This window comes from Gracilinanus agilis, chromosome 2, assembly GCF_016433145.1.
Source record: "Gracilinanus agilis isolate LMUSP501 chromosome 2, AgileGrace, whole genome shotgun sequence".
Classification (NCBI taxonomy): domain Eukaryota; kingdom Metazoa; phylum Chordata; class Mammalia; order Didelphimorphia; family Didelphidae; genus Gracilinanus; species Gracilinanus agilis.
In genome coordinates this window covers 270,923,832-270,983,648 of record NC_058131.1, presented here as the reverse complement: position 1 = coordinate 270,983,648, position 59,817 = coordinate 270,923,832, and the positions used below count along the sequence as shown (strand labels likewise).

General features: G+C 36.1%; 3 protein-coding genes across 3 annotated transcripts; 1 reads left to right on the top strand and 2 right to left on the bottom strand.

Annotated features, from left to right (window-relative positions):
• The first annotated feature begins 5,172 nt into the window (after window positions 1-5,172).
• Window positions 5,173-10,005, top strand: LOC123233607 (late lactation protein B-like). The gene is made up of 6 exons (XM_044659672.1): window positions 5,173-5,259; window positions 5,935-6,059; window positions 6,668-6,738; window positions 8,039-8,149; window positions 8,861-8,962; window positions 9,935-10,005. Exons 1-6 carry the CDS (start codon window positions 5,173-5,175, stop codon window positions 10,003-10,005), a joined length of 567 nt encoding a protein of 188 aa, XP_044515607.1.
• Window positions 10,006-27,687: 17,682 nt separating this feature from the next.
• LOC123233606 (late lactation protein B-like) lies at window positions 27,688-31,938 on the bottom strand. Its single transcript, XM_044659671.1, has 6 exons — window positions 31,852-31,938; window positions 31,028-31,155; window positions 30,524-30,598; window positions 28,962-29,098; window positions 27,945-28,046; window positions 27,688-27,713 (listed from the first exon to the last, which is right to left on the bottom strand). Exons 1-6 carry the CDS (start codon window positions 31,936-31,938, stop codon window positions 27,688-27,690), a joined length of 555 nt encoding a protein of 184 aa, XP_044515606.1.
• A 9,983-nt stretch (window positions 31,939-41,921) lies between these two features.
• Window positions 41,922-55,579, bottom strand: LOC123233605 (lipocalin-like). The gene is made up of 6 exons (XM_044659670.1): window positions 55,457-55,579; window positions 52,867-53,006; window positions 50,617-50,690; window positions 49,038-49,145; window positions 48,538-48,639; window positions 41,922-42,013 (listed from the first exon to the last, which is right to left on the bottom strand). Exons 1-6 carry the CDS (start codon window positions 55,577-55,579, stop codon window positions 41,922-41,924), a joined length of 639 nt encoding a protein of 212 aa, XP_044515605.1.
• Between the last annotated feature and the right edge of the window lie 4,238 nt (window positions 55,580-59,817).

Genomic DNA, 59,817 nt, shown 5'->3' with positions numbered 1-59,817 from the left:
GGGGGGGGGGTTGAAGGGGAAAGGTGGAGCATGAATCATGTAACCATGTTAAAAATGAATATTAATAAATGTTAAAAAAAAGATAATGTGCAAATGAAGCTGAGAGATTCAAGATTCAAGAAGGAAAATGAAATTGTTTTACACTGATAATAACAATCCAAGGCCCCCTGAAGACTACTGATGAAACAAAGACCTTTGTCTCAACTCCTTGGTGCTAATGGAGCCACACTGAGCAGGGATAAAGACATGATCCTGAAGAGATGGGCTGAATACTTTCATAGTATTCTCAACAGACCATTATTAATCAATTCTGAAACCATAGAGCATATACCTCAGGTTGAAGTCAATCCCTCTCTAGCCAAACTTCCAAGTAAAGAAGAAATTCTGGATCCCATTCAGTTCCTCTCATGTACAAAGTGCCTGGTTCTGCTTCCATTCCTGCATACTTCTATTATCCATCTCTAGAAAGGAAAAGGGGAAAGATTTTCTTGTGATAATCACAGGAGAATCTCTTTTAGTCATTGTTGCCAATATTCTTGCAAGAGCCCTCCTTAATCAGTTAACTCTTCACCTGGAAGATGGTCACCTACCTAAGAGCCAGTATAGCTTCAGAAAGAGCCAAGGAAAGGTTATTATGAAATTTGCTGCCTGAATACTCCAGAAGAAAGAGAAATAGAACAGAATTATGTACACAGTGTTCATCAATGTGACCAAGGTGTTTGATACTGTCGATCCTGAGGGTTTTTGGATTATCATGGAAAAATTTGATTGCCTGGTGAAGTTCATGGACTGAGATGGAATAATAGATCAATTCTCTACCACTTGTGCTAATATTGATCTAATCAACCATAGTCAGACACACTACACATCAAACTCAAGATAGTGACATCATTTTGGTTCTTTTTGAGTAAAAAGAAAAATAACTGCTCAACAACCATTGTAGTTTTTATTTTCTCAAAAAAAAAAAAACAACAAAGTGACTCTTACATTCTGGATTAGATTTAATACTAAATATTGTGTCCAAGGCAGATGAGTAGTACAAGCTAGGCAATTGAGTTTAAGTGACTTAAGCAGGATCACATAACTAGCAAGTGTCTGAGCCCATATTTGAATTCAGGACCTCCCATCTTCAGGCCTTTTGCTCTGTCCACTGGGTCACCTAGCTGTCCAAACAACCATTCTATAAGATGCATCTCTAATCTTATTTTGGTAGACTTCCTCTTTCAAATATAGGTTCCTTGAGAATTAATTTGAAAACAATACTTGAAAATTTTGTTTCGTCCTTTGTGTCTCCAGTATCTAAACAGAGCCTGGAGTATAGTAGATATTTGATCGGTGCCTTCACTAATTAGTTTCTGTCCCACTTTGAATCACAGTGATTCCTTTTTTCTCATAGCTCAATGATCACCTGCTATCTCTAACACTCATCTAGCATTTATAACATGCTTTATTCATCTTGACTGTTAGAATGGGATCTTATGAAAGGCATGAACCATGTCTGTTCTTTTTATTTTGTCCCAGCAGCCTCCATAGTTCTGAGTCCATAATGACCTTTCAAGAAATATTTATTCAATTGTACTGAACTCATGTGAAACAAACTAACCTGAAGGCATCTCTGTCTGCCCCACGGTGAGCCAGTGAAAGAGCAAGGAACACTGTGTTTGGAGGAGGTTCCTGTAAAAGTCATAGTATACTTGTTTTCCTTCCTAATTTTTTCCCCTTGAATTCTCTCAAATGCCCTAGTCCTTCAAAACAGAGTATCCCTTTGTAGAATCAGCTCCATAACCTTTCAAAGGTGAATGAGAAATCAATAAAAACTATTGACCATGTTCATTTCTTCTGGTAATTTGTTCTAATCACTGCACTGACTTCACTGATAGCCAGTAGAGCATGAAAAATGCACTTTGGAGGTGATCTGCCAGGTTTCTCCATTACACAATAGCTCCTTTGGAGAAGAGGATGTTCCCAAAAACCTAGGAGAGATTAAGAAAACTTTACAGTTACCAGGCTTATTCTGTTGCCAATGGTCAATTGTATTTACATAACATTTCAAATATATATCCCCTTCTCTGTTCTAAAACTGCTATCACCATGATGCAAGCCCTCCTCACTTCATCCCTCAACTATTACAAGAATTTGCTAGTAGGTCTCCCAGACTCAAACCACTCAATGAATGCTTTTTAATTTAACTTAAGCAACTGAGATAGGATTTGAACTCAAATGTTCCTGAGTCAAAATTCAGCATTCTATCTACTATGCTACGTGCAACAGTATCACTTTTGAGTATTGATGTAAGCATTGTAAATAAAATATTAACTATATATTGCACCATATCCAAAAAAACATTATTATAAAGTACAGTTTTACTAATACTATCAGGTCAGCTCATCAATAGGAAAGCCTTTAATATAATTAATCATATTATTTTAAAATTAAAATTGCCTGGAGACTCTATCTTAATTTATGATTATTTATTAAATAATAAAAATCAAGCCAGAGAAAAAGAAGGCACCAGTCATGTGCTCAGATAATCCATTCAGAGCCTCTTCCCCAAGTTGGGTGTACCAGTTTCACAAGCAGACCTCAGGTGTGCTGATGCTCCCCTAGCCAAACCAACTGTGTGTGAGTATGGGGGCTCTTCTATCCAGCCCTAAGGTAACCTTGCCTGCACTGGCACTCTCCAAGCTGCCTCCCTGAAGGCAGCTGCACAGTCAGACCATGGACACACCAGTGCTCTCCTAGCCATCTCCTCTATCTGCAGTTCTGAGGCAAAAGAGACTTAATTCCTTCCCCTAATCAAATTTATGCTGTATGTGACATCCCTTTCTGGATCCCTTCTAATTTGGTGAACTCTAACCTCAGTCCAGATAAGACTCAGGTCTTCCAGACCCTAGGAGTCACCCCAGGGTCCTTAGAATGGCCACAGAGCACAGTACAGCATCTCCCAGTAGGGTGAGAAGACTCTATACCTCAGAGATATACAGTTCAGAGATTCAGAAGTAAGTTAATTTGTTTAAAATCCAAAAATTGTCTTGGGGTGCCAAAAAAAGGGACGGACTATTGTTAAATTTCTACAATTATAACTAAAACAACAAAAATGAAATTATTGAATTTTTATTCTTCATATATATATTTATATTATTAGATTTTAGTAGGTCAAATTAATCATTAATATTAAAAATATTAATTGCATAAGAGTAAAAAGACTATTCATTAATTGTATGGGAAACAGTGTGACTAAAACCATTTGTAATAAAGAAATCCTGAATGCTTTCCTAAAAAGATCATAGGTCTTGTGCATTGTGGAAAAATAGATTACTTCACTCTCAAAATTCTCCCAAAAAATAATTAAAATAGTGCCTCTGTGTAAACTTAAACTTTCAAAGAGCAAAAATAGTTTAGAGTCCAAAAGAAATGATCATCCAGCACAATGTAGCTTGGAAAAGAGCTGGGAAGGCTCTCGGTGGTAGTCTGACAATTGAATAAACAGATGGCAGGGTATAAAGGTAGTTGTATAGGGTGCAGCTTCAGTTTCTGAATCTTCAACCAACTGACTGTGGGTGAGGAGGGGTGTGGACAGCTGACTGGGAGAGATTGTGGAGCCTAGGTACACTGACCAGACACTCTCTCAGGCTGTGACTGCAGAGGAGGAAGAACAAAAACACACAAATTAGTATAGCTAAAGGGTGGCAAGAATCCTAGGAGAACCAGGACAGAGAGGTAAAATGAGGCTTATAGCCTCTAAAGAGAATTCAGAGAATAAGAGCATTGAAGGCAACAGTGTTGCTGGTGACCCTATAATAAAGAAATTAGAAAAACCAAAAGGTCAAAGAACCCAAAAAAACTCAGAAAATAACAAGAATTAATAACTAAATAGTAAAAAACTAAACCCAACTCTCACATAAAGTTGACAATTTAAAAATAAGTCCCTAAAAATTAAAAAATGAGTAAGCAAAAAAGAAAGAATTCAACCAAATAGAACTACTTGGGAAATAAAGATCAAATTCAAAATGACATTAAAACACTCCCTTCTGAAACTTCAAAGAAAGATGTAAAATAGGAACAAGCCCAGAAATAATTCTTATGTGAAAGACTTTAAAAACCAATTGAGAAAGGCCAAAGAAAAAAAAGAAAAAAAGAAAAGCAGTGCAAGAAAATCAAGAAGGCATTTTTAAGTCTCCAAAGAACCATGTCTTGATGAGCAAAATTTAGGCCAAATTCTGGACTGCTATTTGTCCTTCACAGCTCACATTTTACAAGTCAACTCAGAATGTATCTGAGGTATAGAATAGGAGTTCATGTACATCACCTGCTCAAGAAATCAGCAAGCAAGGTTCTATCCTGGTTATGGGCCTTTTCTTTCAACAAATATTGAACCAAACAAAAGGCACATGCAACTTCTCTCCAGGTAGAAGATTAGTCTTTGCAGCTCCTTTTTTTATTCCAGGTCAAAAACTGCTCCAGACTTTTGGAGATGTGTCCTTAATACTGATTCAGGGTTATTAGAAAAGGGAAATGGAAGAATGACAAAGCCCTTTGCAATAGAGAGGTGAAGAGTTTTGTCCAAAGTTAAGTGAGGAAGAGAACTGGATCTGAAAGTCATATACTCTAACTTCTGCCTTGTCCAGTGTACTTTTCATGGTACAATACTAGAGGAATGTCTCCAATGTCTCTAAAAAAGCTCACGAAATAAGTCACTAAAAAGTAGATATGTGGGACTGGTAGTGCCAGTGAAGTTGTCATGAAGTTGCTGATTTTTTTTTATTTTTTTCTCTAAGTAAAGAACTTTTGAAAACTTCCTTTTTTGATTATAATCTCCTTCCCATAAATAAACGCTTCAATTATTAAAACTCATGAAGGATGTAGACACTAGGAAAAGAAAAAGAAAATAAGTTTTGTTGGTTCTTTGGATGGATTTTAATTAATAGTCATTGAAAAATCAGCAAGGTAGGGTGCTTCCAAAAATAATAACATGCTTTTCCACTTCTCCCTTTACCCCTATTGCCCTATTGTATAACTAACTAGGGTATTGTGCAAAAGAGAGATCAGTTTTCAGTGTAACACTGATCTCAAGATATATAGAGAGGCAGATTTTAGAAGAGGATCACACACATTTTTCAGCAACTTCATAAAGTGATTGACTAAAGAAAAGGCCCTGTAAAAGTTTGCAAGATGAAGATCCTTTTCCTCACCATAGCACTAAGCCTGTTCATCATCCTACAAGCTGGGCCCACATTAACTTCTGAAAATGTGCTTAAGGTGAGACTTCCTTGGGAGAACTTGTAGATAGGAGGGAAGGATATATGCTAGCAAGAGGCTGTCATTTCAAAATTAGGGCCCTACTAGGTTCTTTTTTGAAAAATCTGGAGTTTTAAGAACCCATTCTACAAGAGACAGCAACTCTAGAACTATGGGGCTCTACTAGAAAATACTGAATTAACTCTATGCGGAAAGGCAGTACAGTGAATAGATGTCTGATCAAGGATTTTGCTCTTCTTTTGCTTTTTTTACTTTATTCACTTTGTCCAGAGCAAAGTGGAAATTGGGGGTATTAACATTTCAAACAAGTTATATATTATATATGAAAATATATATTATATATTAGAAAGAGGAATTAGGTCTCAAAGGATTCAAAGTCAGTCTGCAAGGATTTAGTTTGTGGGTTTAGTGCCAAATCTCTGCTTCAAATTGGGTCATATAACATTTAGGTGAACTTCATAGGTTTGAGAACTCGAAGCTAGTTCAACTGAAATTATTCACCTCTTCCAAATGTCTTCTCAATTGAATATTCTACTACCAAATACATCATGGCCCCTGATCAAATCTGGGACCAAGTATAGTTAGTAATTAACTAAGAAAGTTTGTGGAGAGGAGAGAACTCCCTCCCTAATTTCTCCTTCCTGAAGTCCTGACTATAAATTATATTCTTTTCAGGGCACATACTATATAAACACTATTGTGTCAAGCATGGAATTTCTTGAGAAGAACGATGTGACTATGTCACCCTTGACCTTTTCTCAACTTAAAGATGGTAACATGGAGGTCACACTTACCACCAAGTAAGTAGCCAGAATAGAAAAGTCCTCTCAGATTGTTTATTCATTAAAATTCCTTTTTTGGCCCACAAAAATTTTATATCTTCTGCTCACTTAACCTGATCACATTTAGTAGTTGTAAGTTTTTATATATCAATATTAGTAAAATGCTTACTTAGCACCCATTGGTTGACTTCTTGAGTCACTGTCTAACTGCTAAGTTCCCACATGGGCTCAGGCCCCCTCTAACTTTCCCCATTTCCCTATTGATGCTTCCATCCCATGACATTCATGACATCTTAAATTATACATTTCATCCTACTCATACCATCCATCTCTCGCCATTTCTTTTGGAGTCCCCTGTAATTTTGATTCGTTAGAGATCATGGTGTTCTATCATTCACAACTTGACTCCCAGAATGTCTGCCAGTCAAAAGATGGATGGGAAATCACCTAGTTCTTTATTAGTGGAAATAATCAGACACAGATTGGGATACTAATCTGTTTCTGCTTCACTTTCCTTCATTGAGAATTGGACCAGGAGCAAGGCAGCCAAGCCACCTTTTTAAGATTTTTTGATGACATCATTTATTACCTCCAGTAAAACTATTCATATGCATTCTGTTTTTTAGGCTTAATGGCAAGTGTGAAGATTTGAAAGTAAAATTGGAGAGAACAGAAGATCCTGGGAAATTCAGTGTAGGTAAGTCAAACATGCTCCATTAAAGGGACTTTGATAAGAAATCACAACCTGATGGTAGATTCCAGAGATTACCAAACCTGGGACCTCTCTGTATCCCCAGAATCCAAAGGCTGAGTTTGTCTGACAACACATAGTGACTTGGGCAGTTTTTTCCATGACATGTACTGGATTGGCCAGTGGGTTTGTCTTCCTGCAGTGATGATTGACCATATCATTGGGCCTAAGTTGGCTTAGGGGAGCAAAGTAGGCTAGGCATCTGCTCTCATGAACTGTATTAGAAAAAAAAAAGAATACATACTTAGAATCTCTATCCTAGGTTGAAGCTCTGGGTCTGAAATTTCCACCATTAGATATTTCCTTGGGTAAAGGCATTGGGTAAAGGCTATCATAAAGAATCTTATGAGTAATTCAGAAAATGTAAAAAGCTAAAGGGTACATTAATATGCAGATACCAAGAATGTAGGGGTGCTACTCAGGGGGATGTGGCATAGCACAGATATGTGCCTGGAACCCTACAATTAGAGACACATGGAGGGTAGGAAAGAATCTAAGAATAAACTTAAATTGTGTCAGAATTTTTTGTGAGGGTCAAGGTGGATTGATTCATTTACACAATGGGCAGACTGGGTCTTGAATCATATCCTAGAGTCCAGGCTTGTTGCTCATTCACTCAATCAACCAAAATTTATTCAAGTCCAGTAGGAAAAAATTATAACTAAGAGGTAAAGTTCAAGTAAGTTATCATCCCCTTCAAAAGGTATAAATACTTAAGTGACCTTGACTTTGAATCAATGTAGATCAGTATTTAGTTTCCAACTTAAAGCATTTGAGAGTCACATAGGGCCCAGAGAGCTTAAAAGTGTTACTCTAGCTAACAGCAAGTATGATTTTAAAATGGGACATAAAGTTGGAGCCACCTTTCTCCAAAGTTAGGACTCCATCTATTATACACAGTTCCTTTATTACTCTGTGTAAAACTTTGAGCTTCTATTAACCCATTTGTAACATAAGGGGTGAGACTAGGTGTTCTTAAGGTTCCTGAAAAACCAAAGTCATTGGATTCTGTGCTCTTATAACAAGCAATATTAAGTCCATAAGCAAAGTGCAAAACAAAGTGCTATAGGAGGTTGAAGGGTAAATTTTCCTCCTCAGAAGACCATACAACTCTCTTTAAGCTTCCTGGCTTCTGGCTGCTTGCCAAGAATAGTGAATCTAAAGCTTGTCTCAGATTCTTTCCAAAAAATTATTTTCCAATAGAATTAAAGATGCTAAAAGTATATCATCTTTTAACTTCTTACAGATGAGGGCAAACGCCATGTATATTTAACCAAGACGTCTGTGTCAGATCATTGGATTATCATTTGTGAGGGCGAGCTCCATGGCGAGCAAATCAGAGTGGTCAAACTTGTGGGTAAGTAACGTGATTCTGTGAATCCCAGCAAAAAACAATGTCAATATGTGAGACAGCTGTTAGAACCTGATCACCTGGATTCCCCTGGAGATGGAGCCTGAGGGAACTCCTTCCTGTCTTGGAAAATTTTCCTCCCATCCTAACCATTTTGAACTTGATACAAATCAAAGTCCAGGAAAGAGGTCACTAGATTCCATGAATTACCTCAGAACTTGCTTGCTGCCTATTTAATAGTGATTTAGGTCTTATTAAGAAATGACTTTTTTTAGTTGCAGATGCTGATTCATTTTGTCCTTAATGAGTCAGCACAGGGGAAGTTCTACTTTGAACAAAGCAGTTGGAGGAGGGAGAAAGCAAATATGTATCTGTGTCTTTATGTCTTACCCTTTCCTCCATCACATTTGTACAGATTATAGAGTATTCAAACTCTCTCATTTGGTGCAAGTGTGGAAGGTTGATATGGAATTATTCTGTAGAAATGATGATCCAGACAGCATTTGAAGCATGGAATTTGTTGGCAGAAAATAAAGAAAACTAAACTTTTCAACTCCCCTAAATTTTTTTCCTATTCTTTCTTTTTGCTTTCAATTTCACTTCCTAGGTGCAAAAACCAGCAACTTCTCATAATAAAAGACAACTATTATAGTGACAAGGATCAGAGAAGGATCTAGTTACAGCTGATAATTTGTCTGCTCTGATCTCTTTCTGCAGGTCCAAACACACATGCAAACCCCTTAGCAATGAATGAGTTTATGGAGTTCATCAAAAAGGAAGGCCTTGGTGATAAAAGAATCATCTCTCCCAGACAAGAAGGTAACCAGAAGAGAATTTTGGCAATGCCCTGCCCTGTATCTTCATCCCCTATCTTCAACCACTTTACTTTCCCTGTCCATTCTAATTGTTTCCTCCCCTTAGAAGCTGTTTTATCCTAATTTCTTTTTTTTTAAACCCTTAACTTCTGTGTATTGGCTCCTAGGTGGAAGAGTGGTAAGTGTGGGCAATGGGGGTGAAGTGACTTGCCCAGGGTCACACAGTTGGGAAGTGTCTGAGGCCAAATTTGAACCTAGGACCTCCCATCTCTAGGCCTGACTCTCAATCCACTGAGCTACCCAGCTGCCCCCTTATCCTAATTTCTTAGCAAATCATAACTAACTGCTTAAACCATTGTCTAGCTTGGGAGCTCTGTGGAAGGAGGTGCTTTTGGCAAATAAATGTATTTAAACATGTCTTTGTTTCTGCAGAGTCTTGCACTTCTGAACAGGATTAAGGTAAGTGATCTTTAAAAATTTCTCAAGCATCTTCCAGAATATTCTAGAATTCTATATCTCACCTGGGAGTTAAATGGCCCCTTAGCTCAGCCTCCCCATAGCAAGGTGAACTTCCAAACCATGAATGAGGGATGAATGACATTTTTTTAAACCCTTAACTTCTGTGAATTGGCTCCTATGTGGAAGGGTAGTAAGGGTGGGCAATGGGAGTCAAGTGACTTGCCCAGGGTCACACAGCTGGGAAGTGTCTGAGGCCGGATTTGAACCTAGGACCTCTCGTCTCTAGGCCTGACTCAATCCACTGAGCTACCCAGATGCCCCCTGAATGACATTTTTTAAAACATCTTTCAAATAGTCTTCAGCCTCCCCTTGGGTTTCTGTGCAAAGTTTGCACATATCTTTTCCATACATCTTATGCCCTGGCAGTGGGCCCTACTAGCTCTTGGGAAGATGTCACTTCTACTACCTTATTCAACTCCAAGAACCCATCACTGATTTTCCCTTTGGTATTTTCTAGGAGGAGACATTATGTTCAACTTCAGAATCAAGGATATCCAGGAAATTCCAGCCATCTCCTCAAATGATTAATAGCTTCCTCTGTCTGGTTCCTCTCCTCAGCCCCCTTCTTTGCTTTCTAATATTTTCTTCCAGTTATACATAAATGTATGAAACAATCACTTCTGACTCAGACTCTTTCTTTTACGGTTTTATTAAGGGCAAAGAAATGAGAAGTGGGTGACAGTTAGATAAAGTACCCTTGCCTGGAAATTCAAGGATCTTGGATTTCCAATGATTGAGAGACTAATGGTTTCTATAGGATGTGACCAAAAGTTCCATATGTTTCAAAACAACTGGGTGAAAGGTGAAAATTAGAGTAGTACAAAGATTTTAATTAGAATAGTAACTGGGTTTATGTTCCGAAACATCAAAAGTGAACATTTGAATTCCTTTGTAAGTGGATGTGCTTAGTTCTACAATAAATTCGCAAACATTAATTTTCAAAATAATAAGTTAACAGAGGGTAGGAAAAAGAAAAACTTATTTTTCTTCTTATTGCTATTGCTAGCATTTCTGATGCAACATTAAATAATATCAGTAATAATGAGCATCCTTATTAAATTCCTGATGTCATAAGGAAGGCTTCTAATTCATCCTCCTTATAAATATTGTTTACTAATGATTTTAGGTATATATTTCTTATCATTCTAAGGAAAAATCCATTTAAGCCTACCTTTTCAAATATTTTAATAGGAATTGTTCTAGTATTTTGCATAAGTTTCTGTTTCGATATTTACATGATCATAATCTTTGTCACTTTTTTGTTGTCATCAATTATCTTAAGAGGTTTCCTTACATTAAATCATCCCTATATAATTGGTATTAATTTTTATGCATAATGTATAATCTTTGGCTTATATTGTAACAATATCCTGAATAGTATTTTATTCAGAATTTTTGCATCTATATTCATTAATGAAATTGGCCTATAACTTTTCTTTCTCTGTTTTTGCTTTTCCTGGTGTAGTTATCAATACCATATTTGTTTCATAAAAGAAATTTGTCAGGACTCCTTTATCAGTTGCTCTAAATAACTCATTTAATACTGGAATTAGATCATCTTTAAATGTTTGTCAAATTCATTTGTAAATACTGATGCTTTTCTCTTGCAAGTTCATATCACAGGCCATAGCCTATTCAATTTCTTTTTCTTTTTCTGAAATAAGTTTATCTAGGTATTTTTATTTTGACCTCTGTTAATCTAGGCAATTTCCTAGGCAATATTCTTCCATTTCTTTTCATTGTTAAATTTGTTGGTATATTATTAGGCAAAATAATTCCTAATAATTGCTTTAATTTCATCTTCATTCTTGGTAAATTCACTATTTTCATTTTTGTTGCTAATGACTTGGTTTTCTTCTCCCTTTTTAAAATCATATTAATCAATAGTTTTTCATAAAAACAACTCAGTGTTATTTATTAATTCAATAGTTTTCTTAAATTCAATTTTGTTAATCTAATCTCACTTCTAATTCTTAGGATTTCCAATTTGGTATTTAATTCAGTATTTTAATTTGTTCTTCTTCTAGTTCTTTTTTTTTTACTATATACTCAATTCATTAATCGGTTCTTTATTTTATTGGTATAAGACTTTAGAGATATAAATGTTCCTCTAATTACCATTTTTTCTGTAATGTCAAAGGTTTGGGTTTGTCCTTGCATATATTTTTAATTATAATTTTTAAAAATATTTTTCTATTGTTAGATAATTCATGTTCTCTCCCTCCCCTCTTCCCATCCTCTTCCTGTAGCTGACAAGCAATTCCACTGGGTTATACATGTATAATCACTTATAACCTATTTACAAATTATTCATTTTTGTAATAATCTTTTAAAACCAAAAACTCCAAATCATATGCCCATATAAACAAGTGATAAATCATAGGCTTTCTTTTGTATCTCTTGTCCAAACTTTCTTTCTCCAGCTGTGGATAGTATTCTTTCTCATAAGTCCCTCAGAATTGTCCTGTAAATTATATTTGATCATCCCACAGTGTTTCAGTTACTGCGTATAATCTTCTCCAAGCTCTGCTCATTTCATTCCTCATCAGTTCAGGTAGGTCTTCCCAGTTCCTGTAGAAATCCATCGATTTGCAATTCCTTACAGCACAATAGTACTCCATCACCATCATATACCACAATTTGTTCAGTCATTTCCCCCAATTCAGGGACACCCCCTCGTTTTCCAATTTTTTGCCACCACAAAAAACACAGCTTTTAAATATTTTTGTACAAACAGGCCCATCCCCATTTTTTATCTCTTTGGGGTACAAACCTAGTAGTGGTATTGCTTGATCAAAGGGCATGTATTCTTTTAAAACCTTTGGTCATAATTCCAAATCACCTTCTTGAATCGTTGAATCAATTCACAACCCCATGAGCAATGCATTAGTGTTCCAATTTTTCACATCCCCTCCAACATTTATTATTTTTCATTACTATCATATTGGTCAGTCTGCTAGGTGTGAGGCAGTACCTCACAGTTGTTTTGATTTGCATTTCTCTAATCAAGAGGGATTTAGAATACTTTTTCATGTGATTGTAGATAGTTTTGATTTCTTCATCTGAAAACTGCCTAATCATATCCCTTGACCATTTGTCAATTGGGGAATGGTTTGATTTCTTATAAATTTGACTTAGTTTCTTATATATTTGAGAAAGCAGACATGTCATAGTTTTGTTATAAAATTTTTTTCCCAGTTTGTTGCTTCCCTTCTAATTTTGGTTACATTGGTTTTGTTTATACAAAAACCTTTTAATTTAATATAATCAAAATTATTCATTTTACATCTTGTAATATTCTCTATCTCTTGCTCAGTCTTAATTTCTTCCCTTCATAGATCTGACAGATATACTATTATACATTCACCTAATTTACTAATAATAACAATCTTTATATTTAAGTCAAATACCCATTTTGAATTTATTTAGGTATCTGCAATCTTTTGAGCTTGGTGTGTCAAAATTCACCAAAAAACTGAACATAACTCAGGTGGTGTGTTGCTTCAAGCAAAAAACCATAGTTTTGCAATATTTATAGTTTAAATAACATACTTCTCTGTATGCAACCACATGCAGCCTCATGTCATTGAAAATGGCTACATGTGTCAGTGCTGACATGCGTGTCATAGGTTTGCCATCAGGGGTATAGGGTGTGAGATATTGATCTAAACCTAATTTTTGCCATTCTGTTTTCCCATTTTTGTAGCAGTTTTTGTCAAATAATTAGTTCTTATCCCAAAAGCTGGGATCTTTGGGTTAACCAAACATTAGATTGCTACGGTTATATATTCCTAGTCTACACTATTGATTCACCCTTCTGTCTCTTAGCCAGTACCATGTTATTTTGATGACCACTGTTTTATAGTACAGTTTAAGATCTAGTACTTGTAGGCCCCCATCCTTCACATTTTTTTCATTATTTCTCTTGATATTCTTGATCCTTTGTTCTTCCACATGAATTTTGTTATTATTTTTTGTAATTCTATAAAGTAATTTTTGGTAGTTTAATTGGTATAGCACTGAATAAGTAAATTAATTTAGGTAGAATTGTCATTTTTATCACAGTAGTTTGGCCTACCCATGAATAATTAATGTTTTTCCAATTGTTTAGACCTAATTTTATTTGTACAAAAAGTGTTCTGTAATTCTGTTCATATAATTCCTCCATTTGTCTTGGCAAACAGATTCCCATATGTTTTATATTGTCTATAGTGATTCTAAATGGAGTTTCTCTTTCTAAATCTTGCTGCTGTTTTGTTGGAAATATATAGAAATGCTGATGATCTATGTGGGTTCATTTGGTATCCTGCAACTTTGCTAAAGTTATTCATTATTTTCATTAGCTTTTTAGTTGATTTTCTAGGATTCTATGAGTATACGTTGTATCATCTGCAAAGAGTGAAAGTTCAATTTCTTTTTCTTCTCTAATTGCTACCACTAGCATTTCCAGCACAATATTAACTAATAGTGGTTATAATGGGCATTCTTGCTACGTTCCTGATCTTATTGTGAAGTCTTCTAACTTATCCCCATTGCAGATAATACTTGCTGATGGTTTTAAATAAATATTACTTATTATTTTGAGGAAATGTCCTTTTTATTTATTATCATTTTCTTTAATAACATTTATTGGGGCAGCTGGGTGACTCAATGGATTGAGAGTCAGATCTAGAGACAGGAGGTGCTAGATTCAAATTTGATCTCCTACCTGTAAGGTCCTGGGGAATTGACTTAACCTCCATTGTCTAGCCCTTACCACTCTTTGGCCTTAGAACTAATACACAGTATTGTTTGGAAGGTAAGGGTTTTTTAAACAATAAAAATAAATAAACAAATAACATTATTTATTGTTTCCCAAACTTGTTCTTTGTCTCTCTCATTCTATAAGATTAAGACTCCATTCTGTGTTTCCAGTGTCCCTAATTAAAAATAATTTTTATTGCATTATGATCTAAAAAGGATGCATTTTCTATTTCTGTTTTTCTGCATTTAATTATAAACTTTTTTGTTTTTTGAAAGTCTAAACTTCCATTTTAGAAACGATAATAAGTATTGGTTCTAAGGAGAAAGAGTAGTAAAGGCTAGACAATTAGAGTTAATGACTTGCCCAGGATCACATAGGTAGGAAGTATCTGAGGCTATATTTGAACTCAAGACCTCCCATCTCCAAGCCTGGCTTTCTATTCACTGAGCCACGTAGTTGCCTCTACTCTAAAGTGTTTGTGACTTAATATAGAGTCAACTTTTGTAAAAGTGCTATGTGTCACTGAGAAAAAATACCATGTATCCTATTCCTTTCCAATTCTCTCCAGTTATCTATTATATATAGCTCATCTAAGATTTTATTTATCTCCCTGACTTCTCTCTTATTTGCTGTTTGGTTAGATTTATCTAGCTTTGAGAGGGAAAGGTTGAAGTTTCCCACTACTGGGTTTTTTTTCTTTCACCTGTAATTCCTTTACTTTTTCCTTGAAAAATCTGGAAGCTATAATATATGAGGCATATAGGGTTAGTATTGATAATGCTTTATTGACTATAGTACCTAGTAACATAATATAGTTTCCCTGTTTATCTCTTTTAATTTATTAAAATTTACTTATTTATCTTTAAGTTTCTTTGAAATGATTTTTGCTATCCCTTTTTTATTAGTCAGGTGAAATATAATATATTTTCCTTGAATCAATTGAAATTGTTGTAAGCCCTGGAAGACTACAACTCCCAGGGATCTCTGCTACAACTTCCCCTGACACCTCCCACTTCTTTTGTGGGAAGTGTCAGAAAGTATGAATGAGAAAGTTTGGTGCCTTTTCTCTCTCTATGCCCTGGGGTCTCTAGCTCTCTGGAGCCTGGAGGCTGAACTCTGCAGAGCTCTCTCTTGGCACCTTTTTCCATTTCTATCTACCTCCTAGTTTTTCCTAGACCTTCCCCTTTCTGATTTAAACAAAACCTAACTATTCTAAACTCTAAAATTGCTCTAAGATCTTTTATTTGAGCCCCCTAAGGACTCTGGTCAATTTCCCCCTGCCTAGGGACCACTACCTTCTTTTCCCTTCCTCTACCTTCCTCTCTCCTTTCTCCCATCCATTCCTCCTACCTTCATCCCTTTCTTTACCCCCTCACATACTCCATCTCTATTTTTACTCTGTGTGTTCCTCATTTTTAAATGTGTTTTTTGTAAGCAATAGATTGTTGACTTTTGGTTTTTTATCTATTCTGCCATCTTTTTCCATTTTATGAGTGAATTAATTCCATTATTAGTTGAGCATTTCCCTCTATGCTATTTCCCTCTATGTTTTTTCCTTCTCTGCCTCTCTTTCTATTCTATTCCTCCTCAGAAATTCAATTGTCTTCTAACCACTCCCTTCCTAATCCCTATCCCTTCTAAGGATTCCTTCTTTTATTTCTCCATCACTCTCTTAGTTCTAAATCAACCTACCCTTTTATTGGCCCCTCCATTACCTTCAAATCTACTTTCCTAGTTATTAACCTATTTGCCCTTTTAATGATATCTCCCTCATCCCTCACCTTACTCTTATTTCTTAATATGATTTCCTCTATTGTTCCCTTGCTTATCCCTTTGCCTTCCTCTAGTATTCCTTCCATTATGTTATCACTCTGTCCTCTTTTTTCTTAATCTACACAGATTTCTAAGAGTCCCTCTCTTATCTTTATCATTCTCTTGCCTATCTCCTTATAAAGTAAGAAAAAATTTACCCTTCTATTTGCATGTATCATTCCCTCTTTTGCCTAGATCTGATGAGAATAAGGTACTAGCATAAACAGTCCTCCATTCCAGCCTTCTCTTCACTACCACATTTCCTTCATTCATGCCTCTTTTATATGAGATAATTATTCCTTTTTATCTCTCACCATCTAATTTTATTTTATTTTTTGACTCATTCCATTATATTCAATTTGATCGCAATGCTTCTATCTACAGATGCTCTTTCAAACCACCTATTCGGTGATATCATTCTTAGGATTTAGATGTACCATTTTCCCATTTAAGATGTAAACAATTTGACCTTATTAAATCCTTTATAATTGGGTTTTCACATTTATCTTCTTATATTCCTTCTCATTCTTGTAGATCAAATTTTTTGTTCAGTTCTGGCCTTTCTTCAAGAATATTAAAAAAAAACTTGTTTCTTACTAATTGCTTATAATATTGTCTTCTTTACCTAGGAATTACAAAATTTAGCTATAATGTTCCTGTGCATTTTCCTGTTTGGTCTCATTCAGATGGTGATCAAAAGATTCTTCCAAATTCTACTTTATGTTCTAGTTCCAAAAGTTGTAGGCAATTTTCCTTCAAAATTTCTTGAAGAATAGTGTCTATACTCTTTTTTTTTATTATAACATTCAGGTAGTTGAAGAATTATTGTACTCTCTCTCCTGGATTTGTTTTCCAGATCAATTGCATTCATAATAATATGTTTCCTGTTTTTTCATTTCTTAATTTAGTTTTACTCTTTCTTATTATTTTGAGAATTTATTAGCTATTCTTGCCCAGTTACAATTTTTGATGTGTTATTTTCTTTGGCGAATTTTTGGATCTCTTTTCCCAGTTGGTTAACCTTTTATTCATAATTTAATTGATTTTCTTTCATTGCTTTTTTTTCCTAAATTTTCCTCAACCTCTCTGATTTGGTTTTTAAATTTTTTAAAGCTCTCCCAAAAACTCTTTTAGGGGCTTGTAACCTTTTTTTATGTTTTTCTTTGAAGTTTGGAAGTGGATATTTCCATTTCACTGCCTTCTGAATTTGAACCCTTATCTTCTTTATTTCACAAGTAGATATCTATATTTCCTTACTTTTTAAAAAATTTTTAAGTTTTAGAGGCCTAATTATTAACTTTATACTAGTATCGGCTCTTCTACCTGTTTTGGGGGAATAATATCTCAAGGTTTAGTTTGCTGTTATTATTTCCTGAGATCTCTAGGACTCCTTGACCTCTTGGCTCTTCAAGTTTCTGTATTACATAGCCACGGTTACACTGTCACCTTCAACACATTTACTCCCTAAAGTCTCTCCAGAGGAGATCATCTCTCCCCTTTGTCCTGAAGCCAAAATAAAAAAATTCAGTTCTCCCAGGGATCTTGTCTCCCTTCCACTGTACTCACTCATATGTGTTCTCTCCTCTTCATCCTCAGCCATGGCCTGAGATGGTATCTAGTCATTGCACATAATTTCCACAATCTTCTCCAAGTCAGTTGCCAACCCTACCACAGTCAGTTAGTTGGAGGTTCTGAAGCCGAGGCTGAGGTCTACACAACTGTTTCTAGGACCTAACATTTCTTTATTTGGTTATCCCATTCTGCAAAATGAGATAATATGCATGAATACCCCACTTACAAAGAACTAGATTTAGAGGGCCAGAGTAAAAGGAGACAGCATTTTTATTTCTCTTCTCATGAAACAGGACATTTCCCTAGTGGCAAATTGCAAAGAATTAAGGAAATACCTCCTATACATATAGGAATCTCTAATTATAAATCCTCTTCTCCACTTCTTCCTCTTCCTTTCATAACCCCAGTGGCTTACAATCTTGTACCCAGATGTTTCTAACTTAGAATGGAAAAGTTACATTCTACATTCCTTTAAGAGATAAAGAAGGAACTAAACTATCAACTGCCCTGGAATTTGTACCCTTTTTTCTTTGTTTTCATTCATTCTTCCAAGTGCTCATATCTGGGACTTTTAGTTATCAAAAAGCAACAAAACTAGCCTCCACATCCCCTTCCCTAGTGAGGATAAAATCGGGTGTTAAACTGCACTTGAAGAAATGGGATTCAAGTCAACACTTGTATGGAGGGATGACTGAGACTAATGTAGAATCAACTAGAAACCTTGAGACATTATGAGAAACTTCCCTGAGGAGTGAGAATCACAGAGAGCAAGAGAAAACACATCCTCTGCTAGCTCATTTTGAAAATTAATAGGAGGATTGTTGAGAATAACATGATTTTTAAAAAATAAGATATTAAGAAGGATTGTACTGAAAGAAGATGGAAGAGAGAGGTTTAATAGGATAAATTATAACATCTAAAGAAGAACAAAAAATACTATCACAGTGGAGAAAAGTATAAGGGTGATGGGCAATACTTAAATCTTACTCTAATTGGAACTGGCTTAGAGAGAGAATAACAAGATTCATTTGTGTATGGAATCCCACATTATCCTATAGAGAAGGAAGTGAATAAGAAGGAAGGGGTGGAGAGGGGAGCAATATAAATGAGGATGAACTTAAGGGGTGATTAAAAGCAAAACACTTGTGTGGAGGGACAGAGTAAAAGGAGAAGGTACAGGATCAAAAGGGGAAAATAATATGGAAGGGAATACACAAAGGGTAATAGTTAATGTGAATGTAAATAGTATGAATTCACCCATAAAATGGAAGTGGATAAACAGAGTGGATTAAAAAACATAACCCTGTTATATCTTGTTTACATGAAACACATCTGAGTGAGGTAGACAGACACAAATTAAAGTTAAGATGATGGAGCAGAATTTATTGGGCTTCAACTGAGATAAAAAAAAAGGAGGAATAACAATCATGATCTCAGACAAAGCTAAAGCAAAACTAGATCTAATTAAAAGTGATAAGGAAGTTTGAAGTGTGAATCAAACTTTGTCTATCAATTAACAACTTTTAACTTAATCAACCAGAAACTGGAAACACCCCTACTTAACATTTTGTTAGCCATCAAGTAAGAGAATTCACAAGTCAATTTTACTTAGAGAGCTCCACCCTGTTAACTCAATTAGTCAGAAACTTGTGAATCCTTTGATAAGAGTTGACACCTTCAGATGATGAGAGGTATGAATCCCACAGACACTGCCCCCATGGCCAGTTCTAGGCAATTTGGAAGCTGTGATTGGCTCCTGTGAAGAAGGAAAAGGACAGAAAGGACTATAAAAGTCCTGATCTTCTTAAGCTAGAAGTCTTCTTTGGCAGTCATCTTTAACTTGGAGGATCTTGGACTGGGACTGTGGCTTGGAGCTACAACTTGGCTTCAACTTGGGACCTTGGCTCTTGGACTGGCACTTGAGTGAGTGAGTAGCTGGCCTTTCTTTCCTGGCTTCTGGAGAGATTAGTTCCAGACAGGCCTTCCCCTCTTGGAAGAGACAGTGTAGTTGGAACACCACATCCTTCGGTCAAGGGTTAACAAGTCCTGATGGGATGAGCCAAGCACTGGATCAATATTTAGTGTCATAGGCTAGACATCTTCTCTACCCTCTTTAGAAAAGTTAGATTTAACAGATAACTGAAGAAAATTGAATCAGGATAAAAAGGAATATACCTTCTCTTCAGAAGCACATGGTACATACACAGAACTAGACCATGTAATAGGGCATAAAAACTTCACCATTAAATGCAGACAAGTAGAAATAATAAATGCAAACTTTCCAGATCATAGTACAATAAAAATTAAAATCAATAAATGTTCACAGAAAGACAAATTAAAAGTTAATTGGAAAGGATTTTCTATTCCTATACTTTCCAGTGTTTTCAATAAGAATGAATGTTGTATTTTGTCAAAGGCTTTTTCAGCATCTATTGAGATAAACCTGTGATTTTTGTTTGTTATATTGTTGATACGGTCAATTATGTGGATGGTTTTCCTAATGTTGAACCATCCTTCCATTCCTGATATAAATCCACCTGATCATGGTGGATAATCCTCTTGATCACTTGTTGGAGTCTCTTTGCTAGTATTCTATTTAAGATTTTTGCATCTATGTTCATTAGGGAAATTGGTCTGTAGTTTTCTTTCTCCGTTTTTGATCTACCTGGCTTTGGAATCAGTACCATATTTGTGTCATAAAAGGAATTTGGTAGGACTCCTTCTTTGCTTATTATATCAAATAATTTGTGTAGTATTGGGATTGGTTGTTCTTTGAATGTCTGATAGAATTCACTTGTGAATCCATCAGGCCCTGGAGATTTTTTCTTAGGGAGTTCTTTGATGGCTTGTTCAATTTCTTTTTCTGATATGGGATTATTTAGGTATTCTATTTCTTCTGCTGTTAATCTAGGCATTTTATATTTTTGTAAATATTAATCCATATCACCTAGATTGCTATATTTATTGCCATATAATTGAGCAAAATAGTTTTTAATGATTGCCTTAATTTCCCCTTCATTAGAGGTGAGATCTCCCTTTTCATCTTTGATACTGTCAATTTGGTTTTCTTCTTTCCTTTTTTTATTAGATTGACCAGTACTTTGTCTATTTTATCTGTTTTCTCAAAATACCAGCTTCTAGTCTTATTTATTAATTCAATAGTTCTTTTACTTTTGATTTTATTAATTTCTCCCTTGATTTTTAGTATTTCTAATTTAGTTTTCATCTGGGGATTTTTAATTTGCTCGCTTTCAAGTTTTTAAAGTTGCATACCCAATTCATTAATCTCTGCCCTTCCTAATTTGTTAATATATGCACTCAAGGATATAAATTTCCCCCTGAGTACTACCTTAGCTGCATCCCACAGAGTTTTGTGGGATGTCTCATCATTGTCATTCTCTTCAATGAAATTGTTGATTGTTTCTATGATTTCTTCTTTGACTAACTGGTTTTGGAGAATCATATTATTTAATTTCCAATTAGTTTTTGATTTACCTGTCCAGGTGCCCTTATTAATTATTATTTTTATCACATTATCATCTGAGAAGGTTACATTTATTATTTCTGTTTTTTTTGCATTTGTTTGCAATGTTTCTATGCCCTATTATATGGTTAATCTTTGTGAATGTACCATGTGCAGCTGAAAAGAAGGTGTATTCCTTTTTCTCCCTATTTATTTTTCTCCACTTGTCTATTAAATCTAGTTTTTCTAGGATTTCATTCACCTCTCTTACCTCTTTCTTTATAGAAGCAATAAATGATTTCATTAAAAAAAAAGACGATGAGGAGACAATATACCAAAATTAATGGGATACATCTAAAGCAATGCTTAGGGGAAATTTTATCTCTCTCAGTGGTTATATCAATAAAATAGGGAAAAATCAGATCAATGAATTAAGTATTCAATTTTTTAAAACTAGGAAAAGAACAAATTAAAAACTTCAATTAATCACTAAATTGGAAATCCTAAAAGTCAAAGAAGAAATTAATACAATTGAAAGTAAGAGATCTATTGAACTAATAAATAAGACAAGGATTTGGTTTTATCAAAAATAATAATAAAATAGATAGAGTATTAGTTAATTTTTTAAGTAGAGAAGAAAATAAAATTATTAGTATCAAGAATGAAAAGGATAAATTAATGACCAATGTAGAGGAAATTAAAGCAATCTTAAGGAGCTGTTTTGCCTAATTATATGACAATAAATCTGGCAATCTAGGTAAAATGGATGAATATTTACAAAAACCTAAATTGTCCAGATTAACAAAAAAGGAATATTAAGGGGAGGCATTGTGGGAAATAGTAATATAGGGCAAGAATCTTTTTCACCCTCCTAATATCTTCCCTCAAACAACCAAAAATAACTCCTCAGAATCAAAGCTTAAAGAAGCAAAAATACACAGGAGTCTGAAGTGAAGTTAAATAGTCTGGGAAAACTAGGGAGGAAGGTTTCTGACTTCCCTGGCCTCAATCCCACCGCTGTAGGCTCTGGGTACAAGAACAAAGCCAACATAATGGAATCAACAATGTAATCCCTGAGGACAGGATTGGCAACCACACCTTGTTTGCTGAGCCCTAGAGCCTTTATCCACAAGAATACCACTGAAATCCTCAGGTAGAGGCCACCTATGCCTGCTGTGATCTTGACTCCAGAGACCCCCACTGGTCCGCATTTGTGTGTTGCAGTTCTACTGGCAAAACTGCCTATGAGTTCTAGTTAGAATACCTGAGATCAATCATAGACTGTGGCTTGAGCAGGAGACCCAGTATTACTTCAGACCATGGACTATAAAAACCAGAATAACTCAATTGGACCCAGGTAAAAATAAACACACACAAAAATCCTGAAACCTGAAGTAACATACCCCAGCACAATAGGAAGCCTGAGAATAAAGAAGGCAATAATTAAATTGATTAGCCTAGCCACTAAAATTTTGAAAATAAATAAACAAAAATGAGAAAGCAAAAGATAATGAATCCAACTACTGATAGCTATTATGGGGATAGAGAAGACTCGCCTCAAACTCACAGGACAATGAAGTAACAAACTCCTACTCCAAAAACAGGAAAGAAATACAATAAATGCCCAAAGGAGTTTTTGGAAGAACTTTATAAAGACCACAAGAACCAAATGAGAGTTTTTGAGGAAAAATTAGAAAACAATAAGAGTAATGCAAAAATATCAAGAAAACTATGAAAGAAAAATCACCTAAATGGAAAAAGAGATCCAGAACATCACAGAAGAAAACAATCTGTTAAGAACTAAAATTGAATCAGGGGAAGCTAACAATTTCCTAAGACAACAAGAAATAAAACAAAATCAAAAGAATGATATATTAGAATAGAATATGAAACATCTCATCACAAAATCAAATGACCAGGAAAATGCATCCAGGAAAGACATAGCAGAATATTTGAACTCCCAGAAAGTTACAATCAAAAAAAGAGATTAGTTTAGACACCATATTCCAAGAAATCATTAAGGAAAACTGCCTAGAAATTCTAGAATCAAAGGGGAAAATAGAAATTGAAAGAATGCATTAATCACTACCTCAAAGAGACCCAAAGAAGAAAATTCTCAGGAGCATCATTACTAAGTTCCATACCTCTCAACTTAAAGAGAAAAATACTATAAGCAATGAGTGGGAGGGGCAACAATTAATTTAAATACTGTGGAGCTACAACCAATATAATTGTTGTGTGCATATGCAAAGCATGGAATCCCTGCAAAGGTACTATTGAGGTAATCCTACATTCCTGAGGGGTTGTGACATTGGTGCAAGAGTTCCAATAGGTATACACAAGCTAGAAAGACTTGGTTTTGAAAAGAGTATGGTCCTGACAACAGATTTTTGTCTGTTGCCCTAGGACCATTATGGTCCTGGTAATGTAGATTAACTGAGAAGCGGATGGTTTAAAGTGATCAAATTAAATGCTCATAGGAACATGGAGAAGCAGGCGTAATATGACATTGCTAGAACAGCTATGAATCTTTTTTTTTTAATCAAGATGAGAATACTCAAGAAGAGCTGTAAAGTTATTCATGCTCATTGACCTATATTAGGCCTTAAGAGATTTTTTGAAAGGGTAAAAAGCTGCATATGTATGAAAATATTCATGGAAGTTTTGTTTGTAATGACAAAACAACCGGAAATAACACAGATGTAATGAATGGGGAAAGTCATTGACTACATTGTAGTATTTGAATGTAATGGATTGTATTATGTTAATAGAAATGACAAATATTGAAAATAATGGAAATATAAAAAGAGATGAAAAAAGAATAAGAACAATGCATTCTATGATTACATTAAAAAGAATAACAGCTACAAAATGAAGAGAAAAATTATCCAAGTATAACAAATCCAAAGGGTACTCAAAAGCAGATAATATTTATATCAGCATACTTATATAATTTAAATATTTTTTTAGAAATTGTAAACAATTTTGTAATTTTCTCTAACTCTTGCTTGGTTTTAAAATCTTTCCTTTCCCAGAGATCTGACAAGTATACTATTCTATGTTCACCTAATTTACTTACAGTTTCCTTCTTTATATTCAAGTCTTTCACCCATTCTGAATTTATCTTGGTGTAGGGTGTGAGATGTTGACCTAAACCTAATCTCTCCCATATTGTTTTCCAATTTTCCCAGCAGTTTTTGTCAAATAGTGGATTTTTGTCCCAAAAGTTGGGTTCTTTGGGTTTATCATACACTGTCTTGCTGATGTCATTTATCCCAAGTCTATTCCACTGATCCTCCCTTCTATCTCTTAGCCAGTACCATGTTGTTTTGATGACTGCTGCTTTATAGTATAACTTAATATCTATCTGGTACTGCTAAGCCACCTTCCTTAATGGTTTTTTTTCATTATTTCCCTTGATATTCTTGATCTTTTGTTCTTCCAGATAAACTTTGTTGTAGTTTTTTTTCTAATGCAGTAAAAAAAAAGGTTTTGGTAGTTTGATAGGTATGGCACTAAATAAATAAATTAATTTGCATAAAATGGTCATTTTTATTATGTTAGCTCCTCCTACCCATGAGCATTCAATGTTTTTCCAATTCTTTAGATCTAGTTTTATTTGTTTGGAAAGTGTTTTGTAATTATGTTAGTATAATTCCTGCGTTTGTCTTTGCAGATAGATTCCTAAGTATTTTATATTGTCTAGGGTGATTTTAAATGGTGTTTCTCTTTCTACCTCTTGCTTCTGTGATGTGTTGGAAATATATAGAAATGCTGATGATTTATGTGCATTTATTTTGTACCCTGCAACTTTGCTAAATTTGTTGATTATTTCTACCAGCTTCTTAGTTGATTCTCTAGGATTTTTTAAGTAGACCATCATATCATCTGCAAAGAGTGACAGCTTAGTCTCCTCATTGCCTATTTTAATAGCTTCAATTACTTTTTCTTCTCTAATTGCTACTGCTAGTGTTTCTAGTACAATGTTAAATAATAAAGGTGATAATGCGCATCCTTGTTTCACACCTGATCTTATTGGAAAGGCTTCTAATTTATCCCCATTGCATATGATGCTTGTTGATGGTTCTAGGTATATACTGTTTATTATTTTTAGGAAAGGTCCTTCTATTCCTATACTTTCCAGGGTTTTCAATAGGAATGGGTGCTGTATTTTGTCAAAAGCTTTTTTAGCATCTATTGAGATAATCATATGATTTTTGTTTGTTAGATTGTTGATATGGTCAATTATGTGGATGGTTTTCCTAATATTGAACCATCCTTGCATTCCTGGTATAAATCCCACCTGACCATGATGAATAACCCTCTTAATCACTTGCTGGAGTCTTTTTACTAGTATTCTATTTAAGATTTTTGCATATATGTTCATTAAGGAGATTGGTCTGTAATTTTCTTTCTCTGTTTTTGATCTACCTGGCTTTGGAATCAGTACTGTATTTGCGTCATAAAAGGAGAATTTTGATTATATTAAATTAAAATGTTTTTGTACAAACAAAGATAATGCCACCAAAATCAGAAGGGAAACAACAAACTGGGAAAAAATCTTTCTAACAAAAAATTCTGACAGAGGTCTAATTGCTCAAATATACAAGGAGCTAAATCAATTGTATAAAAAATCAAGCCATTCCCCAATTGATAAATGGGCAAGGGACATGAATAGGCAATTTTCAGATAAAGAAATCAAAAGTATCAATAAGCATATGAGAAAGTGCTCTAAATATCTAATAATTAGAGAAATGCAAATCAAAACAACGCTGAAGTACCACCTCGCACCTAGCAGATTAGCTAAAATGATAGCAGGGGAGAGTAATGAATGTTGGAGGGGATGTGGCAAAATTGGGACATTAATGTATTGCTGGTGGAGTTGCGAACTGGTCCAATCACTCTGGATAGCAATTTGGAACTATGCCCAAAGAGTGCTAAAAGAATGCCTGCCCTTTGATCCAGCCATACCATTGCTGGGATTGTACCCCAAAGAGATCATAGATAAACAGACTTGCACAAAAATATTTATAGCTGCTCTCTTTGTGGTGGCAAAAAACTGGAAAGCAAGGGCAAACCCTTCAATTGGGGAATGGCTGAACAAATTGTGATATATGTTAGTGATGGAATACTATTGTGCTCAAAGGAATAATAAACTGGAGGAATTTCATGTGAACTGGAAAGACCTCCAGGAATTAATGCAGAGTGAAAGGAGCAGAGCCAGAAGAACATTGTACACAGAGACTGATTCACTGTGGTAAAATCGAACATAATGGACATCTGTAATGCAATGCAATGACCCAAGACAATTCTGTGGGATTTATAGAAAAGAACACTACCCACATTCAGAGGAAGAACTACAGGAGTGGAAACACAGAAGAAAAACAAATGCTTGAACACTTGGGTTGATGAAGATATGATTGGGGATGTCAACCCGAAAAGACCACACCAATGTAACTATCAATAATATGTAAATAAGTCTTGACTGACCACACATGTTAAAACCAGTGGAAATGCGAGTTAGCTATGGAGGGGTGAGGGGGGATTGAGGGGGTGAAGGGTAAAGTAAAAACACGAATTATGTAACCATGGAAAATTTTTCTAAAAATAAAAAATTATAAAAAAGAAAAAAGAAAAGAAAGAAAAGAAATTGTAAACAATATGAAATTTGGGGGGTTGCACATAATTTTTATGTACTTATTTAGTTAAATGTTTTTATTGGTGTTGGGGTGGTTTTTAAGTTTATAATTTAAAAAAACCATTTTAAAAGAAAATTAATGTTTGCAAATTTATTGTAAAACATTTCCACTGTCACTGTTCTAAGGGATTCAAATGTTCACTTTTGGTCTTCTAGAACATAAAACCAGTTGCCATAGTTATTACTTATAACTTTGGACTATCCTAATTTTTACTTTTCAACCAGCTATTTTGGAATATATGGAACTTTTGGCCACATTCTATAGAAACCATCAGGTTCTCAACCTTTGGAAATGCAAGGTTCCTGTACTTCCAGACAAGTATATCTGCTTGATTTGTCACCTACTTCTTATTCCTTAGACCCCAACAAAACATCAAAAGAAAGCAGTTGAGCCAGAGATAATTGCTTTATACATTTATGTAGCACTGGAAGAAAATATTAGAAAGTACAGAAAAGGTTGAGGAGAGGAGCCATATAGAGGGTCTTGTTGATCATCTGAAGAGATGACTGGGATTTCCTGGATATTATTGATTCTGAGTTTGAAAGCAACTGTCTTCTCCTAGAAAAGATCAAAGGGAAAGTCAATGATGGGTCCTTAGAATTGCATAAGGAAACAGAGGTAACAGCTTCCCATGAGGTAGCAGGACCCACTCCCAGGACACAAAAGGTACAGAAAGGGGACTCTCAGCACTTGCACAGAAATCCAAGGAGAAGCCGTAGCTTTTTTGAAATAAGTTTAAAAAGGGGGAGAGAGGAGGAAGGCCATCCATTTATCTGACATGGTTTGGAAGTGCTCCCTCCTATGGATAAAATGATTCTTCCTTGACTGAATAATGTAGTTTCTTAAAGCCACTACAGCTAAGATGTAGGATTCTACATTATTCCGGAAGATGCTCTAGAAATCTTTAATGATTACTTACCTTAAGCATGTTCTGGTGTGCAGGATTCTGCAGAAACAAAGACACATGTGAATGCCAAAATTTGTTGCCAAAAGTTTTTTTTATACCACAGAGCTCCCAAGCTAGACAATGGTAAACAATAAATATGGTCTCCTAAGAAGTTAGTATAAAATAACTTCTAAAAGGAGGTAAAAATTAGAATAGACAGGAAAGAGAAGGGGTCCAAGATAGGAGATGAAAACACAAGGCAGGACACAGCCAAAACTCCCTTCTGGTTACCTTCTAGTCTGGGAGATACAATTCTTCTATCCCCAAGACCTTCCTTTTTGAGTATTTCCTGAAACTCATTCAAAGCTTCAAGGTTTATGTCTTTGTGTGGACCTGGAGAAAGAGATCAAAATGGAAAAATTATTAGTCCTGAATAGATCCTTTTCTGATCCTTGCCTTTACAGTGGTTTCCCTCTATAATGAAAAGTTCCTGGTTTTTGCACCTGGTAAGTTAAATTGGCAGTATGAAGATAGAACAGAAAATAAATTAGAGTGAAAAAGGTTAACTCTCTTTATCTTCTGCAAACAAATCCCGTGCCTCAGTGCTCTCCAAATCATTATCTCTACAGAAAAAGCCCATATAAACCTGTCACACTTGCTCTGTACAAAATAGTCCTACTATCCTATAAAATTTCCACAAATATAGTGGAGGAAGGCATAAAGAAACATATGCGTATTTGCCTTCTTCCTCCCTCAACTGCTTTTGTTCAAAAGAGAATTTCCCCTGTACTGATTCATTAAGAAAAAACTGAGTCAGTACCTGCAACTAGGAAAGTGATTTCTTAATAAGACCTAAATTGCCTTCAAACAGGCAGGCAACAAAATGTGAGGTAATTCATAAAATCCACTGGCCTCTTCCCAGGACTTTGATTTTTATTAAGTTCAAAATATCACATTCTATAGAAACCATAATGTTCTCAACATTTGGAAATACATGGTCCCTGGACTTCCAGACAAGTGTACCTGATCGAATTGTCAACCATTTATTATTCCTTTGACCCCTATAAAACTTCAAAAAAAAAGAGACTGAGCCAGAAATATTTGTCTCATACATTTACGTAGCACTAGAAGAAAATATTAGAAAGTATAGAAAAAGGTTAAGGAAAGGAAACAGATAGAGGAGGCTCCCAAAACAGGAACTCCCCCACACTCCATCTCAGGAGAAATCCAGGTGAGCAGCTTCCAAGAGCCACCCCACATATTGACATTGGTCTCTTTCTGGGATTCACAGAATCACATATTACTTACCCATAAGTTTGGCCACTCTGACTTGCTGGCCCTGGTACTCGCCCTCACAAATGAGTGTCCAATAATCTTGCTCGGACATCTTGGTTAGATGCACATGGACTTTGCCCTCATCTGTGAGAAATTGTAGGAATATAAACCTTAGCATCCCTCATCCTCTTAGAGAATAGCCTTTGGGAAGAGTCTGAGATAAGCTTTAGATTCACTATTCCTGGTAAGTAACCAGAAGAGCCAAGAAGTTCTAAGAGAGTTGTATGATCTTCTCAGCAGGAAAATTTCCCCTTCATCCTCATATAGTACTTTGTTTTGCACCTTGCTAATGAATTTATCTTGCAATATTGTTTATTATAAGATCACAGGATCCAATTCCTTTGAATTGTCAGGGACTCTAGGAACATCTAGTCTAACACTTTATGTAACAAATGAGAAAACAGAAGCTCAAAGAGGTTCATTAATTTTTACATTCAGAGGGGAAGTTTGTTATAATAGATGGAGTCCTAACAATCAAGTAAAGTGGATGTGAGTTCATGTCCAAACTCACGATTGTATTTGTTGTCACTCAGAGCAACTCATTTAACCTTTCAGGACCCAGGCAACTCTCTAAGACGTATAACTTGGAGAGAAATGGTGATCTGCATTGATACAGTATATATGTTCACATATAGACTCTGTATACAGAGTCCATATGGTCAGGTCCAAGGTCACATAAATGTCTGTGTCTTCAGCAGGGATCATATCTTCCTTTAAGTCTTACTCATTGAACACAATGATTCTCTCCATGCTGGAGTTGACTGAGTGAACAAGGTCAGTGCCAAGGCTCTAGAACAGTGATGGCAAACCTTTTAGAGACTGAGTGCCCAAACTGCCACCCTCACTCCACATGTGAGCCCCGCCACCTTACCCCAGACAGGGGAGAGAGGAAGCATTCCCACTGGGCTGCTGGACAGAGGGACTGGTGATGTAACAAATCTCCTCAGGCATGCATGGAGAAGGGAAAGGAAGCAGCCTCATTTGGCTCATGATGGTACATATGCCATAGGTTCACCAACATGACTCTAAGAGATGATTCATGACCCTTTCTACCTATTATGTACATGGGTCGATCCATCACTATCCTCAACAGAACTTTGAGGCAATTTAAGTTTATTCATAGCATTTCTACCATCCTCCATGTGACTTAAATTTTAGGGTTCTAGGCAATATCTGTGCTGTGGTAACCCAACTTTGCACTTCGCCCTGAGCAGCACTCCCTACACTCTTCTTATTAGCATGTTAAGATATATTTTTGTTTTCCCAGTACATTCCATAAGAGCAGCTGTCTAATCTGCTTTATCACCCTGAACCAACTTGGGCCCAGTGATATGGTTAGTCAAGTCTGCAGGAAGACAAATTTACTAGTCAACCTACTCCATGTCATGAAAAAACTGCCCAAGTTACTATGTGTTGTCAAGCAAACTCAGCTTTGGACTCTAGGAGTATAGAGAGGTTCCAGTTCAAATCATCTCTGAGACCCAGTCTAAGGCTGTGATTTCTTATCAAAGTCCCTTTAATGGGGCATATTTGACTCACCTATAGTGAATTTCTTGGGATCATCTGTTTTCTCCAATTTTATTTTCATCTCTTTGCACTTGCCATCCTTTCTGGAAAATAGAATGCATATGAATAGTTTTACTGGAGCTAAGAATTAATAACACCAAAAATCTTAAAAGGTGGTGTGATTCCCTTGGTCCTGATCCAATTCTCCACTAAGGTCAGTGTCCCAGTCTTTGCTCTGATTATTTTCACTCATAACAAATAAAAAAGCATTGACAAAGAAATGAGGAAAGTTAGAGGAGGCCTAAGCCCATGTGGGAACTGGAAATTAGACAGTGACTCAGAAGATCAACCAATGGGTGCTTAGTATTGGGTAAAAATAAATCTAATCTTCATATATGAAAACTTATAACTACTAAATGTGCTCAGGTCAAATGAGAAGAGAATATAAAACTATTAGCTCTAGTTCAGGGTCTGAAATAAGGACTATAAATGAATAAATAAGCTGATAGGAATATTCAATACAGGCTACTTACTTGATGGTAAATGAGGCCTCCATATGACCATCTTTAAGTTGGGACATGATAATAGCTGATATGCTTTCATACTCCTTCTCCTTAGGTAAATCTTTGTTTGCCGCCATTTTGAGGGCATAGTATGTACCCTAGATAGAATCATAATTTATAACCAGGACTTGAGAAAAGAGAAATGAGGGAGGGAGGTCTCTTCCCTGCACAAACATTCTCAGCTAATTCCTTCTACATTTAACACTTTCTTTGATCATAACCCCAACTCTGAAGCAGGGGCCATGATGGACTTGGTGGTAAAATATTAAGATGAGAAGTAATTAGGAAGAGATCAATAACTTCAGACGAAATAGCCTTGAGATCCTAAACCCATAAAGGTGCCCCAAATGTTACATAATCCAACTGAAGCAGAGATTTGGCATCGAACCCACAAACTAAATCCCTACAGAAAGTGACTTTGAATTCTTTGAGACCTAATTCCACTTTGGAATATAACTTGTTTGGTATGTTCATAAGCAAAGATAAAATAGACTGGATCATATCCTTCATTTCCAGTTTATACTGGACAGAGTAAATAAAGGCAAAAGCAAGAAGATAGTAAAAATACTTTATCTGATGTCTAATTCATGCCCTGATTTCCCCCAAAATATCAATTCAATATTCTCTAGTTGAGTCTATAGCTTTAAAGTTTCTATCCCTTGTAGAATGATATCTCACAACACCAGGTCCTCCTGAAAAGAACCAACTGGAATCAATCCTAATTTTGAAATGACAGCATCTTGTTAGCATATAACCCTCCATCCAATCTATAGATCCTCCCAATGAAGTCTCACCTCAAATTGTTTTTCAGTAGATGTTGACTCCTCGGCTTGGAGGATGGCAAACAGGCTTAATGCTGTGGTTAGGAAAAGGATCTTCATTGTAACAGACTTTTACAGGGCCTTCCCTTCAGTCAATCACCCAATGAAACTGGTTAAAATGCTTGTGCTCATGTCCTAAAATCTGCCTCTCTATATATATCTTGAGATCAGTGTGACACTGAAAACAGATCTCTTTTGCAGAATGCCCCAATTAGTCATGCAATGGGCAATGGGGATTAAGGGACAAGTGAAATAGCATATTATTATTTTTGGAAGCATCATACCTTGCTGATTTTTCAATGACTATTCATTAAAATCCATCCAAAGAATCAACAACTTAATTTTTTTTACTGTCTGCATCATCCATGAGATTTAAAAAATTGATATATTTATTGATGTGAAGAAGATTATCATCAAAAAAGGATATTTTAAAAGATTTTTAAAGTAACAAAGAAAAAATCGGTGACTTCATTCCAACCCTACCCAAATGGTAAGACTAAAATTATTTTTAAATTGGCATTCCATTTGTATTTTAAAGGAAGTTACTCCAGAAGAATGATCCCTGTCAGCTCTCTCTTTTATATATATATATATATATATATATATATATATATATATATTGTCCAGTATAGATTTCATTGTTGCCTTTTTTAGAAATAGCTACCAGATTGGAAGACAGATCAGGAGAAAGGTGTACACACAGCTAAAGTTACATAACAGGTGGTTTCAATATTCATTGAATAACTTAGTCCAAAGAGTAGTCATTAAAGATTCAGTGTCATTTTGAAGGTGACTCTTTTGCATAGTGCCTCAGACCTATACCTTTCAACAAATTAACATGGAGGGAGATAGTAATGACATGCTTATCACATATATCACAGCTTGGCATGAAGCTACCATGTGGAATAAATCAGGATACCAAATGATCCAAGCAGGCTAGAATGACGGTACCATATAAGAAGATGAAACATAATGAGGCTACATGTAAAGCCCCATATTGGGATTTATAGCTTCACAAGACAAGATAAGAAATATTCTACAACAATTCTCATGAAAAAGATTCAGTGATTCTAAGGAGTTTCTAGTTCAACACAAGTCAATGTTGTGACATGTCTTAAGAAACTGGCACAATTCTATGCCTTTTTTGTAAGAGACATCATTTCAAGAATAAGAGAGGAGATGTTCATGTTCTGCCATACTCTGTATTCAGATCTCATCTGGAGTATGGGGGTTCAATTCTGGGTGCTCCATAATGATGAGAAGGTGGAGTATATCCAGAAAAAGAGACTCAAAACCACAAGAATCAGTTAAAAAGATTCCCATGTTTAGCCCACAGAAAAGACTAATGAGGAATCGAAAGCTCTCTTCTTATAACTGAAGGGATTTGGTGTATAAGAGGAATTAGACAATTTGTGCTTAGAAGTTAGTCAAGTTTTGTTGAAAGATGTCCCTCCAGATTTCTATGTGAACTAGAAATTGAACCAGGAATTGATGCAGAGTGAAAGGAGTAGAACCAGGAGAACATTGTACACAGAGCCTGATACAATATGGCAAAATGGAATGGACTTTTCTACTAGCAGCAATGCAATGATCCAGGACAATCCAGAGCAATTTATGAGAAAGAACGCTATCCACATCCAGAGGAAGAACTGTGGAAGCAGAAATGCAGAAGAAAAACATGATTGATCACATGGTTCAATAGTATAAAATTAGAATCTGCTCCCAGAACTCTAAATCCCACCATCCCACTTTCCTTCTCACATTACATCCTTACATTTTGGAGATAAAGTTTGTGTGTTTTCTCCACCTCTCTTTCTTTTCCTACAAACAGGGTGGGGAAAACTTTTCTTTACTCAGGCTTTTACTTTTGTCCTCTTATTTCTTCTACTTCAAGTGATTATTAATAAAGCTTATAAAATATACTTAGAATTATTAGATATTAATTTAAATCTTACAATAGGGATATGATTAGGGTTTTGATGTTAAATGATCACTCTATTGCAAATATGAATGACATAGAAATAGGTTTTGAACAACGATAGATGTTTAACCCAGTGGAATTGCTTGTCAGCTCTGGGAGGTGGGGATGGAAGAGGGGTGGAAAAAATCATGAATCATGTAACAATGAAAAATATTCTAAATATTTTTTTTAATTTAACAAAAAAAAAAGATGTCCCTCCAAGTCCAACACCAAAGAAAGCACCTGATCTGTTGATGCCTTGAGCATATAAAAGACAGAATAGGATAACTGGGTAATAGTGTGTCAAGGAAGAAGATTCTGACTGGACTTGAAGGAAAACTTTCTAACAAATAGTACTTTCTAATAGTACATTTAGGCTGCCAGAGGAGACAGTAGATGCTCTCTCATTCAGGGTCTTAATGTAAAGATTGAATCAAACTGGTTAGAAGTCTTGTCTTGGAAAGTTCTCTTCAAGTATAAATTGGAATAGGTGTTCTCTAAGTCCCTTGCAACTCTCATATTCTATTATTTTGTAATAGACCATTATCCAAAGGATGAATTCCAAGTGATTTAGACTAACATCCTATTATCTGTTCCCAAATTTTTTTATCTCTTTGTTTCTTGCTGCCTCCTCCCCTCCATATACTTGACCCTTCTTTATCTGAACTCTTTCTTTCTCAGACTGATCTGACTCTGTTCCCTGAATGCATCTGGTATATATATAGCTCCCCTCTAATTTTGCTCATATTATTCTTTTCTTCTCTTTTCTGCCTACTCCTTTCCACTCTATTGTTTAAGACTCATCTCCAATATTATTTTGGTAGACTCCCCTCTTAGAATCTAAATTCCTTGAGAACTTACTTGAGAACAATACTTGAAAATATTGTTTCATTCTTTATGACCCCAGCACCTAGCACAGTACATGGAACATGGTAGGTACTTAATAAATGCCTTTCTTAATTAATTGATATCTTACCCTGAATCACAATGATCTCTCTTTCTCAAAGCCCAATAACACCTGCTACCTGGGCCACTCATCTAGCACTTATAATAGACTCTAGTCATCTTGCCTGTTAAATTGGGGTCTTATGGAAGATATGGACTATGTCTGCTCTTTATTTTGTCCCAGTAGCTCCCATAGCCTTGAGTTCAGAATGGCTTTTCAATAAATGCTTATTGAATCATACTGAACTCATGTGAAACAAATTCATCAGAATGCATCTCTATACGCCCCAGGGTTTGCCAGAGAAAGGTCAGGGAATGCTTTGTTTGGGAGAGGCTCCTGAAAATGTCATATTATATTTGTTTTCCTTCCTAAAATTTTTTTCTCCTTTAGTTCTCCTGAATGCAATAGTCCTTCAGAACAGAGTAACTCTTTGTAGAAAAGCTCTATAACCTTTCAAAGGTGAATGTTAAATCAACAAAAACTAGTGACCATGTCTTATAGTTAGGGGCTTTTATGCTTGTCACTGTTGAACTTAAAATGCTTTTAAATGAATGTTTAAAAATTTTTTTTCATGTAACTGAGATAAAATAGAATATTGTTGACAAGGTTTTCATTTAGAAAAAAAGAATTAATGACATCATTGTGGCTAATTTGTGTAAATCAGAGGCTCTTTAAGGGGGCATCCAGAGCTACTGTCATGGGTAATAAATTTGTATTTTCCCCACATCAGGGTTACACCTAAATCCTTCAAAGTCATAGCAGAATGATGGAAACCCTTCAGAACTGCCAATGTGAATGCTGGGGAGGGTGAGAGAGCCTTCTCAGAGAGAAAAAGAAGATATGGATACCAAGACTATGTGAAGCCATGCCTTTTCACTTATTATTTCTCATTTTACAATGAGAAAACTAAGATCTGAAAAGGGAAAGTAATTTACTTGTGTAACTCTTATCTCAAAGCCCATTGTTATGGGACTCTCTTTTTTGATGGAGGGAAATTCCCTGCCCTGCATGAGGGATAGAGTGATGTTGTTGAGATCGGAAAATCTTCAGTTCTCCACCAGTATTTTCAAGACTCTTCAACATCAAGCATTAAATCACTTCAGGAACTCCTGGTTTCCAGCTTTGAGAGAGAAAATGGAAAAAGCCAACCCCATTTCAAGTTGTTGAAGGAAAAGACTCTGGGAAGATCTGAGCAGACCTGTCAGTCTCCATTATGTTTCTACCCTGAGTTTGCCCCTCTAAAAATTAGAGGAAGTTTTCCCTTGGGTAGATCACAAGCTTTTGCATAGTTGAGTTAAATTATCTCCATTCCTCCAAATGAGAGTTCCTTCATTCTGAATTGTCCATTATATATTCTTTTATGTAGAACTTTTCTGAATTCTATTTTGCTATGATATGGATGAATGAGTTTCTTTGCTACTCACTCTGCGTTCATTGTGGAACTAGCATTTCATGGGGAAAGGATTAAGCTTTGGAAATGGAGCATGGGATTCTCCTTCCCCCAAAATGACAAAGTGATCAAAGGTGAGATGGAACCTGATCATATCCCCCAGACTAAGAATATTTGAGGGAACAAAGCAATCTATTTCTAGTCTTGTACTCCTTCTCTCTCTGAGGAGATTATAGCTGTTTTGACCTCCAACTTCTACCTTCCTTCTTGGAAGAAATAAAAGTCTTTCTTGGAGAAGGGTAGGGGCAAAAGAGGTTAGAGATGTCCATTCCACTTCCCTTCAGTCATACAATGATGAGCCCTGGTCAAAAGTCAAAAAAATTTCTTCCCTTATCTACTTTGCTTTTTTTCTATTTTGTAATGAAAAATGTCCTGAACTTGGAATTGGAAGATTGAGATCTTAGTCTTGTCTCTGTTCTAACTCACTGGGTGATTCCAAAGGTAATAAGAATGGGCTTCACACATGCCCTTTTGACCAGAGTTTATAATGCAATGAACAGAGCCCTGGGCCTGGAGTCATGATGATCTGAATTCAAATCCAGCCTCAGATACTTACTAGTTAGTCACTTAGCCTCTATCTGACTCATTTTCTATATAAAATGAGAATAACAATAGCACTCGCCTCCCAGAGTTGTTATGAGAATCAAATGAGATAATATTTGTAAGGTACTTAGCATAGCACCAGACATACAAAAGGTGTCTATTAAATGCATATCCCCTTGTCTCTAGCCCTAACCCTCTCTCTTAAATTCCCCTTTTATTACTGGTCTGACTCAAATCCTTCCTGACTCTGTATGAGGCTATCTTTATATAATAAAAACCTTCAATAGTATTGGGCCTGCATAGCCCCCAACAGGTGAGCTCTCCAGAGACACCCCATACCCAAACTCAATAGTATAGTCTACATTTTGGCAAAGTGTGTCTGTCTACAGGCACTAATGATCACAAATGCAAAGAAGGGAGCTAAGACCCTACCACATTCCTGCATCTCTCCATGTAAGAAAGGGCACATTTGACTCCCTAAATCAGGCCAGGACAAAGCCAGACAGTTTTGTGTCCAGGTTTCTTATTAAAAAATTATCTTTTACTTGCAGAAAAAATATTGTTTTAGGCATTAAAGATATCATCCGAACATGAGACTTGCTGTTCCCCAAAAACTTTAAAACAAGTAAATGGAAGTCCTTTCCCATCCAAACCATGGCCAATTGCATTAACGATGGGCTGAAAGATGTGTTTGTTCAATTCCAGGACACTTGAATGAAGTGTGATCTTTAATTGAAGTGCTTAGAGGCAATTTGGCAGAGTCTGTGTTTTTAAATAAAGTGTAACATAAGAAGGTTTGGACTGAGAGTAGGAAACTTGGTTCCTATGTCACTTCTACCACTAACTTTATCTTGGCAAGTCACTTTCTTTTTTCTCTAGATCCCTGCACTTCTCTCAATATTGCACAGGCTCCCTCACACTCACTAGCGTGCCAATAAATAAATGTTTGACCAGTTTTGGGGGAGAGAGGCAATAGGGATATGTAAAGGATATGCTTTTTTAAGTTTAATCTGCATTATTAGCATTTTCTCCCTCACTTTCTTAAGTCTAAACCAGTGATTCCCAAAGTGGGCACCACCACCCCCTGGTGGGTGCTACAGCAATCCAGGGAAGCGGTGATGGCCACAGGTCCATTGTAATAAGGGGATTTGTAGGATGTAATATGGGAATCTGCAGGATGTAATATGAGGCTGAAGCTAGGGGTAATAACTGGTAGGAACAGGAAATAAGGCAAGGTAAGGGACCCAAGGCTGGAGGTAATCAAGGGAATAGACTAGGTAGTAGGGAAATTAAGGCAATATTGTGGATGAGGCAGGTATAATGATGAAGGTTGGTAGTTGAGGTGGTAGGAAAAATAAGGGAATGTCTGAGTTTAGGGAGTATAATACTGAGGTAACAAGGGTTGTAAGGGAGAGGATGAATTAACCTAAGGCAGGCAAACAGCAGCAGGGAAATACAGACTGAGACTCAGGTTAAAGACAAACACTGAAGGGAAACAGACTGATCCCTTCAAGTAAAGGACACTTTACAGAGCCAAGTTTGAGTCAGCCAAGACAGCTTGAAACTGATCTCAGGCTTTTGTCAGTTTCACAGGAAGGTATTAGTATTGAAGTTACACTTCCTTCAAAATGGACACCTTCAGCTTCCCTCAAAACTCCAGAGAGTATGTTATTCCTCTCTCTCTTCCTCTCTCTCTTACTAATTAACTAATGAAGTAGCCAGAAGGTCTTGTTTAAACACAAATGGGGTTTATTGTCTTCTAGGATAGATTGGCAGGGTAGAGGATTAAGGTAGCCCTAACAGCTGCTTAGAGAAACCTTAGGTGAGGGAAGGGAATCAGGAACGTGAGACTGAGAAAGGACCTGCCTTAACTCAGCTCTCAAGGTGGTATGTAATCAGTGGGGTTAGGAAGATGGATACAAAGACTCAATAGTTAATTTGTTGCAAGGGTAAGACTAAACTATCACAGATTTGCACTAACTCTCAGATCCACTCTCCTTTTCACTCTTCTCAGACATTCAGGTAGAGGAAATGAAGGTAGGAATAAGGTAGGGTAGGGAGATTCAAAGGATTTAGCTAAATTAACAAATCTCAAAAGAAACTGCAAATCTAGGCCAGGTTTCAATCTCAAGAAGGAGCTCAGGTGGACCCTGGTTCCTTGCACGAGTTCCCATGACCAACTGAAACTTTTCCCAAGATTCTAAACTCCTTTAGTGTCAGAAGAACTCTGCAAAAGCCTGCAAAACTGTTATGCCCCCCCCCTGTACCACACCATTTATCTTTCCTATTAATTGCTATTAAAATTTTTGAAAAACTAATTTCCAGGGGGCTAAGTAATATTTTTTCTGGAAAGGGGGCAGTAGGTCAAAAAAGTTTGGGAACCACTGGTCTAAACAGTTTTAAAAAATAGTAAATCAAGTCCTAATTTATGTTTGCCAGTCACTGAGTTTAAATTTTAAGGAAACAGTTCAAGCTGGCTCCAACATATTAACTCTTGCTCTATCTGCATTTTGTTTCCTACTTCTTCCTGATGACCCAGGGAATGGGCCCTTAATTTCATCAATGGGCTCTCATCAAACCACATTCCAGGACAATCCTTTCTGGGAAGGCTGTCCGTGATCCTCCAAGGTGGCTATTCCTCATACAAGCTTCTGGAATTTTGCCTGACCTTATCTCTAAATATCAAAGTAATATCTCACCCATATTTTTTTAGCTTCTCTCTCCTCTCCCATGTCCTGGTTAGAAATATTATTTGTAAAAATGTTCACAAAGAATTTAGCATGAAAGGTAGAATCATTGCAAGTGGGTGCAATGGAAAGAGCGTCTGGTATCAGAGAACTTACATTCAAATCCTACTTGTGATGTCTACTACCTGCGTGACCTTGGACAAGGCACAACTTCCCTTCACTTCAATACCTTATCTATAAAATAAGGTGGTTGGTGGGGGCAGCTGGGTAGCTCAGTGGATTGAGAGCCAGGCCTAGAGATGGGAGGTCCTAGGTTCAAATCCAACCTCAGACACTTCCCAGTTGTGTGACCCTGGGCAAGTCACTTGACCCCCATTGCCTACCCTTACCACTCTTCTGCCTTGGAGCCAATACACAGTATTGACTCCAAGATGGAAGGTAAGGGTCTAAAAAAAATTTTTTTTTTAATGATAAGGTTGTATACTAAGACCTTTAAGGTCTCTGTCAGCTGTAAAATATCACTATGATGAGAGTCTATGCAAAAGGGTAGAAGCAATCCGTATCACCTTCACAACTGAGTCAATCCTTGGGGTCAGTGAAGGAGTTTGTGACAGCAGTTATCTCTGCCTTATTTCTTTTCCTCATATTATTAATGATTAGAGCATGTTTTCATAGGATTATTGGTCATCTGTAAACCTTTTGAAAACTACTCACACCCCTTTACCACCTATCTCTAGGGAAATGGCTCCTGGTCCTCTATATCCAATAATATTTTAAGGTTCAAATGAAATAATAATTGCACTACATGAACCTTAAAGTGTTTTATAAATGTTTATTATTATTAACCTCTAGTATGGTGGTAATTTCATTCCTTCAAATCTTCTCTTGCACTCCTATTGATTTAAAAGTGTTCATAGCACAGTAGAGAGGTATACTATGACATGTTTAACAATAGGTGTTTAAGCTGCATTATTAATGTTCTTAAGTCTAGACAATCAATAAAACATTATATCAAGCCTTATTTTGTAGTCTTTGCTGACTCCCAACGTATAAATACTCACATTGAAAATTTAGCGATTGGTTCTGCAAAGCTATTAGAGTTGGCTTCAGCACATCCCTGTGTGTACTTAGGCTTATTGTCTCTTATATATAAACCAGATATTTTGTGAGAACTAGAAGGGGGGAAAACCTATCACAATCAATTCACAAAGTAAAGTATCTACTTAGTTCATGAAATGTAATTTAAAACATATCATTTAAATATATGTAAATATTATATATATATTAAAATATATGTAATTTAAAATATATATATATATAAATATATAATATATATATAAGACCAAGAAACATTTTTCTTATGGATAAGTGGTCAAAGAATATGGAGTTTTTGAAAGATCTTCAAGAAATTAATGTTAGTAAGAAAAATATTCCACATAATATAAAGAAAAATTAAAAGAGCTCTGAGGTTTTACCTAACACCATGCAAATTGACAAAGATAATTAAAAAAAAAACACAAACACACACACAAACAACCAATATTTAAAGGGCCATTCAAAGACAAACCCATTTATATACTATTGGTGTTGTAAATTGGTCCAATAGTATAGAGAAACAATTTGGAATTTTATAGGAAAAGTGACTAAATTGTTCCTATTTCTGACCCAATGGTCCCACCTTTGGATATTCATAAAAAAGAAGTCAAAGACTATCATTAATAACAGCACTTTTTATGGTAGCAAAGAACTGGTAACAAAATAGGTGTCCATTGATTGAAGGATTTTCTGAATAAACTGTGGTATATTAAAATAATAGAATATTAGGGGGCAGCTGGCTGGCTCAGTGGATTGAGAGCCAGGCCTAAAGATAGAAGGTCCTGGGTCCAAATCTGGCCTCAGACACTTCCTAACTGTGTGATGCTGGGCAAGTCACTTAACCTCTATTGCCTAACCCTTACCACTCTTCTGTCTTGGAAGGCAGAAGGTGGGTTTAAAAAATAATAATAAAATATTAAGATATGAGGAATAAGCATTTCAGAGAATCATTAGAAGACTGCATGAAATAAGCAGAATCATTTGACTAATATTCCAAATGGCTATAATAATTAAAATGAAAAGAATAATGGAGAGAAATGATACTCTGCATAATTACAATGAAGTGATCCTGGTGAACAGGTAATAAAAAATAGTTCTCTCCTCTAGGCAAAGAACAATGGAGGAACAATGGTTTAAATACACTGTCAGATGAGATGATTGAATTTTTGTTTGTTTAATTGTTTTTTGTTATTGCTGTGGAGAAAGGGTCAGAGGATTATATCTAAAATGGCAACAATGTGAAAACAAAAGACATCAATAAAACTTACTAAGAATTTAATGGAATTAAGTTATATGATTTCATCTAATGTTCGCCATACCCAGATTGTCTCTCTTCACTCAACAAACTAGCCATATAAGCATTTAACTGTCTCTTCCTGCAAACTTGACAAAGAGCTTGGTTTGCCAGTGACAAGGGCAATTCCAAGGGTGGAAAAAGTGGCCCATGACCAAAGCTAAATGCAAAAAAAAAGACATTTCAGGAAGAAAAAAGAAGAGATAGGCCAAATCCTTTAAGGCAGATGATGTCAAAAGATCAAGATAAAAAGGAACTACTTAATTCCTATTATCTTCAAGGGTAGGCAAAAACATAGTTAAGAAAGTAATGAAACCCAAGATAGGTAAGGAGCAGGTCAAAAAGCACATATAAGGCTTATGATTTCAAGTCTCCAGGTCCAAGTGATTACATCTCAGGGGACTTTGAGATCTTCCAGACATAATGAGACTGCTGCCCTGGTCTTTGAGTTAAGCAGTGTCACGGAACTAAGCAAATATTCTATTAGAGAATGCTTGACTTAAATCCTAGGAGACCAATTGAATAGCAATGGCTCTAAGGACTGGAGAGATGATTTATCTATTTGGGCCTTCCCAGAAACCTCATGAATCATACCAGCATCCTTGAGTCAAGAAAAACTTACCTAAGTAGAGTCAAGTACCCTTTGAGGTTATAGCTGAGTCTTGTTACCTCCATAGGATAGGACTATCCATCCATAATACCAAGATACCTCACTACAAGCTTTAAAAAAGTCTAATGGAGCAAGTTGTTCTTTTAGAAACTATTTTAGCTATTTCCTTTTACCTTGAATGGGTCCTTATCTCATTATCTTCTTGCTCTTCTCACTCTCTATCAGGCCTATTACCTGCAGCTATCTCTTGGTCAGCCCAAAGACCCTGGATGGTCTATGTGACTGAAATACATTCCCCCTGTCTAGATTGTGCACTTTAAGAGGGTAAGGACTCTGAATGATTTCCCCTTTGTATTTTCTTCATCACAGTGCTCCACTCTCCATAGAAAGAAGTACCCATAATGACATGATCACAGATTTTTGTAGTACAGAAATCTGTGATCATGTCATTATGGGTACTTCTTTCACTGATGCCAATCAACCTTTCCAAGACTTAGTTAATGATCTTTATGAGATATTGTGGTCAACATATTCATCACAAATCACTGGGGATGTCACTATAAATTTTCGAGGTTTACCTTTGTACTGTGTAATTAGAATGTTGTACCCTAAAGACTCCATCTCCCAGAATTCTTTTTCTTTTCCCAAAATTCTTTTTCCTTTCATCCCTACATTGTGTCCTCATGTTTTATAAATAAGTTATGTGTAACTCCACCCTCTTGCTCTCTTCAACCGCATTTGGGCCTGGGAAAGCTGACTTTACTCAGGCTTTTACTTTTGTCTTTTTATTCCTTTTACTTCAAATGATTATTAATAAATATTATAAAATATAATACTTGGAGTTATTGTATATTAATTTTTAAGCTTACATTTATGGCGACCAGGAAGGGACAGAATTCTCAAAAAGAAATTTTTTTAAGCCTTTAAGAAAAAGAATTCTGGGAGATGGGGTCTTTAGGGTACAACATTGTAATTACACAGTATGCTAGACACATGTTTTGGTGTTGATTTTGTAATAAAGCCTTTGCAACTTGGTATGAACCATTAGAGTATGTTCTCTGTTGGCATAACCTTTCAGAATCCAAGGTCACTTCCGCACCACAAAAAAGGAAGAGTTTAGTGAAAGATCCTTACATGGTAGCAGTCTAATAAATGTTTATTGAGGTTCATTTTGATTCTATGATTTTCTGATTCTGTAAAGCCAGATACCTAGTAGGTACTCAATTGATTGAGTAATTGACTGATTGATTCTGAAATAAAATCGGTCATAGCATTGAACAGTAATAGCAAGGGCCTTCTATCATTTTGTATGTTGCATTGTTTTAGGCTGCTCAGAAAGCAGCCATGCATGACCTTGACGTCCAAGCCAAGTTTGTAAACTGAGTAGCTGGAAGGCAAAATGAGAAAAGTCTCTATTTAACATATAAACACGAGTGAGATCAGTTTAGGAAGACTTGCTAAAGGATTATCACCTGTGTTGTTTCTAGAATTTAAAATAATCTGCCATGCATTCAGCACAGGCACAGAGGATTACTAATCATACAGTACTTGTACTTCCTGGGCTTTCAATCATGGTCAGAAGTGATGGGAATAGGTTAGAAGGAGAAAAAGAAGCCCCAAAACTTCAATGTTAACCAGAACCCATGCATTTTATGAAAAGTAGCCCATGGGCACACACAGGCCTGGGCACTGAAGGAAGTAGTATGTCATGATCACAAACACCTAGAATCACAGATTGATTGTCAAAGATCACACAATCCAAACCCTTCATGTGTCAGACAGAGAAACTGAGACCCAGAGGGTAGAAGAAAAATGCCCAAGATGATATAGCTAGTGGAGACCCATCCCCTACCCCAGAGACTTCCCTCATCTACTTCTCAGTTCTAATCATTCCTTACTCTGGGTTTTTCCACCATGCTAGTTCTTTTTATAAAAAAAATGCAAATCACCCATCAGGGATAACAAAGTAAGAATAGTTTCACCAAAAAAAAATAGCCTTAGATTTCTGATTCTGGCAGGAGGAAAAGAGGAAGTGAAGGAGGGAAAGGGAGAGGAGGAAAGAAGGCAAGAACAAGGAAGGGTATGGTATACCAAAATGGGATTAAAGGAATCCAAAAGGGGGGACCTGACATTCAGTTGTCTCTCTTTGTAGAGAAGGGAGCGGGGCTGAAAGAGCCTTAAAAATAGGGTATGGGATTTTTAACTCAAATTTCTGAAAGCCTTCTTAAAGTTTCAAAGAGATTTAAGAAAATATAAGAAAGAACTTCACACTATTCAATAGTAGTAATACAGTGTTTTGAATTCTTTCTCCCATGGCAAAAGTGTACTGAAGCCAATCCTTATCATATGGAAAGACCCAATTTTTACATTTTTATTATAAGCATTTACCTTTTTGGAAATATCAAAATACAAATTAGGGTTTGATTTTTTGTTTTGTTGATTGTCTAGACTAATGGTTCCCAAACTTTTTTGGCCTACTGCCACCTTTCCAGAAAAAATATTACTTAGCCCCCTGGAAATTAATTTTTTTTATTTTAATAGCAATTAATAGGAAAGATAAATGCACCTGTGGCCATCACCGCTTCTCTGGATCACTGCAGCACCCACCAGGGGGTGGTAACACTCACTTTGGTAATTACTGGTCTAGACCTTAAAAAGTGATCTGGAAGCAACAAGGTGATACAGCTGATAGAGAGCCAGGTCTAGAGTCTGGAGGACCTACGTTCAAATCTGACCTCAGATCCTCCCTACCTATGTGACCCTAAGCAAGTCACTTAACCCTGTTTGCCTCAGTCTTGTTCTTCTATCTTAGGGTTGTTACTAAGACAGAAAGTAAGGGTTAAGAAAAAATTATCTTTAAAAATGTCAATAATGTAGATAAAACTGAAACGTGTGTTGTGTTTACTTTTTCTTCCAGAGACCCAATTGTTAAATTTTTACCAGCACACCCCTGCCAATGGGTTAAAACTTTACATAAAAAGCATAGTGATTAAAGTGTTTATTTTATCTTCAAGTAGGGGGAAAAGCCAGATCCTCTAGCACCTAGCACCTAGCTCAGATCTGTTTCAACTCCACTATAAATTCATGACCACTTGCAGTATTACTACTTACTTACAATGACTACTTACTTACAATACAATATATGATATACAATCATGAAGTGGGTTTTTCCTTTATGGAGATAAGAAACTTTAAAAGACTGTGATGTGGTAGGAAAAGCAATGTTCCCCGAGTCTGAAGATATAAATTTGAATCCTCAGCCCAATATCCTGAACAAGTTATTTAATCTATGCCTCAGTTTCCTTATCTGTAAAATGGAGGTAATAATACTTATATGACCTACTTCATAGGATCATGGTTAAGAAAATACTTTCATAAAAAAAGTAAAGAGCTATATAAATAAATGTGTTTAGTTATGAATATAAAGTATACTATTAGGTTAATAATATAGTTATTAATATTTAAAAGTAATGAACTAGTATAGTGGATAGATAGGCAGTCTCAGAAACACAAAGCCTTGAGTTAAAGCCCTTCCTGTGACACATTAGTTGGGTGACATGGGTGAGTCATCAAACCTCTTCATGCCTCCAGGCAACTATTTACAATTATAAAAATATGCACAATTACAATTATGAGTTAGCAACATGTTGCTAATCTTTGTCAATAGGAAGTTTCCAATGGAGGAATTCCTTATATGAATGAAATCATAGATCCAGATGTAATTCCCCTCCCCTCCCTGCCAAAAAGTAGACATAACAGATGTTTCCCCTTCTCTCTGGGCCCTGTACTGAATGACTCAAGAACTGAAGTCTAGATACTCTGAGGGGCTGAAACATGAATAAATAGGACTTAAGGTGAAAGACTCCACTAACCAATCAAATACCTACTTTTCATCTTATTTTGTGCCTATAAAAGTTGTTTGGGGGTTGAAAAAATGGAGAGGGAGAAAAAAATAGGATCTTTGTCTTTCCAGAGTGTCTATACTCCTACTAAGGAGGAGATCCTACTAATAAAAAATGTGTACTTCTCTAGAAGGCTTCTTTTCCCTCTCCTTCCTTCTCTTCTCTTCTCTTTTCTTTCCTCTTTCCTCCACCTCCATAACACTGACCACAGACTAAACCCCTAACCCCAATCATTCATCTGACAAATGCCCTACCGTGGTCATCAGAAGAACCAAGTGAGAAAATGTGGCTGCTGTAGTATACCCCTCATTGCTGATCCTCAATTACACAATTCTCAATTATACAGCTAGAAAGTGGAACTCTTGCTAAGTTATATGTCCTTACACGAAAGATCACCATGCTATACCATTCCAGACACATATCCAATTACAGGCAACTACAAGTAAAAGTCTACATTCCTTGATTATACCCAAATTACTTTATAATATATAACATATATGTAATATAATAATGCTTGAAATAAATGAGTGTTAGCTGGAAATTAAAAGTAAAATAATTCCATTTTAATGTCATTAAGTGTAATGGACTTTGACCTGCAGCATAAAAGAGGCCCTGGTACATATCCTCTGTGTTTAGAAAACAAGTTAGTATTTATTAATTTATTAATCATCTAGCTTAGTCAGGCATTGTGCTAAATGAAGGGTAGGGAAAACAATTACTTTGGGTTCCAGATGAGCAATAGCCCAAGTACTCAGAAATCCCCTAAGCAAAGGTACAGGTTGGAGCATCCCAATCATATCCAGCATGGAAAGCTGCAGCCCTTGAAGCAAGGAGAACACCATCTTCCCATGGATGGGAAAGGGGAATGTTGGAGGCCATCTGGCAGCTACCCTTTTCCAGACACAAGAGGACACAGGTCTGTATTGTGCTCCCTCTGTTGCTACTAAAGAAAAGAATAAAGAGCATGCAAAGTGTTATAAGCAGCAAAAGACTGTGGTGGATCTCTGCCTCGAAGTTCTTGGCTCACTTTCTTTCTAGGTATCAATGCACATATGTAAACTCACACACACACACACACACACACACACACACACACACACACACACACACACACAAACCAGCTATTCTTTTCTTCTCTCTCTCCCAACTCTATACTCCATCAATGAGTCCAAAAAAAAAAAAAAAAGGAATAAAATGACTTCAATCTCTAACATTGAAAAAGTCTCTACCATACTGTGGTTTAAGGCCTGTCTTTACATGACATGATGGCTGAATCCATCTGTGCTATAATACAGATAATTTCCACAGTTCACATGAGGACAATGACTGGTCTGGATATGCAGCAATTACTTTTGGACATTCAGATACAAGGAAATTGTAGTTCTGAGAGCTATATTCTGTTTCTCGTTGGATTGTCTTGACTCAGTAGAATGCCATACCATATCCCACCTGACCTTCCATTGTTCCTTTTTTTTCTTTCAAAAGCCTTGATCATTCATAGGCCCCAACCCACCACCATCCCATAATGTGCAATTTGGAAGGGCAGATGAGAACTAAAGGGGGAAGTATAAAGGCTATCCATGAGAAACATGACCTGGGCCCCACCTATTTAATTCAGACTCTAACTAGAGTGCAATGTAGGAACTCACCATTCTGATTTCTTTAACTACAGGCTACTGTGAGAAAGAAAGCAAAAAGTATAGTGTTAACATTTGGTCCAACTGTCCAATCCCCAACCCTGGTTTAGGTCCACCATATGCAATCTCTAATATATCCAAGAACCAGAGAAGAGATTTTAAGTTCTCAAAATAGAATTCATTTTCATAAATTCCATGTTAGATAGCTTATTGGGGAGCGAGTAGAAGGTATCAAATATTAGGGGGAGGGATATATCAAATATGTTTGGTTGTTATGCCCCAGAAGTTAGAGATTGTTGCTTTTTTAATGTGTGCTAAGAGAACAGCCAAGAAGGCCCCAAAGGAATTGGAGTCACTTGGGCAATGGACTTTATTTTTCCAAACTTAAGCTTTACCCTCTGAAAAAAAATGCAAATAATATGTACTATACAGAGAATGGTTGAAATAGCAATGAAGTACTAAGGAAACAAGTTGTAATCTACCCCACATGCTGTTGCTGGGTTAAGCTGATACCAAGCAGAGCCCAAGTACTTACTTGATCCAGATAGCGTAATCACATTCTCCCCTGGAATTCCAAGGGATTTTATGACTTCTTGGAATTTCTTCAAGCCTTTATCAGATACTACTTTATTCCTGCCTACAAGAAAGAGGCAGAATCAAAACTTAGAACTGTTTGGCATTAACTTCCCCACCCCACTGATGCTCACTTTTCTAGAATTCATAACCCTGCAAGAAATTTCAGAAGTAGTCCCTTTCTCCAAAGTGAGATCAGTCATAGTTTGCATCTAGAGGCAATAGTTTCTTGAAAGTGTTCTTGGTCATGTACTCCAACCCACACTGAAGGGCAGAAAAAAGACATAATAGCAGGGCATAATGGTAGAGTTAATGGCAAGATCCTAGGACAAGGATGAGGGCAGAGGAATCAAAGGATGATACTTGAAAATATCAAGGAAGGGACAGAAAGCAACTCAGACTTAAAGCCAAGTTCTTGGTATAATGAGTCTTTTTCAGAACTCATCACCTGACAGAACATACCATAGAGTTTAACTTCAAAGTCTTCCTTGTTTTCTCTGTTTCCTATGTAAATAATGCCATAGTTTTTATAGTCAGTATCTATCACTTGGAAGAAGCAAGGGTTTCCATCTGGAAAGGAAAAAAAAGAGAGGTCAGTGAAATAACATCAGAATGCCTTCAGTGGTCAATAAATTTAACAATACTGTAAGGTGTTCAACTGCAAATAACGAAGCTATTATCAGCATACAATAATCTAAGGGAAAGGATTCATAATGAAAAATTCTATCTACATCTAAAGAAAGAAGTGATGGAATCTGAATGCAGATTGAAATATACTTTTTTCACTTTGTTTTTTAGTCTGTTTTCTTTCTCAATATGACTAACATGGAAATGTGTTTTGCATGATGTGTGTGTATAACCTATACCAAATTGCTTACTGTCTTAAGGAGAGTGGGAAGAGAGGGAAGGAGAGAATTTGTAACTCAGGCTTTTTAAAATTAATATTAAAAATGTTTTTACATATAATTGTGAAAATAAAATATTATTAAAGTTTTAAAAATAAAATAATATAAGGATAATAATTCTTGCCTTGCATTCCTTGCAAGGTTGCTATAAGTATAAAATGAGGGACAATGATAAAAAATAACCTTGTCAAATATAAAAATCTGTATCTGTTGCCCTCCATAAGCTTGGATCACAATGATCATGGGGAGTAGGGGAGATAGTTTAACTGGGGAAGTGAACCAACTGCAAAATTGGATTTATTAGCCTGTAATGCTTTCTCATAATTATTGATCCTGGTATTCCCAGATAGAGCCAAGCCAGACTCTGATTGTGAAAGAAGTAAAGTAAGTTTTCAGAATCTCCCACTTTCTCTACTTCCACACCCAAAGATCTAATTCTCATGGGGTGGCTGCTCTCCAAGACAGCAGTATGAAATTTATTGCTTAATCCCACATCAGCCTTCAAAATTTATCCCTCCTATAATCTCCTCAGGAATTTGCTAAGCATCATTCATTACTAAGATGTTAATTGCTTACTGTATTACTTTTTGAGAGCATGGTATTATCCATTTATAAAGGGGATCTTGGAATCCATAATGCCTAAAGCTAGAGGAGTGAGTTATGGTGAGGCCTCATTCCAAATCCCAAGGCCACTGAGAAATTTTTTATGTTCCTAAAATTAAAAATTACAAGTTTTGTGTGTATATGTATGTCTGTATGCATATACTTATGTGTCTATCCTATGAGTATCTACATGTGCCTTTCTCTGTATGACTATGAATCTGTGTCTTCTATGTCTTGATGTGTATGTGTGTGTGCCTATGTGTGAACCCATGTCAATAATTACCTATGTATATTTTAGCTTTGGAGGAAGCCCTGGAGGTTGACTTCACTGTACTCAGGGTATTCTGTTTTTTATGAGGTCAATAATCAAACCCAGGTTTCCTATGACATGCAGAGCCCCTAAGCACTTCTGGATGCTGGTTCTGACTATAGCATTAGAAAAACTAAAAACCCTGCAATCATTCTTTGAGTTGCGTTAGGTGAAAGTGGTAGAAAAACAAAATCCATCTTTAATTCTTTCATCTCTCACTTACCATCACTTTGATATTGTTCAGAGTTTCCTTGTTTTGTATATAAAGTATTTACTTCTGTACAGTTACCTTCTGACCTGTGAATGGATCAGTGAAAGAGAAGTCAGCCTTAAGCTTCTTGGCTTCATTTTAGAGAACAAACAAATGGAAATTAGTCTCTGGTTTCTGGACCCTGCTCTACCCTCATCCCCCAAAGCCCAGAGTTGCCTCAGTGCAGTTTAGTTCATGAGAATCAAATTCTTCTAGACTCTCTGCTCCTCATATGATTTCCAATTCAAAGAACATTGGTTCTGTGCAAGAGAGAGAGAAAAGCATTCTTTGCGCTTGAAGATTCAGCGGGGTTAGTTTTGACATGACACCTTGTTCACACGTGGGCCCCCTCCTGCCTCTGTCAGGGCCACAGGAGAGGCCCAGGAGGGAACAAGGGGTCATGCCCCTTAGTCATGAAGTAATTTTTTTTTCCTCTGTGTTTCAAAGAAGTGACTCACCAAATTCCCCAGAACACCTACTCAACCTATGACTACACCATAATTCTGTGGAACAAATGTGTTTTGGGGGTCCTCATGAGTTTATAGTGGAACAAAGACCACTTTTCTAATCCACAGATAAGATTGCTAAAAGTTATAATACACAAATTGATCAGTTAGGGAAGATGCCTTCTGGAAAATTCAAAACTATACCAGTTAATACTAGAATACTCCTGAAAAAAAAAAAACGGACAGAAGTATCATGTGTGGGATAAAGGCACTAATCAGCATGCCCACTGGGGGCTTTGTTTTCACAAATATCTAAACTGAAGCATCTTGTGATGGCTGATATAAGGGTAAGGTACAAGGACAAGCATTTAAAGGGCACCTAAGAAAGATGGTGATTAACCTAACAAGAAGTTAAGTAGCATTTTACTGGGGTACATAAAAGCAAAATGCTTATGGTTACCTAATGTAAGAAGATTTGAAAACAGAAGTTCTTAAGCAAGTTGGTTCATACAAGCTTAATCCAATGTGGATTCTATCAAACCCCTGATTCGCTGATGATATATTGTTGGCAACAAGTTATGGGATAACAGGATTATATAGCATCATTACTTCTTCACCCCATCCCCAGCCCCCGGGGAGTACAGCATAGTGAGAATAGTATTGGATTTGGAGCCAAAAGACACCTGGATTTCAATCTTGGCCTGATGCTTAATGGCTACGTGGTCACAGGTAAGTCATCTAATCTCTCAGAATCTAAGCTTTGGGAAATTCAGTTTTGTTATTTTCAAATGGGGGCACCTGTAGTACTTAGCTCAAAGAGCACTGAGGAATAAATGAGATAATGTATATGTTCAAGTGTTTTGTGAACTTCAAAGTGGTAGCCAATGTGAATTTAGGGAACTCATTGTCAGTGCCACAGCTCAGTCACCTGGTAGAGTCTGCCAATATCCATCTTCTAATCCTAATCCCTCCCATGCTCTTTCTTCACTTATTTATATGTTGTTTCCCACTCCTAAAACCAGGGTTTAAGGGTCCTAGAGCCATGTCCACTAATGCTCACTAAAATCTCTAAAATGGAATAGATGAAGGAAATGGGGACAAGATTTGCATTTTGAAAGAGAAATCTGGAGAGAAGACAATGCTTAACTAGAAAGGACAGTGCTCTGATGGTAGAATTCCCCAGCTTGGTGGCTCCTGAGGGGAGGATGAAAAGTATGGGAAGGGGTGTTGGAGGTTGGCGGGGAGGACAGGGATGGACTTTTTCAGCTACACTAGGACTAAATGTCATCAAAGTACACATGTTCTTAGAGTAGAGAGTCTTCGATGTTGGATTTTTCTAAATGTACAAATATTTAATGCCTTCCCAAAGTCTATTGTCCATATTAATCAAGTATTTATTTTGTGCTAAGTCTGTTCTCATGCAGAAATAGTAAAAGCTTGGAGATTTCAAAGGAAAGTCCTAGGTAATGGTTATAATTTTCAAACTTTGCTTGCCTAGGGTGCCCAAATACCTCTTCCCAGATCTCTTCCCTAAATGACCCTTGAATCATACATCCTTTCTAGGCTGGTTATTCTATTCTTCCTCACTGGCCCAGCCCTCAGGATTCAGAAATAGTTCACCTCTCCCTCCTAGTTCCAGGGCACACCAAAGGGGCTTAGGTAAGAAGACTTCTTAATCCAAACCATGGATACAGAAATGTTTGTAGTCTTTTACATGAGGTCAATGTAAGACCCAGAGGAAGGGGAAGTCAGAGAAGGTGAGGGTGATAGTACTTACAAAGCGAAGGTAGTCTGAAGGTTCACACTCCCATTGGCAAAAGGTGAAAATACTGCCAAAGACATTTTGACCTCTTCCTTGTCCTGGTCTGACAGTTTCTCACTTGTTGCCAAGCTAATGAAATTCCAGGTCCCCTTAGCCTAGAGAAAGTCACTTTCATCAGCTTTTGTACTCTCAATTCAAAAAAAACAATCTTCATTCAACTCAATTCCACAAATGGATATTAAGTGCCTACTATGTGCAAACCCTAGTGCTCAGAGTTGGGGGTACAAAGGCAAAAATAAAAGTCCCTGCCATCAAGGAGCTTAGATTCCATAAGTCAATATTCTATGCACATAGATGTAAATACAAGGGAATTTGAGAAAGGAAACTAGCAACTGTGGTAGGTGAATCAGGGAAGTTTCTATGGAGAAAGTGACTTCAGAGCAGAGACTTGACAAAGGAGGATTCTGAGAGTTAAAGATGAGGATCTAATGGAATCCATGGGGAACAGCTTTAGCTTATGAGAATGTATAGGGAAGAGATCATAGGATCATAGGAAGGGGGCATAGAGGCCACCTAGGATCATAGATTTAGAACTGGATGAGAGCATAATTCAACTTCCTCACTTTCCAGATGAGGAAATTGAGTCAAGGTTAGTGTAGCTAGCTTGCTCAAAGTCTCACAGGTAGTCATCTAGACTGTATGTCAGGGGTGGATTTTGAATTAAGGTCCTCTTACTATGGAGCTAATGTTCTTTTCCACTGTACCAAACTACCTTGCCTGGAACGTTCAGATCAAGGGATAGTTAGCTAATCTCAATTTTGAATGGAACTTCTTTCTCGAAAAGTAGATTCTAGATTCATGACTTAAAATATTTTTTGAGCCTCAAAAAAATCATCTGCATGTAGTTGTCTCAAAGTCACTGAAGTATTTCTGCAATCAGAGAAATGATGGTGGCTTTGAGAGAAAAGGAAGAATAATAGACCCTGAGCCTCAAAGTCTTTGAACAAAAGAGTTCTATATGCACCAAAGTTCAGTGAGAATAAGACTTTAGGGGAAGCAAAACCAAGTTTATTTCCTGGAATTTTAAGCAACTAAGTTGGATGTCCCTCTTCCTAGTGGCCTCCCTAAAATGTTAGAATCTCCTATGTGCCCTTAGGGAGGATCTACTATATGACCAGTCAAATAGATAGAGACAAAGGTAGGAGGGCATATAATGGGATTTCCTAGACCCTCTTGTCTTTTCTTTCTATACCCTTTATTTAATCCCCACCCGTTGATTTAATTATCTCTTTTATGGAGATGAGTTCCAAATCTAAACATCTAGCCCAAATCTCTCTTCTGAACTCCAATTCTACATTACCTACTGAAGAACTCCACATTTGTCCCATAGCAAACTCAATTTCAGCAAGTCCAAAATAAAACTCATATTTTCCCCAAAAATAGAACTCATATTTCCCCCAAATACCTGTCACAATCAAATTTCCCCATTTCTATCACAGAATCACAATTTGAGAGTTATTCTTAACTTTTCTCTCTACTGCACCCTAACCTATATCTTATTCATCACCAAGTTTGTTTTTTCTGTTCTAACCTGATGTCTTATTCATCCATTTCTTTCTCTTACACAGCCTCTATCATAGTGTAAGATCTGACATCTCCCACCCTATCAGAATTTCCCACAATCAGACTTCTTGGTCCCAGGCTCTTCCTTCTTCAATCCTCACAGAGCTTCCAAATTGATATTTCTAAAACATGGGCCCAATCCCGTCACTTCTCTATTCAGACATCTATGACAGCTTCCTAATGCCTCTAGGAAAAAATCCAAAATCATCAACCTAGCTCAGCCCAGCCTAGTTCCTACCTCCCTTTCCAAACTCATTTCATATTATTCCCCTTGTCAAAACTCTCCATTCTAGTCAAATTGGCCCATTAGTTCTTCTCCATATATGTAATTCCATCTCCTGTCATGATACCTGGTATCTGAAAATAATCTCCTTCTCATGTCTACCACGTAGGGTTCTACTTCCTAAATAAGACCTTTCCCGATCTCTTCAGTTATAAGTGCTTTATCCCTCTTGAAATTATTTTGTACTTAATCTGTGTGCATGTTGAATTCCCCAAGTAGAATATAAAGTCTTGCAGGAAGGACTCACTTTGTTTCTGTCTTTGCATCTCGATGTACTTCGTACAATGCTTTGCCTATCATAGGAACTGAATTAATATTTGTCAAATTGAACTAAATTATAATTAAGTTGACCCTGCATAGTATAGACTGTTAACACTAAATCAAGTGTTCAAATCCTCCCTAACAACTATGAGCCCCAATTTAGTCCCTTCATTTATCCTATGAGAACATTCCCATCAGCTTCTATTTCTTTTCCTTCCCACTGAAAACCATGGAGTCCTAAAGACATAGAGTGCTTGCCTGAAACTGCAGCGTTAGTACTCTTAGACTAGTATCCTTCCCCCTACAAATGAGGCCTTTGGGGATGACAAGAAGTCCACCACCCCAACCTCAGCCCAAAGTCCTCTGACTAGGATTGTTCACCCTTATCACTAAAGGAACATGTGATGTTTTCAAAAGGGGGCCTTTGAGGGTTGTTACCTGAGAGATATTGAAATCTGGCATCGAGGTGATATTATTTTGAACCTGGAAGGTGCAGAGCGGAGCCTGTCCCAAACTCAGCAGCACCACAGCCATTCTGATGCCCCACATCCCCCAACTCATTCTGGTATCAAGAGCAGCTAGTGAATGAGTGAGAGGGAGTGCAGCAACCCCTGAATCAGACCCGATTTTTATATTCTTAAGCCCAATACCTAAAGACAGGTTTGTCCACCTACCACCAGCAGCAGTAAGAACACTTATTTACATAATGGCGTTCCATCTCACTGGAGATGCCTTCCACTGTTCTTAGTACCAGCAGCTTCTCTCTACAGTACATCTAGGGTAATCCATAAAATAAAAAGAGAATAGTAGAATCCTCTATAAAAGTAAAATAGAAAACAGAATACAATAATGTTGATTAAAAGAAACACAATTAAAAAATATAAATATGCACATATAGTTAAAATTAAGATAAGGCCACAAACTAAAATATATTATCTTTCAAATGAACTATAAAAAGCAGGGTTCACAATCATGATCTCAAACTAGGTTACAGCAAAATAAAATATTTTTAAAAGAGATAATCAGGGGGAAAGCACATTATGCTGAAAGGTACCATAAACAATAAATTAATGGCAATACTTAGCATATATGAAACAAGATGAATTATGTCTAAATGATTGAAAAAAAACTAAACATGTTACAGAAAGAAATAGCAAAACTATAATAGTAAGAAACTTTAAAGTATTCTTTCAGACCCAGACAAATGTAACGAAAAATAAAGAAGAAATTAGAGATCTCAATAAAATTTTAGAAAAGTTAAATAAGCTAGGTCTCTGAAGAATATTGAATGGGAAAAGAAAGAAGTATAGATTTTTCCTGTGGATGTCACCTTTACAAAAAATTATCATGCATCAGGATATCAAAACTTCACAAACATGCAGAAAATAGGAAATATTAAGGACATTTTTTACTTACCACAATACAACAGAAATTATATTCAGTAAAGGACAATAGAAGAAAAATTAAATTTTGACTGAGACTAAATAACTCAGTCCTGAAGGACTGGTGGATTATAAAGAAAATCACATAAATAATAGTTAATTTCTTTAAAGATAATGACAACAATGAGGTAACATATCAAAAGTTTTGGGATATAGTCAGATATCTATAAGGAAAAATTTATATCTCTAAATGTATTCATCAAAAAGAAAGAGAAAAAGAACTGATCGATAATTTGGCCATGTATTATCAACAATAACAACAAAAAATAGATACCAACAAACATTACATTTTTGAAGGATTTCATTTTGGCTTATGAATGTTAAATTATGCTGGCCATATGTAGATGTAGCAGCTATACCAGCCAACTCCTGGTTGTCCTAATGTTGTGACCTCCTACAACACAAATATTCAAAAGGACTATGCCACAACCTGACTTTTTTGGATTATACAGATAGAGCTAGCTTTATAGGAAGAATGTGTGTGTGGCTTGCTCCAAAGAGTTTCTTCCTCTAAAATATTAGCTCTACTACTTGTCATTCTTCTATTCTACCTCCAGAGATTTCTCTATTGACAAGATACTAAAAATAAATATAATTCATCAGCATTTCCTTATATTACCAATAAAATTTAATAGGAAGAGATATAAAGAGAAAATCCATTTTAAAATAACTGCAGGTAATATAAAATAATTGGAAGTCTACCTGTCAAGGCACACATAGAAATTAAATGAACTCAGTTACAAATATTTACAAATACTCTTCACAGATCTAAGTAATTGATAAATATCAATTGTTTATAAGTAAGCTGAGGTGGTATAATAAAAATGATATTAATTAAATTAATTTGGTGCCATATCAATCAAACTAACAAAAAATTACTTTGTAGAGCTGGGAAAAAATAAAACAATTATTCAAGAGGAAGAAAAATACAAGAATATTAAGAGTGAAAAAATAAGAAAGAAGAAAATCTAGCAGTTCTATTCTTCAAACTGTTCTAAGGTTTAGTCATCAAAACTATTTGGTCCTGGATAAGAAATATAGTGGTTGATCAGTTGAAATCAGGTACACAATAGATAAAAGCAAATGAGCACAAAACCCTAATGTCTGATAAAACAAAAGATCTCAGCTCTTGGGGCAAGAACTCACTATTTAACAAAGACTTAAGAAACCTGGAAAGCATCCTGGGCAGAAACTGGGCAGAAACCAACATCTCACAGCTTATAAAATGATAAACTCAAAATCGGTACATGATTTAGACTTAATGGGTGATATCATAAGCAAAATTAATGGAGCATGGGGAAAAGTTACCTGTAAGATCTTTGGATAAGGGAAGAGTACATGAGCAAACAAGTGACAAAGAGGTATCACAAAATGATAAAATCAATAATTTATCTTACATAAAGTAGAAAAGATTTTACACAAACAAAAACAATGCAGCTAAAATTAGAAGAAAATCCAGAAATTGGGGTGGACAGGGTGGATCTTTGAAGCAACTATCCCTTATTTTTTTAAATATAGAGGGGGAACTAAGCCAATTTTATAAGAGCCATTTCACAAATGATAAATGATTGTGTGATATAGACAGGCACTTTTCAGAGGAAGAAATCAAAGTTATCAATAGTCAAATAAAAAAATGCTCTAAATCACTAATAATTAGAGAACTGCACATCAAAACAGCTCTGAGGTACTATCTCATACCTATCAGATTGTATAAGACGGCAGAAAGGGAAAATGACAAATGCAGGAGGGAATATTGGTACACTAATGCACTATTGGTAGAGTTGCAAATTAGTCAATTCATTCTGAAAAACAATTTGGCAAAAAGTAAATTTTACATATCCTTTGACCCAGAAGTACTGCTACTGAATCTACTCCAAAGAGATGAGAGAAAAAAAATGAAAAATATTTATGGCAACTATTTTTATAGTAGTCTGGAATTGGACACTGAAGGGGAATTCATTGGAGAATGACTGAACAAATTATGGTATGTGAATGTGATAGAATACTATTGTGCTATAAGAAATGATAAGAGGAGGTGGTTTCAGAAAGACCTGGGGAAACTTTTCATAAATCAGTTTCAAAATCTATTTCATAAATTGATGCAATATGAAGTGAGCAAAACCAGGAAACAGGTACTCAGTAATGGCAATTTTTAAAAGATAATCAACTGTGAAATATTTCATAAATTTGATCAACACAATGACCCATCATAGTTCCAAAGACTCATGATGAAAAATGCTACCCAGTTCCAGATCAAGAACTCATAGACTCAAAATGCAACTTGAAGCATTTTTTCTTTTTTCTCTTTTTTTTTCCTGAAGACAACATGCATAAATTTCATTTTGCATGTCTTCAATTTGTAATGAATTTTGTATTTCTTGCCTTCTCAGTGGTGGGGAAGAATTGGATTTGAGGAAAGAATCTTGAACTGAAAATAAAATAAAATTGAATTAAAAAAAGAAAATAAACATGAGTTAATTCAAAAGGGAAAAAATATTCTGTAGAAATTTTCTATGTACATTCTTCTAAGAAGATAGATCATACCTTAAATCATGGGATTTAAGGATAGAAAATTTAGTAAATTCTCATTATTTTATAGATAAAGAAATGGAAGTCTAGAGAAGTGAAGTACCTGAAGGTTACACAGGAACTGAGATTTGAACTCAGGTCCTCAAATTACAAAGCCAGGACTCAGTGCACTATACTAGGCTGGGTGCCTCTTAATGCTACTATTTTCTGAATCATTATTAGTTAGCACTTTATCATGGACTTAGAAAGAAAGAGGAAAAGTTCCCTGAATGCTGGGGGGTAGGGGAATCTTGTAAATACAAGATGATTGTAGGGGGAAGGCGTATGGAGGATTCTAAAAAGCTAGGGTAGAGGAGAATCAAGGACAAACTCTAACCTGTCACTATTCTCTGCCTTGAACTAATCTTCCAGATCTTGCAAGTGAAAGAAGTGACAAAGGTAGTTATGAAAATCATAATCATTATCCTTATATGACATCTTCCCTCCCACTGCCACCCCACTGCCCAACACCATAGAGCATCCCAACAGCAATGAGTTTGTATCTCACAAGCAGTCAGAATAATTGCTCCATTGATCTGCTTATTTTCCCAGAAGCATCTTCTATTATATCTATTGGTCCCACAAAAGACATTGTAAATCCATCTCTGGGTGGGGTCCGTTATGATTTTCAAAGACTCTTGGTCTGTCTGTTGACCTTAGATAGCTCCCAATGGACTGCTGTGTACCTGTCAAAAAGAAGGAAGGAAGGAAGGAAGGAAGGAAGGAAGGAAGGAAGGAAGGAAGGAAGGAAGGAAGGAAGGAAGGAAGGAAGGAAGGAAGGAAGGAAGG

Bases quoted from the DNA above. Each gene is read 5' to 3' on its own strand.
- LOC123233607 (XM_044659672.1), top strand. From the start codon at position 5,173: ATGAAGATCCTTTTCCTCACCATAGCACTAAGCCTGTTCATCATCCTA. The intron at 6,739-8,038 runs GTAAGTCAAACA...AACTTCTTACAG, and splicing joins TCCTGGGAAATTCAGTGTAG to ATGAGGGCAAACGCCATGTA. The intron at 8,150-8,860 runs GTAAGTAACGTG...CTCTTTCTGCAG, and splicing joins CAGAGTGGTCAAACTTGTGG to GTCCAAACACACATGCAAAC.
- LOC123233606 (XM_044659671.1), bottom strand. From the start codon at position 31,938: ATGAAGATCCTTTTCCTAACCACAGCATTAAGCCTGTTTGCCATCCTC. The intron at 28,047-28,961 runs GTAAGTAATATG...CTCTTTCTCCAG, and splicing joins CAGAGTGGCCAAACTTATGG to GTCCACACAAAGACATAAAC. The intron at 27,714-27,944 runs GTAACCAGAAGG...TTGTTTCTGCAG, and splicing joins TGTATCTCCCAGACTAGAAG to AATCCTGCACACCAGAACAT.
- LOC123233605 (XM_044659670.1), bottom strand. From the start codon at position 55,579: ATGAGTTGGGGGATGTGGGGCATCAGAATGGCTGTGGTGCTGCTGAGT. The intron at 49,146-50,616 runs GTAAGTGAGAGA...TTTCCTTTCCAG, and splicing joins TGAACAATATCAAAGTGATG to ATGGAAACCCTTGCTTCTTC. The intron at 42,014-48,537 runs GTAAGTACTTGG...TTTTGCATTTAG, and splicing joins GATTACGCTATCTGGATCAA to CTTTGGTCATGGGCCACTTT.